The following is a 50803-nucleotide window of genomic DNA, read 5'->3' as shown; positions in this document are numbered from 1 at the left end:
GGCTGGGCAATGGGAGTGTTAAGCTCTCACGGGCAAGACGCCTGGTGCTACACTGCAAGCCATTGTCCCTCAAGAAAAGCATGTCCCTGTGCTGACTCCCACTCGTGGATGCAGTACATGGGCTCTTGGCACCATTCTTGCCAAAGGTTTCATTCCCCAAATCACTACAATGTCCAAACACAGATCAGGTTACACAGCTCAGGAATCCAAAGCAGAGCTCTATGGTGCATGACTGGGCAATAGCTAGTCACTGACTCAACACCTGACACAGCCCTTTTTTGAAGAGTGGGGCAGGCACAGTGATTCACATGGGTCCCATCCCAAATGACAGGGCTGGGCAAGCAAACGAGCATTCATGAGGGCAGGCTGAGCCTGCACATGCTCTTTGGTGCAGCCCTGGAAACCATGTCTGAGCCAGGCTCGTGAGCCTCCCTGTTGGCAGGGCAGTGGCTGTAATGGAAGCCTGTGAGGTGGGAGCAACGCCAGATAATTGAACCTGGGATTGAACCCAGATTACTTAGCCCTTCCCCAGAATCAAGATGGACATCTTGACTCCAAGCAGAAGGTAGATTGGGGTTGTCTAGTAGGTCTCTGGGTGATTTCTCAGTATATCAGAAAGGATTCTAGTTTCCAATTGTTTAACACAATTGCAAATTAAGCTGCTGATATAAATAAGGTTTGCAGGGGTGCAGTGGAGACTGGAAGTAAAATTATTGTGTGGCCAGTCCGTGTACCAAAAACAAATTCTAGGGCTGAACATGTGCCAAGAGGCACCACATTTCCTTTTGGTGGATCTTGGGTCCTGGAAGTCCGAAGTCTTCCCACTCCTGGTTTACTAGGTAAAAATACAATAGGTGCAAAATTGGATAGCATTACTCAATGTTATGTGTAGCCACCCTGATTCCTTCCAGATGTTTTAGAATACAACTCCCACCAGCAAGCAGCCATTATGGCCAATGACTAGGGATGATGGGAGTTGTAGTTTGTAACAATTGAAGGGCAGCATGTTGGCTACCCCATGTCTTGTGGTTGGGAAGACTGTGCCCCTCAGAAAGTAATATCTTGGTAGAAAAATAATCTTCCTCCAATTTTTAGAATCCCGCTGATTCCCATGACTCAATAATGGTGAGATGAGAAAAGTGCTACAGCCCACTCAGTGACTTTCATCTTGTTTGTCTTGAGAATAAAACAGATGCCGTCCAACACATACAAAATAGTCATTCACTATTGTGAAAGCTTAGCTCTGTCTGTAGGGAATGGGAAAGATACTGATGTTACAGGGTGCTCTATATGTCCAGGCTAGCCAGAAGGATTTCTGAAAGCAAAAGAAACATAGCCTTTTTATAAATATGAAATACTATTTTAAAAAAAATGCACAATAGGGTGCATACTTTAAAGCTCTCAATTGTGCATTGGCAGCTCCACCTACCCCACACCTGAAAAGACAGATGTAGGGCAGGAGTGGGTAGGTTGTGGGGAATAGCCTCATGGGCCAAATTGATGCCTGTGTCAGGCCTAATTCTGCCTGTAGGCTGTAGGATCCCTGCCCCTGATCTTAAAAGATCACCAGATGCCACCAGTTTACATGTCCGTGGAGGCAAGTAGCTTTATTATTCTCCGTGAGCAACATGAGTCCCACATGGACACAGCAATATTAAGGTGCTTGGTTGTCCCCAAGTAGAAGACGAAGAAGACATTAACCAGGAGGAGGCCTCAGGTCTAAACGGCAGTCGTGTTGTACGTCATCTGGGGAAATTTCCTCTTCTCCGGCTGTCATGGAAGCACTCTCATCACGCACCTAGAAAAATCCAAAATTCAGAGCTAACTAGAAGGCAAATCCCACTGGAATCTAGAGTTCGTCCTCTTTATCTATTTCCATAATTTGTATACCAATCTTTTCTAATTGGTGCATAGAAGTTTCAATATAATGAAGCTAAAAATGATGAAAGAACGAAGAATACAGAAGCAGATGTAATCCATAGGTACGGTATATTTATTTGCATTACTCCTCACTACAGTCACCACACCATATTTCCATTTGTTCTTTTGTTTCCACCAGCTGTCTATGTTTTAACTGTAACCTGCTTGCTGCAGGGGGCTTCACTTCAGGTATCTAAGGAGTTGGGAGATGTAGTCCAAAATACCTGAAAGGCCCCAGGCTGGGGAATGCTGCTTTATATACTGATGGTTATGTCTGTCTATTTAAAAAAGCAGCAGCAGCAACAATAACAACCAAAAGCCCAGATCAGACCAAAGGTCCATCTAGCCCAGCCTCCTGTTCTGACAGAGGCCAATCAGGTGCCTATGGGAAGCCTGTAATTGTAGCACCCTGCTTGTGGTTAACACTTAGCTGGAATGAAATATTCAACGCAGCAATAGAGAAATTAAAATAATTATTTATTTGTCAGACAAATAAATGAGAGGCACAGTGGTATATGGTTACCAAGCTCTGGCCTGGCCTCCTGCCATTATGGCCAGCACTTATATTCCCTTAATCCAGCCCCTTTGCTCCTCCTGTGGCTGCCTCTGTCCAATCAGCCTGGTTGAAATTCCTATTGGTTGTTTGCTAGAACCAACCACAAAAGATACACCCATATCCTCCTGTCCTTATATGGAACACAAAGAGCTATATATTGTTACATCTATAAATGACAAATAAGTAGTAATATATCTTACATGTGTCTCAACAAGGAATCTTAATTACCAGCTCACCTCTTGCCCTCCTTGCCCTATTGCCTTCTAAAACAAATGGTTAATCTTAAATTTTTATCTTAAACATATGTCAAGGATCTTGAGTTCACATCAACATTGATCTCCTTCATTTGAAGGTTTCTAAACAAATGCCTGACAACTATATATCAGGAGTGCTCGATGGCGTCTCCTGTCTGGCAGGGGGGCTAGGCTGGTGGCTGACTTAATTTCAGGATAAATACAACTCTTACAACTATATGAAATAAGAATCTAGCATTTCTTAAATCCTTTGCATAATTACATTTAAGCCAATATATTTAATACATAACATAGGTAGCCTTTTAAAAGGAATAAGGCCTTTGTAAAGTAAAAAAGGAACTCAGTAAAAAACAGCTTCAAAAGAAGCCTCTTCAGTTTACACCCCCCCTTCAGCCAGCTGCTTTTCCCATTAGCTCTTCCCAACATTTAACCTTAGGAAGAAGATCTGGCTCATTTTACTGGGAGGCACATTGGTATTATTTTACTATTTACTCATTCCTAATTATGTTTATCTCTGCCTTTTTTATCTTCTGTAACATGTAGGGTCAGTGTCCTCACTCTCAGCCTGTAATTCCCCCTTTTACGACTTTGAGAATTGTTTTCTGCTATAAATCAAGGGGCCCCTTGTCTAGGAGGAAAACATTGCCAAGGTTCTCTAAGCAGCTGGTCTTCTGCCTGGCATGAAACATTTGAAAATCTTTAAGCTCTCTTTAATATACAAGCCCCGATCAAACATTAATAAAATGCAGGCTTATGATTAGATGCCTCATTATCTCTCTCTGCTGTTGACAGCTACTGGCTATGTTAGGTGCTTATCTTTCATTCAAGAGGCCAGAGAAATAGAAAGAAAATAAATTTTAAAATATCAAGTTGCCATAAGCACATTAAACCACTGGACCATTAACATAGCTAGAAGGCCTTCTCAGTAGTGGCACCCTCCCTGTGGAAAGCTTTTCCTTCAGATATCAAGGAGATTAAGAACTACATAACTTTTAGAAGACACCTGAAAGTTATGCAGGCAGCCCTGTATGGGGAGGTTTTTAATGTTTGATGCTTTATTATGTTTTATATATTCTGTAAGCTGCCCAGAGTGGCAGGGGAAACCCAGCTAGATGGGCAGGGTATAAATAATAAAATTAATAATAATAACAATAATAATAATATTTAATGGGCTGGATGCCAACTTAATTAATTGAACTCAGTTCCTATTGCAACCAATAGGAGTTAATTTAAGACTCAACTAACTTGTCCCAATGATTTCAGTGTGACCTAAGCTCAACTAACTTTGATAGGATCTAAGTCAATGTCTCTCATTCTTCTGTTCCAGTAGACAATATCAGGCATTTAAAAATTGTAATTCAATTTGTAGAATTTTGCCTTGCTGTAAATGTTTACAGTAAGGTGAATCAATTTATTATAACTATCATCTAAACTTTCCTTAACCATTCAAACAAATTTCGAAGTTATCTATTTCCACCATCACCCCAGAATTTTGCTAAGCAAAATTAATCGCACAATGTTTTAAGTATCCCGTCAACATTCCCAAGTGGCATGTTGTGTGAATATGGAGATTACACATGTTTTCCATAAGAGTCCCAAAGTTGCTACTGCTTGTTCAGGAGGCCTGGTGCATCACTTATGCCTGTAAACCAAAAATAGGGAATGCAGGGGCCGAATGTGGCCCTTCAGGCCTTTAGGTTTGTTTCAGGAAGTGCAAATGAGTGCAGTTTTGCATTAAACTGAATTTCTTCCCTATCCCTGGCATGAGTTCAGCTGAACATCCAAATGCCCAAGGTGATCTGCTAGATAAACAGATAGCTAGTCTCTATCGTTAGAAACCAAGCTGTTAGAAACAGGAGTCGCTTTAAGCAAGAGAGCCAGCGGGACAAAGAAAGGAATTCTTTCACTCTTACTTTTTCCACTTCCCGGAAAACACGAAGGAAGTTTTGCCTCAAAACGCCTTCCAGTTCCTCCTCACTCCAACCTCTCCTTAGCAGCTCCTCAATCAAGGCTGGATATTTGGAAACATCTTCCAGCCCTTCCGGGTACCTGCAAAGAAATTACAATTCACCATATAAGCCACGGTACCCTTTGGCCAGTAATTGCAGAGAAGGGGGCTGGTGTCCTTCTCAGAACGAAGCAAGGGGCAAGCTGCTTTCAACCAACCCTTGGATGTTTACAGTGGACTTCAAGAGCCCAGTTAGCAAGGCCACATTGAACTCTCATAGCTTCCTACACTCTGGTTTTTAGCAGCCTTCATCAAGCTGGTGCCCTCTCAAGGTTTTGGACTGCACCTCTCAGCATCCTCAGCAAGCACAGCTGGTGCTGGTGGGAATCATAGTCCAAAGTATCTGGGGACAGGCACCAGGGTGGCAAAGGCTACTGCATGGTATATTCTTCTTTTCCCCTCAATTGAGGGAGGTGGGTAGCAAATGTACTTGAGCTTCTCAATATCTCCTGTATACCTGGAGTGTCTCCACCCCCATCATCCAGCCTGGACACTGCGGTCCAGCGCTGAGGGCCTTCTGGCGGTTCCCTCACTGTGAGAAGTGAGGTTACAGGGAACCAGGCAGAGGGCCTTCTCGGTAGTGGCACCCGCCTTGTGGAACGCCCTCCTAGCAGATGTCAAGGCAATAAACAACTATTTTATTTTTAAAAGACAACTGAAGGCGGCCCTGTTTAGGGAAGTTTTAAATGTCTGATGCTGTATTGTTTTTAATATTCTGTTGGAAGCCACCCAGATTGGCTGGGGAAACCCAGCCAGATAGGGGGTATAAATAAATTATTATTATTATTATTATTATTATTATTATTATTATTAGTATTAGTATTAGTATTATTAATATCTCCAAACAATTCAGGTCTGGTAAAATTCCAGGTGAAATGGAAACAACTGCTTCACACCTTGCAGATTAATCCCAAGTGTAAAACACTGTTGTTATTTCTCCTGCTGCTGTTATTTCCACATTTCTTTTCAAATAAAGCCAAGGCAGTAGACAAAAAGCAAATCACAATGCCAAAAACAGTAATACAGTACCAATTAGATCCTAGCAGAGTGCAGCAAACCAAACAGCCAAGCAATCAGGATGGGGGAAATCTATGAGCCACAAGTCCAGCGTCTTGTTCTCACAGTGGCTTATGGGATGCTCACAGTTTAACTAATTCATTAAGTTGTTAACAACATATTGATTTACTAGCTTAGTCACTCAGTCTTGCCTAACCCTAATAATGTTTACTAACTTGTTCACTCCATCGTAGTCACCACCAATTCCAATATATTCTGAGCCTATCGTTGTCCTGATGTGGTCAAAATGATCTAAGGGGAGGATGGAAAGCATGAGTTACATGATTCAGAAAGACTGGCATACGTGACTAGTGTGGTTTGGGGTTGGTAAATAATTGGGCTGGGAGAAGAGACTTGAAATAGGAATTCAGCAATGGGCAACATTGGGGTCAGTACTGGGTGTGGCGTTTTTGTTTCTAATTGCTAACAAGTGCACGGCAGGGCTGTCCATTTTCAATCAAGACTGCAGCATGTGGGGAATGGAGGTGTAACCCCTCCCTCCCACTCTGATCCTGACAAAGTTGACGCATGCACTCAATCAGCAGCAGAAATTAATCTCTCTTTGGAATTCATGGAAGGGTTTTTTGTGCTGCTAATTGCAGCAGTGGCAATTTTCATTTATTTATAAAAGTGTTTGTGCATTGTCCACTCATAAAATATCAAGGTGGTATACAGCAATAAGGTAAGGAGATACAAGCTTGTATTCCAAATCCCTGCTGGTAGGTAAAAAAGATAAAGGACCCATGACAGTTAAGTCCAGTCACGAACAACTCTGGGGTTGTGGCATTCATCTCGCTTTACTGGCCAAGGGAGCTGGGGTTTGTCCGCAGACTGTTTTTCTGGGTCATGTGGCCTGCATGACTAAGCCACTTCTGGCAAAACCTCCCGCCGGAAGGTACTAAGTACTAAGGGTTAAAGTACTAAGGGCTACTTTAGTACTAAGGTACTAAAGGTATTAATCTACTTGCACTTTGACATGCTTTCGAACTGCTAGGTTGGCAGGAGCAGGGACTGAGCAACGGGAGCTCACCCTGTAGCAGGGATTCGAACCTCCGACCTTCCGATCGGCAAGCCCTAGGCTCAGTGGTTTAGACCACAGCGCCACCCATGTCCCCTGCTGGTAGAGTGTTGTGAAAATGTGAAGAACTGAATTTAAGACTGGGCAAATGAGAACTGAAAGTGGCAGATTTGTCCCCGTCCCCCGTCCCCCCCGCGCGCGCTTGACTTCTGCCCTGGGAGGTACACACTTGCTACGGTCGAAATGTCAACTGCATTGCTGTCACAGCCCAGTATCTCGGCAAAGAAGGTCACCATCACAATTCCGTTGTTTGCTTTCTGCAAGGAGGAAGGCAAAATGAATGGCCAGCCCATTCACCACAATCCAAAGTAACACTTACAGCCTGATTGTGTTTTCCTAGTGTTCACAATTGGATTACTGCAGTGCACTCCATTTGGGACTACCCTTTGGGTTATTGTTCTCATTATTATTTATTAAAGTTATTGGTCACTTTTTTTACCAAGGGAACTCAAAGCAACTTACAATATACAAGCAAACAAACACATACATTGAAAGTGGCATGAAAGGAAAAACAAAGAAAAATCTAAAAGACAATCCTATTTTTTTAAAAGGCAGAATTAGAACATTCCATCCACCCAAGGCCACAGATAATTAAGAGCCTAGTAAGAAGGTCTGGCAAAAAAAAGAAATGTATTTGTCTGGCACCAGGTGAATCTTGTCCTCTGGTCAGTTCAGAGGCTGCAACTGGTGCAGAACACAGTAGCTTGGTTGCTTGCAGGGGCAAACTATTGCCAGCGTGTAATATCTTGCAGGCTTTGCACTGGCTTCCAATCTGCTACCAGGCCAAGTTGAAGGTGTTGGTACTAACATATAAGGCCCTATACAGCTTGGGACCAGGTTATCCGAGGGACCACCTTATCCTTTATATACCCAGGAGATCACTGAGTTTCTCCCAGAAGTTGCAAAGATCTTAGTAGCCTACTCTGCAGTAACTCAGAGCAGGGCTTTCAATTTGGCTGTTGTTTCAAACAACATTCCTGTAAAACTGTGACAGGCTCCCACTACCAACTACTGGAAACAACTGAAGACATTCTTGTTCTGTCGTTTGCTGTTTCTATTGTACATTGCCTTGAGATGATTGTGTACAAGGTGATCAATAAATTGATGGAGATGATTCAATGCCTCTTGGTGCGGCGCAGAAGTACGCACAATTTGTGCAGAGATTACTCTTTTGTTGCCTTTCTGCAACAAAGCCACCCCTCTGGAAATGATCGCATGCAAAACACAAAATGCCATCATGTGCACTTATCAAATAGTACAATATTTTCAGTTGCAGATATGATATTGCACAAATATTTGAATATTCCAAGTATATCAATCACCAAACAGTCACAGAGGAGAATAATTTGGGATCAGTTTGGTTTCTCCTCCCTTCTTAAGCAATAGTGACCCAGGCTTTAAGACATTGACCAGGAAAGGGCTGTGGCTCAGCAAGAGAGCATCTTCTTTGCATTCAGAAGGTCCCAGGTTCAATCCCCAGCATTTCCAGACAGGACTGGAAGAGACTTCCTGTCTGAAATCCTGGAGAGCTCCTGCCAGTCAGTGTTGGCAGTACTAAACTAGATGGACCATTATAATACAGCTTTATAATACATCTTGCTTTTACCTGGACATCTTTGACTTGGTTCTCTGAGGAAGCATTTTCTTTACTGACTTTGCAGCTGAGAGGAAAAATGTGCCTCTGAGCCTCCTATTATGTCCTCCCTTTGCTTGGGTTTGGACAAGCATTAAGCTTTAGCTACACCTACCAGGAGGTGCAAAATATGGTCAGGGACGTTCCTTGGGTTGTTGCAAATGGAGAAGGCTGAAGAATGACTGAAAATGACTGGTGCACGAGAGACGCTGAGGGCAGCTGCCGCCGTTGTGTCAGATGTGTGAGATAAATCTATTAGCATACCAAGACGATTCATCTCCTTCACCACTTCCTAGCACAAAAATAAACAAGACGGTTTCATCAGTTTTGCTACTCTGGCCAAAAATAGAGCACAGCTCATATTTCACTTTGGCAATGGAAATATATGCTTTCTATTTTTCTTGAGCTTTGAAAATGACTGTGGGGAAGGAAGAGCCAGAAATTGGACATGCATCCTGGAGTCAACAATGTGACATGGCAGCAAAAGCAGCTAATGCTATTCTAGACGGTATCAACACAATTATGGTGTCTGGATTTAAAGAAGTAATATAGCCACTCTATTCTGCTTTGGTCAGACCCCAGCTAGAGTACTGTGTCCAGTTCTGGGCACCACAGTTTAAGAAGGATATTGTCTGGCAAAGTGAAGTGCCTCTGCTGAGAATGTTGAATTCCTCCCTATGAGTCTGGGAGTGAGGTAGAGATGGAGACCTCCATAAAATAATTCTCATCCCCCTCTGCAAACTATAAACCCCCAGGATTCTTTGGGGAAAGACTATTAAACTGGCCTAAAACCCAGACAGGTGATAATAAGCTTTTGTTGCTATAGGATGCTAGGATGCTTCTTCGGAAGAGAATCAGTAGCGGGCATTGCAAAGGACTTCATCAGTTTACGTACTTTGCCAAAATCAGTCAAGCCATCAGTGTTAGGATAGTCTTGTGATTGCTTTGATGATGTCCCAGCCCTAAAAATGCAGGGAAGGGAAATGATTATTCAAATGGAAAAGAAGTACAGGAATCATCTAGCCCAGTACTGTTTACACCTGTGTATTTTGGATATTTCTTTATAGTGACCTGTATTAAACTCCTTTCTGAATCAGCACAGGTAATCGCGGGCTGGATCTAGACACATTAAAAAAGTGTTTCAGGAAAACACGTTGTATACTTCCACATGGGAAATCACATTGGCGAAAGACGGGACTCCACAGCACCATCTGTTTTCACAGTGTTAGAACACATACAAAATGCTTTTTCCTTACTAGTGTAGCTGAGTCCCCAATCTCTTTCTGTTCTGCTTGTGGCTCACTGGTCAACCATCAACCTGTGCAATCCGAACATTTGACATCTTCTACCCATGGGCCCTGTACACATTTGCTGCGTGTAACCTCACAAGTTCTTTTCAGTTGCAGGGTGTGTTTTTTTAAACTACTACTGTATTGGCTATTCCTAGAACCCCACCTCCTTGAAGGGGAAAATACATTTATTTTCTCAGTACAGGAATAAATACATTGTAATGTTGTAAGCAATGTTGGCAAATCCCAGAGAAACAGCCCCTCTCCGAAGGAACACTTGTTTGTAGTTTACCAGGGAGTGTTGCAGTTATGGGTCAGCGTCATGTACCGAACGCCCAGCTCATAGAACATCCTCAGGGTCGCGAGGCTGCTGTCGATGGAGTGTCCCCCTTCGATGCCAATCAAGCATGCTATCTTTTTGCTGTCAGTGCTGGCAATGCCTGGATTCCGATCAGAAAGACAGATCTGAATTTTACAAGACACATTAACACAGAATGATCAAAAGAGAGCAATGCAGAGAGCTTGCTCTGGGCACACTTACCATGTAGTCATAAACTGCAGTAGCTAAACAGTAATTTCAGTTCCAGTGAGGGGCAGTAATTAGAGTGTTGGACTTGGAATGAGGAGACCTGGGTTCAAATCCTCTCTTAGCCACAAAGCTCACAGGTTGAGTGTTCAGAACAATTATGGTGGTTGAATTCTTATCTCCCACCTCTAATTTCCCAGAGCTCTGTTAGTGGACCAGATGGTTTCCTTTTATGTATAAATATGGAGTGTAACTCATGGAGGCCTGTGGCTAAAACCTTTTATAGTTAGAGACAGTGCAGTGTAGTGTAGTGGTTAGTGCTGGTCTAGGACAGGTGGGGAACTTTCTTATGCCTGAGGACCACATTGCTTTCTGGGCAGTCTTCCAGGGGCCACATGGACCAGAGCTCAAAGTTCGGAAAGCATCAGAATATAAAAATCAATATCAAGCATCACCTTCAGAAGATGTCACCAGTTCCAGTTCATCATAGCTTTTACACATCCGTTTGACAACATCAATCTGCTCCAGAGTGAGGCGCACGACATCTTTCTTCTGAGCGCTACACAGAACATAAACTGACCAAAACTGAAAGAAACACGAAAATAGTGTTTGTCAGCATGAGTGGGCGGATCGGTGGAAAGCTGGAGCATCTCTGCAGTCCCTTCCAACTCTGTTATTCTGCAATTGTAAGACTGGCATCTGGCCAAGAGAGGGGAGGGCTGCTAAAATGGTCAGACTGATCAGATGGATCTAGCCAGGAGCATTCTTTTGTTAGACAATTTCTGGCAATGCGTTTCTATGGGAACCAAGATGGTTCAAAAAGGCATAGATAGATGATGATTTGTCACCTCACTCCCAGCCAGGTGTAGGAAGGCAGGCTAGGCCTGCAGTGTGAGGCAGGCAGGTAGGCAGAGAACTGAGTTTTGGGGCTCTGCAAAGCTAATAGCGTTTTGAGGGTACTGGCTGCCTCTCCAGAGATCTAATGTGGGTTTGGGCTATTTGTTGGAGTATTTAAGCTGTGCATCCCCCACCTGTGCTTAACCTGCTCATTTGAGAACCAATCAATTATCGTGAAAATCCCAATAAGCCTGCGTTTCCCAGTGGTGGCTGGTGCCCATTGGGACTGGTAAGGTGGAAGGCAGGAAAGATGAAAGAGGGAGGCAGCCAGTGACAGGCAGAGCCAGCTATTACTAGTTTCGTCCTCAACCTTCTGCCTGCAGGATCCTGCAATGGCAACCCTGGGATTAAGGAGGATGGAACTGATAGGCAGTGCTAACCCTAGCCTAGATGGCCACCAGGTGGGGTTGTCTGAGGGCAGACAGAGTTTGATGGGGCAGTGCCCTGTTCTCTCTGATACAGCAGCCTCCACTGCCACCACTGAATAAAACCAAACTGTTCACTGCTCAGAAAAGTGGTTCCCTTCCACAGGCTGCGCTGCCCCTTTGCCAGGAGAATGTAAACTTCCTACAGTCAAGGACTTGTCTGCTAAGGAGACTTGCTGCATCTGTCAGGAGAGTCGTGGATCATGTTTTACTTGCCCTCTCATCTGTCAGGTCCACAACACTGTTCTACTCGCCCTCTCCTTTGAAGAGCTGTCAGGGGACAGTCCTCCATTTGCACAGCTCCATTCCAACACCATTTTAAAGATAAAGAAGGAAGAGCAGGAGCACTGAAGAGCTTTTGCCCACAGAGGGGAGCTGAACTTGGCTCCCAATCAAAAGTGTTGCCGCGGCCAACACTAAAACTCTACATACACTGTGCAGCCATCTTAGTGGAGGGGAGTGTGGGTGTTTGGGGGTGGGCATTGGCACCACATGCTGCTGAGGGCCTCCTGACATATAGTGCTGGCCTTGGCCGCTAACACAAAATCCACCAGAGGGGTTTAGGTTGGCCAACCAACCAAGACCCAGTGTCCCACAATAGTCAGAGCACCAGACTAGGACTGAGGAGACACAGGTTGGTCACAAACTGGTACCTTGCCCAAATCCTAGATGCAGCATTAATTGTGTACCCCATACAGAAATGCAAATAAAGGGGAAATATGTTTCCATACACACCTTCCAGCATGGTCTACATCTAGCCTTGATTTCCACCTCCGTCTTTTTCATTATGGCAACAGACATCCAGCCAAAGCTGGAAGTATACTCATCCCTCCCCCATGCTTGGTCTCTGGCTCACTCTAGCAAGGAACCCAGTCCAAGAGTACGGATCTACTTCTACCCTGGAAGTACATCTACTTCCACCCTGGCCTACCTGGGCACCCACATGACCAGCCTGGAGCTTCTCAATATTTGTGGATGTGGTGCTGAGGGTCCTTAAATCAATTTTACTCAGCTGGTTTTTGTAAAACCATCTCAGCTTCAATGGCAGATCATTGTGCCTGAAGGATAAAAATATAGTGGAAGAGTTAAAGGATTGGGGGGGGGGTGCATCCTTTCCATATTTTAAAAAATGGCATTCAGACAATGCTAGCAGCACACCTAGATTGAAGCTATAAAGATATCCAATTAGAACAACTTCTTGGTATCTGTTGATAAAATATAACAGAAAACCTAGTCCATTATGTTTTGCACTGATCATTATGGAAAGCTCCAAAACACCTGAGCTCATGGGCATGTACCACCACATGTACCACATGTTGAACAACCTCCCCAGCACGGAGGGGACCCATCAAGATTCATTCTGGACATAGGTATCTTGAATGGCTTCTTAATTTAAACTGTTAGTCTAGGTTCTGCACAGTTCTGTTTTCCCCCTGCCAATTTGGCAGGATCCCATTTGGCACTGGTGATATTTCAAGGGCCACTTGGTTTGGAATTAAGATTAACTTCCCTTTAAACGTTCTGCCATAACTCATCTCCAGGCTGAGATCCAAAATCCTGCAGACTCTTCTCAGTCCTTGTTTCTTGGCTGTCCTCATTAACCTCTTTCCATCAAAGTAGTTGCCAGAATGAAGTGATGATTCGACGCAGAAAGAGAATACCCGGAGGGATCAGAGTGGCCAAAACTGCCAAGCATGAAACTGTCAATTTCGAATTGCTTGGAGTTTGGGAGGGTCGCAGACTCTGCATGTCTGATTGGAAGCCGCCCCGAGTGGCTGGGGAAGCTCAGCCAGATGGGCATGGTATAAATAATAAATTTATTATTATTATTATTATTATTATTATTATTATTATTATTATTTCCTCTATGTCTCCTTGTTATTGCATACCCACGAGGTAATATCATATCAGTATAGTACAGTCTTGAGCAGTATTATAGTTGTAAAGTTTTCCAATCAGCATTACCTCCACCTTAGCTGTAAAGGCATTTTGGTTTAATTCTTTCTCTCATCCTGACACCTCATCCACACTCATTGGTCTATCTTTCTTATTATGGCTTTTTACTGAGGGGCTTCTCCTTCTTCTTTCTCAGTGGGTAAATCTCCATTGGTAAATCTTGGTGGGGATCAACAAAATGCAGTAAGGAGCACAGTTCATAAAGGTAAACAATTTGTGCGTGAAGAGTTCCAGCAAAGCATTCACCCTGCATCCCAAACACCAAAGGCTCCAACTCTAGTTCCAAGCTCTAAGGTCTCCCACACAGCTGATAGCAATTTAAGTAAATTAACTTTGGAGCCCTTTAAACCACAAAGGCAAGGCAGAAACTCAGCAGGCATAATTCTTTTGGTTTGAGGTCAGCAGAACAGAAGAAGAAGAAGAAGAAGAAGAAGAAGAAGAAGAAGAAGAAGAAGAAGAAGAAGAAGAAGAAGAAGAAGAGTAGTAGTAGTAGTAGTAGTAGTAGTAGTTTGGATTTGATATCCCACTTTATCACTACCCAAAGGAGTCTCAAAGCGGCTCACAATCTCCTTTCCCTTCCTCCCCCACAACAAACACTCTGTGAGGTGAGAGACTTCAGAGAAGTGTGACTGGCCCAAGGTCACCCAGCAGCTGCAGGTGGAGGAGCGGGGACACGAACCCGGTTCACCAGATTACGAGTCCACCGCTTTTAACCACTACACCACACTGGTGGAGTTAAAATAAACAAGAACAATTAAAAAGAATTAAATTTAGACTTAAACCACACAGTTACCACTCACATCTCCATATTGGAAATAATCCACCAGCTATTTATTTCAAAGATTTATGTGGTACATTTTAGGGCAAAACTTTCCCTAAACATCTCACATCCGTTTCTGATGTTGAACTTATCTAATGTGGAAAGTTAAAGCATACTACTAAGGCTTTTCGGTTCAATTTAACTATTTGGTTAAATTGAATGCTTTTTGCTTGCAGATTCTGGCCATATTATTGCTTTCTTGCTCAGTGTGGCCTGAGGATTAGTAATTCATTGCCCTCATTCATGCTGTTTTGTTCCCAAGTGGGGGGAGGGTGTTAAATAACTGATTCCTATTATTTCCCCCCTCTTCTCTTTCCATTATGATAAAAGAGGATAAAAGGGGGAAGAATAGTAAGAAACTAGAATCTAAGTCCTCACAATGAGAAATTAAAGTTGATTAAATAAGGGGAAATTAAGGGGACACTTAATTCACTAATCTGACCCTCAGCCACCCCAAGAAATAGTGTTTTAAGTACTATGAATAACAATATTGAAATGTCAACATTGAGATAGTAAAGCTAAACAAGGGTTGTGTAAAATGAGCACCATCATCTAATGGCATAATCATTTTGGTGCAGAATTTGAAAGCTTTGTCTTTGATACAAAATGAGGTCTTTTTTAGCACCGCATATGATACCTCAGGCTTCCCCATAATGCCAAAGAATAATAACACAACAAGGTGTCTTAATGTATTTTGGACAAGGAGACGAAGAAAGAAATCGGGCCTACCCATCAATTAAAGGGACTTTCACCATGAGGTTGAGAGCCCTCTCTCTTAACGATTCGTCAGCTCCAGCATCCCAAATGCCAGGAAGCAGCAGCAACATCTCCAGCAGAAGCCATTTCAGCACAATCCTCTTCAGGTCCAGAAACATGTTTGCTGAGTGGCAGAAGCAGGGCAGTTTTAAACTCAACCAGTAGTTTTATCTTTTACTAGTTTAGCTCTGAAAGGAAGAGGGGAATACCCTCCTGAAATTATCCATCAGCCTTGGCCTCTTCCCACACAGAAAGAAAACACACGGTGACCCTGTTCTGAATGAGCTCTGGAAATCCCTTCTTGAAAGACTCTCCTCCACCCACAGCCTAGTCATATGCTGTACATCTCATAATCTGTTGATATGAAAAATTACACGGCCTAATAATGTAGGAGGGAAGACTCTGTACCATGTTAGGTACAGTACTGGGATTTTTTGCTGGGTGATTCAGGCTCTGTTTCCCACATAGCCTTGGGGCTTGATCACATTTAAGTATTATCTGGCTGTTAATCTACTTTTTCCACATGTGAGTTAGACTGAAGAAGTCTACACCTGCATTATCTCTACACTCGAGAAAGCTTTATTTTAGAATCACTGGATCCTGTAGATGACGCCTTTGTATAAAATGGACTAGTTGAGAGCTATCCCCGTGGAATTTAGTGGGGCTTAATTCTCAAGTAATATATGATTACTGTGATATTAACCCACACTAGAAACTGTGAGACCAGGGATGCCAACACGAACCAACTGCAATGCTTTTGTGTCCACAAGTTTGCAAGAGAGGATGATGGGAAGAAAAGCAGCACTAGGGCCTGTCCATGTGACCTCCTGGCATAGCTGTCAACGTTTCCCATTTTTTAAAGGGAAATTCCCTTATTCCGAATAGAATTCCTAACAAGAAAAGGGAAACGTTGACAGCTATGCCTCCTGGCTCCCACCCATGTGGCCTTATTGGTCCCACCTACATGACTTCCTTGTCCAGAGCTGCATACATGACTTCCTTGTCCGGGGGCTACTAGCCACCGCTGGATTAAAGGGAAGGAAATACAAAAGGGCACATCACTGAAGCTGTTGCATTCGGCACCAAATGCAGTTCTGTGGAAGAAGGAATATTTGGCTGATGTCTCCGGAACAGAGGAAGAAATATTTTATCACCAAAAGGAGGATGAAGTGTTAGGCCAAGAAACTAAGCAGACAGCTCTGGAATTAAGAAACTATTTGCAAGCTGTGGGAGGTAGGAACTAGGGATGCACAAATCTGTCAGTTTCTCAGTTTTCCAATCTTAAATTCATTTCTCCACATTTCCACAACAGTTTGCTTAAAAGAGAGAGAGGCCTTCATGAAAATTCATCAGCATCGTAGTGCAAATAATCATGTGCTTATAAGCAATGTTGACAAATATCCGCATTTTTGCAAAGCAATTTACCCTAACATAGTGCATTTGGGTGTGTTAGTTCTATGCTTTTAATGCACAAATTACCCTAGCATATGCATTTTTGTACACATTACTTGGCCAGAGAACTGCAAAATGCAGAGAAGTGTGAATTTTGAAGGATTGGTGTTTCTTGGTTCACATACCAGAAAGTGCAAATTAGGGAGATTCGCCTTTCAATAGAAACTGAAATGAATTTCTTTCCCCATCCCTGGGGGGGATCTACTTTGTGTCACAAAGAGGAAAGGAGGAAAAAATAAAGACAGCGAGGGAGTCCAGATTTTCAAAGGAGATGAGCAAATTTCACTTAAGGCTACTAACTAAATAAGTGTCAGCATTTATAGAATTGTGAAATATCATTCAACTGTGGTGGTTAATTTGTGATGCTCCACATTTTTGTTTGTTTGTTTGTTTGTTTGTTTACATAGAGATTTATATCCCACTTTTCACCATGTTGGTCACAAAGCAGCATACAAGAATAAAATAAACAATATACAAAATTTAAAACATAAATTAAACCTTCCAAATTTCAAATCTTAAAAAAAAAAAGTTTTTAAAATGTAAAATATTTGGGAAGCTTATTTCTGGGTACAGAGGCCTCCTGAAATACAGCAGTTTTGACTCAGTTGGGATGGTGTCTGTATAACCCCTTGTGGGTGAGAGTTCCACGGAGTTTGGTTTTCCCTGGCTGGAATGTGTCCTTGGAGTCTGATAATGCCTCCTGGATGGAGGATAGTGATGGTTGAGTTAGTGAGTGACCTATTATACAAATGTAAGATTTACATTTGTTTCTCCACCTAATTTCGCCTCTGGCCCCACCCACCCAGCACAAGGAACGTTGCTCAGAAGGAAACACAGCCCTCCCCTTGGGCTGAAAAATGTTCCCCAGCCCTGTCACGACAGTTAACCAAATATAATAAAAGATCCTCGCTCAGCAGTTCCAAGAATTCTTTTTTTCTTTTCTTGTGATCATGTAAAAAACTGAAGAGGGTTTTCAACACTTCCTTGCTCCCTAACCAGAAATGAAGTTCTCCGAAACTTAAAACACGCACAGCTGGGCTCTAGTGAGCTGCAAATGTTTCAGCTAAGATGTTTTCTTCTAGCATCACTTCAAAGCATAACATGACCCATATGTAAGATATATAATAACCTTTTGAACAACTCAGACTGAACAGTTCTGCCAGATGGAGGGAACGGAACAGGAGGAAGCTGGGGGCACCCTGTTTTGCTGTGACTTTAAAAGCTATTCACTTTGATTTCTGGACCTGAAGATGGACATCATCTTCCAGGCGGAGGCAAGGAGGGGGGGAACTTTCTGTCCTCAAAGTGAAGATATAAGCCTACCAGTCAATGCCACTTGTAGCATGCTTTTAGAACAGAGGCAAATGTAAGTAGTTGAAGCATTGGCAATACAAATCTCCATTACATTTCCGCAAACTCCTTCAGAAGCGTGACTTCCCTTCGTGAGCAAATGCAGTTTCTCCCATTTCTATTTCCCTATTTCGCTTCCCCCAAAGTACAAGCCCAGAGACTGCTTTTTGCTTTTTAAGAGGCGCCTTGCTTCATTCCAATATATTTTAAAGTTCTCACATTGTCTGGAACTTGAAAATGATATACGCAATGACTACATTCATAAACGAAAACTAAGAGGTTTAGATTACTTCTGTGAGATCTGTTGAGAACTGTCCATATTGTTTTCTTTATCATAAAGGATTGCACTCCATATGTTTCCTTTTTACCACTCACATATACAGTGCTGAAAGTCCGTAAATGAAGACAGATGGGATAGATATAGAAAGTTGATAGATAGATATAGATAGACGATAGATGATAGATAGATAGATAGATAGATAGATAGATAGATAGATAGATGATAGATAGATAGATGATAGATAGATAGATAGATAGATAGATAGATGATAGATAGATAGATAGATAGATGATAGATAGATAGATAGATAGATAGATAGATGATAGATAGATAGATAGATAGATAGATAGATAGATAGATAGATAGATGATAGATAGATAGATAGATAGATAGATAGATTAGATAGATAGATAGATGATAGATAGATAGATGATAGATAGATAGATAGATGATAGATAGATAGAGATAGATGATAGATAGATAGATAGATAGATAGATAGATAGATAGATAGATAGATGATAGTAGGTAGGTAGGTAGGTAGGTAGATGCTAAAGCAGCCTCATTTTTGAATTCTGAAAAAGGGAGGGAAATGACCATCCAATTAGTACAGGAACCACTGCAAAGTGGTGCCACTCATCCCTCAGACAGCCACTTCAGAAAGATAACATGGTTGATGGTATCAAAAGTCACTGAGAAGTTGAGGAGAATTAACAAAGATACATTTCCCCTGTCTCTCTCCTGACAGAGATCATCATACAGGGTGACCAAAGCAATTTCTGTGCCAAAACCAAGCCTAAACCACAACTGAAATGGATCCAGAAATTGCCACTGAGTGAGTTTAAAATCTTCTGCCGCCCTCTGAGCAGCTCCACCCAATGAAAATGCTTGTGGACTTGAAAGAGGTTCTGCTGAAGTGGCTTCTGTTTTCTAGCATTTGGGATACCAGAACTGACCGATTGTTAAGGCAGAGCTGCCTTGACCTCATGACAGGAGCCCCTTTAATTGATTAGTATGCCCAATTTCTTTCTCCCTCCCCAAATGCATCAAGGCACCTTGCCACATTATTGTTTTGGGCACTCTGAGCACATTATCATGTATTAAACGTATTATCATGTAATGCATTTAAAAAAAACAACCCATCATTTTGAATGCAGAAAAGCCTTTCAAATGCTGTACCCAAATGAGTTGTGCAATTAAATTAATATGCTCATTTTGCACAAAGATCCTGTTATTTTTGCTATTTCCACTCTGAAGCAGAATTAAAATGATGTCCTCTAAAGGAAAAATATATTATTTTTACCCTTACTTATTTGATTTATAACCCTAGCCTTCATGAAATTGCCCCAAACACATTATTATATAAAGTACTGGATCGGGAATGTGCTATTTTGCTAGGTAGAAGTGGTCACCTGTGCAGATGGCTAATCTCTCCTCTTTTTACCATGCAGAGACAATGATCTATCCGAGAACCTGAAATTGTTCTAACATAACAAGCTGAGCAAAACTGACATAAGGACCCTTGACTCCGCCCTCACAAATGTTCAGAAGCTCCAGGCTGGCTGTGTTAGTGCTCAGATAAGTGTTGCAGACCATGCATTATGTTCAGTGTGTATTATGTGTGTGTTTTTTGAAGTGTGTTTAGCATTTTTCCAGAAAAAGCCACTTACTTTTTCCAGAAAAAGCAACCGTGAGAGCCCCTGTCCTGGAACAGAATGCTAGCACAAGGCAGGATGGGCTTCTTCAGGAAAAAGAAACTGCCCAGCGTGTTTGGTTTTTTAAAATTAGCATAACATGTAATTTCACTCAGGTCTGCAGCCTTGGATCAATGTCCTTGTTAGAATGATCAATAAACCCAACTGGTTTCAGGGTTTGATAAATCAGTTGCTTTGGCGTGCATACCTTGGACTGTAAAAAGGACTGTTCCATTATGTTCTTTGTAGGACATAAATGCAATATACAGCTGCCAGACTGTGTTAAATAAGGAATGGAATAGGAAGGAGAACAATAGTAAATTAGATCTAGGAACTGTTAGGACATCCCTGTTCCCCTCACAGAGCTACAATTCCCAGAGTTCTCCATGAAGGGAAATTGATTGTTAAACTATTCCGGGAATTGTAGCTCCGAGAACAGACTAGGGGTCTCCTAACTACTTTCAGCACCTTTAACACATTACAGTTCCCAGGATTCTTCGAGGGAAGCCATGACTGCTTAAAGTGGTATCATACTGCTTTAAATGCATAGTGTAGATGGGGTCTCACAGCTGGAGGGAGTTTGTAGGTTGTCTTCTAACACTATGCCCATTTTATGGCTTTCCTCTTTCAGTTTCAAAACACAATTTGAAATAATAGAGTGCCATCTTGAGAGTTGTCTGTGCAATACCTGAACTGAGATAAAGAGCTGTGTTTAGCCAGGTTGCTATAACTGATGGTGCCATCTGTCTCTGTTGCACTAAGAAGTGGTGAAGGAGATTAATCATCTGGGGATGATAATAGACTTGTCTCATTTGTCTGAAGCAACAGCAGTGGCAGATCTCAGCATCTCCAAAGCACTGTCCATTTTCAACCTTTCGTTGGCCTTCTCAATGCCCAATGAGCATTCCTGATCCTATTTTGAAGTTTCTGGTGAATGTGGCAAATCCTTCATGCCTATCCATACTTGTGCAAAGAGAGGATCATAGTAGGATATTTGGAGATATGTCTTTCCTCCCAGCTGCAAAATCAGAAAGGGAACTGATTCCTCAAAGGATCGAACAAAAGAGGCCGAGGTACAAACAAGATACACATGATGTATTTGTACACTGACAAAGCCAGTGTCGATATCATTTGGTCCTGTCCTGTTCAGTCCTATGGATGGCAACTGTTGCAGAGGAACCAAACCAGTAGTCTGGAATAGTTCTGGACTGATACTTTGACTGGCGTTTAATGCAACCCTTCTTGGAGGGGGAGGGACAAATAGAAATGCTAATGACGTTTGGGTAGATGAAACAGAAATTTCTTAGGCAACCCTCCTTGTGCTTCGTGTTTTTGTTTCTCTTGCATTCTGTTAACAATGTAAGATTGCTAGACCTCTAGCAATTGCTAGATACTCTTCCACTTCCTGTAGTGTCTCAGCTTGGCTCTGCTTGCTGGCATTACCATGGAAACCAGACTGATTTAATGGACACTGCAGCAAGTGCTGGCAAGCTACAGCATGTCTGGATGGTCAATTTAATGTTCAGGGACAACGAAAGCTTGGGGGGGGGCATTAAAATTAGAAACAAGTATGAGAGAGAAAACCTGGCAACCCCTTATGCCAAATATGCAGAAGCAACAGAAAAATACACTCTGCCTTTGCAGCAGGGAGGAGTAATTGGAGAAATGAGCTTCAGCACATCACTGGGCTAGAGTGATAGGATCAATGAGGAGGACAGTCCAAATTGCTATCCAAAGGCAGAGAGAGGCAGCCAATATGTGTCCAGAGTTCAGGAGAACCACAGATGTCAAATACAAGGCTTGCAGTACCATGGACAGATCACTGGGTGCAAGGAACTTACTCCCAATTGAGGGCTTACGTGCACTTTCTCTTGTCCTGCTGCTCCCCACCCTTCTGCTCTAGGGCTCAGTCAGAGCAAAGATATGCAGGCTGAGCCCCTACCTGCCCCCTACCAAGAAGTCCCTACCTGTCCTACCAGAGTGGTGCATGTCCTGGTTATGTCCCGCTTGGACTACTGCAATGTGCTCTATGTGGGCTACCTTTGAAGGTGACTTGGAAACTACAACTAATCCAGAATGCAGCAGCTAGACTGGTGACTGGGAGTGGCTGCTGGGTCAGTATAACACCAGTCCTAAAGGATCTTCACTGGCTCCCAGTACGTTTATTCAAAGTGTTGGTGCTGACCTTTAAAGCCCTAAATGGCCTCGGCCCAATATACCTGAAGGAGCGTCTCCACCCCCACCGTTCAGCCCGGACACTGAGGTCCAGCTCCGAGGGTCTTCTGCTGGTTCCCTCACTGTGAGAAGTGAAGCTACAGGGAACAAGGCAGAGGGCCTTCTCGGTAGTGGTGCCCTCCCTGTGGAATGTCCTCCCTTCAGATGTAAAGGAAATAAACAACTATCTTACTTTTAGTAGACACCTGAAGGCTGCCCTGTTTAGGGAAGTTTTTAAAAATTGATGTTTTTATTATGTTTTTAGATAGGTTGTAAGCCACCCAGGGTGGCTGGGGAAACCCAGCCAGATGGGTAGGGTAACAACAACAACAACAACAACAACAACAGGCAATTCAGGTTTTCTCTGGATTGTTGTTTGCTCTGATATAGCACTAAAGAGCCAGTTTAACCTGAGAAAGGAGCAGAGCAGTGGGGAAACCGCTCTGACCTATGCCTAGAATGTGTGGATCAAGTGGAACACCACTTGGACTTCTGCTTTCTAGGCCTGGGGCAAGCGGAAGTGTGGATGAACTCTGAGTCTCAGTCCAAAATGACCTCTTATTGCAAAAGCTGAAATCTTGCAGCCCTGGACGTGATTCAGAAAAGGGCAACAAGAAAGATCAAAGGGGATGGAGCAGCCTCCCCTTTGACGAAAGGTATCTTTTCAGTTTAGAGAAAAGACAAGTAAGAGCTGACATGATAATTGCGTATAAAATAATGCATAGAGTGGAGAAAGAGGCTAGAGGGGGAAATTTCTGCCTCTGCCTTGTGGACATTCAATGAAGCTGAATGTTGGAAGATTTAGAACAGACCAAAAAAAAAGAGCACTTTTTTCACACAGCACATAGTTAAACTGAGGAATTATCTCCCACAAGAGGGATGGCCCCCAACTTGGAAGGCGGTAAAGAGGGATTAGACACATTTGCAGAGGATAAGGCTGTCAGTGACTATCAGTGCATTGCATGTGTTGTCATTTCCAGACAACACTGTCAGTAAAAAATTATCCCGCTGATAAGGTGCCGGTAGCATAAGTTACCCCTGGATGCTTCGCCTATCACCAAATCTCCATAGTAGGAATGGTTTGTTCTTCTCTTACCCTCCCACTTCCTCTTTTAAGTGCACTCATTTTAGCCTTATATGGCTTTTGAGGCCTGGGAACTCTGCCAGAAAAGTAAAACCTATTTTCATCTGAACTACAATGTGTGCGATTTTCACTAAGCAGCTTTTACCATGCCAGAGTTGCTGAAACTGGTTTGCTGGCAGCCGGTGCACTTCAGTTCTCTGTGCTTTGTTATCTCTGGGGAGAAAGAAAACCATGTACCAAACTGTCGGAAACTACTGGAAGTCAGTGTGACTCTGATTTCTAGAAACCCATTATAAACCCCTCAGTGAGCAGTTTCCAAGCATTCAGCCCTTGCTTTGCTGCAAGGAGGATCCACGTATACAATTACTGGACACAAGAAGTAATGAGTTTTGTGGTGACTCATCATGAGGTGTTCCCCCCCCCCAACAGACTAGAGGACTGGAGGATGTTTCTCAATATCCAGTCTTGATGCAGAATTTCCTGAGAAGAGGCTGGAGTTAGGAAGAACAGAAGGGCACTTTGAAAGAAAATTTCTTCATGCTTTCCAGACAGTGGGAAAAGTAAGGTCAATAAAACCCAAATAGCATGTTTTGTTTTTCAAAGCTGCCATTTCACTTTATGGTGGTTTGGTTGCCAATGATGGGTTTTGCTGTATGATTGTAATTGTTTGTACTTGCTACACTGTAGTGCAGCTTGTTTCCACTTGATGGGTAGAAGGGCACCAAGAACCTGGTTTGCTCCATCTGGCTTCAAAGGATAGGACTATACATGCGTGACAGTGGCAGATTTCTCCTAACAGGCACGTTTCTATGCAATTTTGTCTAAGAGACACATTTTTGCAAACCAACTCCCCTAACACAATAGATAGTAAAAATGTTACTTACATATACGTGTGTGTGCACTCTCTCACACACAATTTACACTAGTACATGAATTATTTACTTTGGAAGCTGCAATGCAAAATTCAGAGAGGTGTGGATTTCAGAGTATGGCTGTGTTTTGGTTCACGCTGTGTTTTGAGAAGTGTGAGTTGGGTAGGTTTGCCTTTAAATGCACACTGAATTGACTTTCTCCCCTATTCCTAAGTTGAGATTCTGTCTAGGGACTCTAGAGATGAGTTGTGTATGTGACAACTGGGTTTTTCAGGTTAGGTTTTTTGTCTGTGTGTCTGTTTGTTTTCTGAGCAGCCTCTGGCTAGATGGTCTGCTTTGGTAATATAGCAGCTGCCTGTCTTCTCCTGCCCCTGAGGGAGTTTCATAGGTAGTTGTCTGCTATGGCACCTCATCTTGCACCATTGCCGCAGTGATGCTGAGGAGCATCATAGCCCACACATTTGAGACTTCAGTTTGAGTGTTCACGGCTGGCACTGCCTTTAGGCAGATAGTGGATGGTGGGTGGTGGGAAGCAGCTTCAAGGTGTTTGAGGACAGTGTTGTGTGTGCCACATAACATGTCCCATATCCCCCAAGGCAGGAAGATTCAAGTACTATCAAGAAAACATTTAAATATTTCATTTGTGTTGATGAGGAGTCGCGAGTTTGTTTGTCTCAAATTAGACCTAAGAGAAATGAGATTACTCAGCAAAAGCAAGCTCACACTTCTCATTCAGTTGGTATATATACTGAAGGTACACATGTAAGAGACTCATTTCTAATTATATTTTGGGAATTATTCGTGTTCCTATGTAGCTGCATTATTTTATACTTTCTGGGTGTCCCATGTTCATATTATAAAGAGTTGTGTCCTATGTTATAAATCAAGCACTGCTAGAAGTTGTATTTCTTATTTTAAAAAAACCCAGTGTGGTTCAAGCAATTTTTTTATTCTGAAAGTGTGGCCCAAAGAAAAAAGTTTGGGGACCACTGCCCTAAGCTAACCTACTGTTTTCAGCTGTGGTGGAGGATACTAAGCTATTACCAGTGCTGTAACCAAAGAGAATCTATTTTTTCCCCAATGATATTTATTGAAAATTTTGAAATTACAAAGAAAAAACAGATCAGAAAAAGAAAATAGAAAAAACAAAGAAAAAACAAACCACCTCAAACAATACAAATTCAAAAAACAAAAATACACCGCAAACAAACAAAAAATAAAACTCATTCTCAAATCCTCAACTCTCATTACCTTCTTTCTTTGACCTCCTCCTCCTCCCTTTTTTTGTATCCTGGTTGAAAATTGTGCAGCAAATCCTTTCCATATTTCATAGTATTCTGTCGTTACGTTACCTTAATCTATTTTCATCTTATCTTATAAAGATAAGATAATATTCATAATATTCTTACCTAATTCTTTAAACATTTTTACTAGAGCCAAATAATTCCATTCCAACATTTTTCTAACATTCATCAATTTTATAAAACAATCCTGATAATAAAAAGAGAAATAAAAAGTCCAATCTTCATCCAGCGTCTCTTCCTCCTGGTCCCGGGTTTTGTCAGTCCTTTTTATCCCATCGATCTAGCTCATTAATCTGGCAACCTTATATCTGAGGCCCTTAAATCTCTTCCATGTCCCTTCCGCAACTCTTCTTCATATTCTACTTTCACTCGTGGGAACTCCAGCTTGGTGATGTTTTTGACCCTTTTCAACAAATCAGCCTCTTTTCCATAGTCCAAACTCAACTCCATGTGGTATTTAAGAAGATGTTTCAGAATCCCTCCAAAATTGAGAGCCCCCACAGCTCCAAACATCTCACGGCCCATTGCCAGACTCGGAAAGTCCACACATCCTTGCATAGGGGGGTCTATCCAACCCCCCATTTCCAGACCAGTCCAAACTTTATCTTTCCAAATCTGGCTTTTTCCAAGTTCATTTGTCAAATCCAAAAGCTCTTGTTCCTGCAACGCCGCAGCTCCCTCCATCTCTGGCGCCCAAGATTCAGCAACATCCTCTTCTCTCATTTGCTCTGTCAGGACACACTCCTGATCTAATTCCTGGGTGGGCTCCACATAGTTTCCCACTGCCTGTTCAAAAATTCTGGCCGCATTAGTCATCAAATCCATCTTCTCACTTAACTGTTCCAGTAGGGCACTTGTTTCACGCAGAGCTAGTCCCTCCAGTTCAGAGGGAGTCCGTCATTGCCGATGGCGCCACCCTGGAAGTCAACCAAAGAGAATCTAGAGACTGAACAAAGTTTACAGCACAGGGATCTACTGATACAGATCTAGAAGAATGAAAGCAGATTTTATACGTAATTCCTGGACCTGTAGCAAAGGAAAAACATTTTGGACAATAATGTTGAAAGCAGCACAGGGAATTACAGGATATGTTTTTATCCGAAAATCCTTTAAAAATGCTTCTTGGAATGTTCCAGTTTGCATGTTGACCTTCAACCAATACAAACTCTGCTGATGACAGCAAAACTTTGTATTGCCCAATCTTGGATATGTAAACAATACTCCAACAACTACACAATTGCTAAAGAAAATCTGGGAAACAGCCTTGCAGATAAAGCAACCATATAATAGAAAAAAACAACAGAATAATTACCAAAGCAAATGTATTGACCAATGTTTATACATTTCTGGAAAGACAACGTGGCGGATAATAACCTCCTTATTTGCATTAATGTAATTATCTGCACTTTCCCTTCCCTTCATAATACTTTTCTTTCTATTCACATTTTCTCCTCACTTTATTACTGCATATCTATCATAAAATTAATAAAAATATTAATTTGAAAAAGTCATAGAGAATCCTGGGAACTGCAGTTTGTTAAGGGTTCAGTGAACTGTATCTCTGTGAGGCCAGCACTGTTAACAAACTACAGTTCTCCAGATTTTTCGGGGAAGCTGTAACTGTTAACGAGAGTGCTTTAAATGTATGGCACGGATGCAACCCTAGTCCAGCTAGGTATACACAACTGGCTCTCTTTTAAGTTTCCATGATAGTCCAACATTCTATTTCATTGCCAGAAGCTTTATTATCTTTCCCTCCCTGTGTGGATGTAATAAGCGTGAGAGACCTGATATTAAGCAAGTTGAGCAACTCCTTGTTAATCTTTCTCCTGCCAGCTGTCCTCATATCATCATGCACTGCTGCTGGCAGAAGTGCTGTGCATTCAGTCCCGTCCCCCCCCCCCCGATGTGACATGATATAAATTCACAAAATTATGCAAAGCATGAAGAAAGTTTTTCTCCTTCCCTCGTAACACCAGAGCTCAGAGGTATCCAAGGAAGGGGGGTGTTGGAAGATTTGGGACAGATAAAAGGAAGTACTTCTTCACACAGCTCGTAATTTAACTATGGAACTCACTTCCACAGGAGGCAGTGATGGCTACCCATCTGGATGCTATGGAAGAGGAATAGAGTTTGGATTTGATATCCCGCCTTTCACTCCCTTTAAGGAGTCTCAAAGCGGCTAACATTCTCCTTTCCCTTCCTCCCCCACAACAAACACTCTGTGAGGTGAGTGGGGCTGAGAGACTTCAAAGAAGTGTGACTGGCCCAAGGTCACCCAGCAGCTGCATGTGGAGGAGCGGAGACGCGAACCCGGTTCTTCAGATTACGAATCTACAGTGGTGCCCCGCAAGACGAATGCCTCGCAAGACGGAAAACCCGCTAGACAAAAGGGGTTTCCGTTTTTGAGCTGCTTCGCAAGATGAATTTCCCTATGGGCTTGCTTCGTAAGACGAAAACGTCTTGCGAGTGTTCCGATTTTTTTCCGCTCCTCCCCTTTTTCTAAGCCACTAAGCTGCTAATAGCCTTTTAGCCGCTAAGCCGCTAAGCCTTTAATAGCCGCTAATCCGCTAAGCCGCTAATAGGGTTGCTTCGCAAGATGAAAAAACCGCTAGACGAAGAGACTCGTGGAACGGATTATTTTCGTCTTGCGAGGCACCACTGTATTGCTCTTAACCACTACACCACACTGGCTCTAATTCATGGACGACAAAGCTTTCAGTGACTGCTAGCTAGGCTGGCCATGCTGTATCTCCACTATGAAGGCATTATGCCTCTGAATACCAGTTGCCGGGAACCACAGGTGGGCAGAGTGCTGTTGTGCTCAGGTTCTGCTTTCAGGCTTCCCACATGCATCTGGTCAGCCACTGTGACAGCAGGATGCTCAACTAGACAGGCCACTTGCCTGATCTAGCAGACTTGTCCTGCGTTCTAAAATTACCCGGCCATTTATTGTTGGAGTTTAGCGGGGTTAAGACTGTCAGGCAATCTAAAATTGGGTGGATTGTTGTTTTTTCTCTGCGTTATGGGTTTCTGCTGGGGAAGGGAGAGCTGGCATTCATAGATAATGACACGGAGGCATAAGTTCCAGTGCAGAGCACAGTTGGGAACAATTGCCGAGAAATCTCGGAGAGTGAGCATATTCAGTCCTGTCCAAATTGCTCTGAAACTACAGACAATGGATCTGCTGCAACTTGGGTCATCAGGCTTCTGCAATGACTACACTTAATGTAAGTGTTCTATTTTGTCTGCCACAGACTTCTGAGCAACTGCTGTAAACTGTCTCTGGAGCTTATTTAATTCTAAGGGAGAAGACCAGAGGGTTGGCAGTCATTTGCCTCCTCCTTTCTTTTTTACAAGACAGAAAGTAAAATTGTAGTAGAGATTGTGAGTACTTCCTACCCACAGTGGGTGAAAATATAAACTTGAAAGCCCTTTTAGAATGTGCACCAGTAAAATAGGTCAGGCATTTTTATGGATTGCCTGCCTACTCTAAAAATCATCATCTCTACATGGAGCTCTCTAGAGTCTGTAAATGATGGTAGGAGGAAAAAACAAACCCTGAAAAAATAGAGAGGTTGGGAGGCTTGTTGGCCTTTATAGTTCCAAAACACAGATGGGGGAGATACTTGATTGTGATTGCATTAATGAAAAAATTACCTAATTTGCACTTCTTGTATCAATATGTGAACTGAAACACAACTTTCCTTTGAAATTCACTGTCCTTCAAAATTCACATAGCTAAATGTTTCAGAATACATTGATGTGATAGGATGTACAGTGTCATACCCTCCAACAATTCTCGAATGAAAATAGGGACGTCCCATTCCATAATGATAGTTTTACTATTTATACCCCATACATCTTACTGGGTTGTCCCAGCCACTCTGAGCAGCTTCCAACATATATGAAAACATAATAAAACATTAAAAAAAACCTTCCCTATACAGGATTGCCTTTAGACAGCTTGGGGGGTCAGATAACTCCATACCCTCCAACATTTCTCCAATGAAAACAGGGACATCCTAAGGAAAAGTGGGACATTCCGGGATCAAAACAGAAACCAGGACAGCTTCTCTAAATCAGGGACGTCCCTGGAAAATAGGGACACTTGGAGGGTCTGCAGTGTCTGCATTTCCCTGCTAATATACACATTTTTGTACACAATGTTTGATTGGAGAACTACACAGCAAAATGAGGAGTTGTGTGAATTTTGAAGGGTAATTGTGTTTCAGTTCAAGTATTGGCTCAAAAAGTGCGAATTAGGGCTGTGCATGGCCCCTGGTTCTGCTCAGGCCCTGAACTGGGCCCAATGTAACACACCAAAATGGGCACCAGATTGGGGAGGGGGGCATACACAGCCCTGCTATTGTCCATTTCATTGCATTTTAATGTAGTGCAATCCTACCTTGGGCAGTAGGTAGGATCTAAATCATCCAAAATAGCTAAAATAAAGTGACATCAGTAGTATGCCCACTAAACCTTATTGTGCTGAGGCAGCAATAAGCACAGAAGAAGCTACCTTACACCAGAACCTTACACCAGCCCAGTAGTGTCTGTTTTGACAGATGGTGACCCACAGATGTTGAATATCAAGTGCCACTTGGTCCTTCTCACCACAGAGGAAAGGGGAGGATTCTGAGGTCTCCTGCATGCATAGCAGGTACTCTGCCACTCAGCTATGAAGGCTCCTTCCCATACATAGCTACATCCACACAACCTATTTTGGCAGTGTACAGAAGTCTTCAGTTAGTGGTTTTATAGTAGGGAGAGAGAAGAGAGGTGTAATGTTTTGGGACAGACTGAAAGGCCTGAATGCTGGCAGAAATGAAAAGCAGAGGTGCCTAGGCAGTTGGAAAAAGAGGAGAGTTATGAAGTGAGATGGTGCATTGTAAGGTAGGAGGAGAGAGAGAAAGGACTTCATGTCAGCCTGGAAACATGTTGCTATAAATTCTCAGCTGTTCTCACAGCATGCGGCTGAGAAACTGAAATGCCTGCAACTCTGTTATGACCATACATTCCAGTGACCCTATTTTCCAGGGGAAATCCCTATTTGGGTTATTGGTCCCTGATAAATTGCTGTCCCAGTTTTGCCTTTTAAGGATGCCCTTTTAGACTTCTCACAGGGGTAGTCACATTTGTCTCTTGCAGCAGCAAAAACAACATGCCTTGTCACATCTTAACTAATAGATTTCTTACGGTGTAAGAGGTAGTCTTGAGACCACAAAAGCTCATAAGGCCAGAGTCACCACTGCAGTGACTTTGGGTACCAGTGTGCCCACCGGTACCTCCTATGCTGCCTGTGAAAGGTGTCAGTAAACGTCCCTGCAATATAATACAGCTGTAGGTCTGTCATCACACAGCAGTTCACTTGGTCACTGACAGATGGTGCTATATTGCAGGACCGGTATGATGACAGATTGGGCTCCCAAAACTGCAGGGCCATTGCAGCAGTGTCAGAGGGTGAGGAATGTGTAATTTGGGGATATGTGTGAAATGGCACAAACTGCTTGGTCTGTGTTTTGAGTTGCCCTTCCCCCACATCTTATTTCTGTTCAGTGTTAGGATGCAAGCTGTGATAGCCTTTTGAAACAGCTCAAGGCCACAGGTCTCTGGCATGACTCATCCACCTTCCCTTTCTCCAAAGAATGTGTATATATGCATTGGTGTTTCATATGTGTTTATAATGCCAATGCTGCATTCAGCAGTAATTTGGGTGTATTTTAGTGAATTGTGGTGGTGGTGCAGCTATCTCCAGACTTGGATCTCTCAGTATATTTGAATCTCTTTAGTATAGCCTCTTAAGACCACAGAAATGTGGATAAGCCCTATGACAGCAATGAATAATTTCAATTTTGAAGTTATGGGATTTATCTCTGTCAATCTCCCTGGGGCATTACAAGCAAAAGGTGGTTATCAGACTGACAAATGAATAATAGACTGGGAACTGTATTGCAAAATTCAGAGAAGTACAGGAATCAAAGGATGCCTTCATTTGCATCCATATATGACATCAAAAAGTGCTAGTCAGAATGCTTCAACATCCTCAAGTGCCCCTCTTGTTTTTTTGCTATGCAAACAGCAATTCCGGAAAAGTTTGAGCAATCTTGTGACACTGAGGGGTGGACAGGATCAGCTTAACTCTTTCTATCCCTGCTGCATTTGTTTTTTAAATCACCTCTCTGAAGGTACTATTTGCATTCCATGAGGCTGAGAGAGGGGTGAGATTTGGAATGGGAGCAACGGAGTAGGAGCAAGAGAAAAGCAAGAAGGCCCTGGGAAACCTAGACATATGAGAAATCCTTGCATGTGTTGTTCGTTCTCTGTTCTTTCTTACTAATTGTTTATGCTGTTATAGTTACAGCTTCATCAATCTTTAAAACAGTTTTGACTTGTCTGATCTAAGGGGAGGGAGCTCCCATGAACTCCAGGTCCAAATCTTCAGTCAGGGCAATAGGATCCTTACTGGACAGTGTTGGAGTCGTATTATAAAATAGATAATAAATAAAAACTGACTAATATCAATGAACAGGAAGGTCCGTGGTGTAGATGCTGCTGCCACATGAAAAGATTGATTACCTGCAAGTGCAGAATGTATGTCACGAGGCATTTGTAAAAGTAAATTCTTTTCAGCCCAACTGATATAACCTGTTGAAACCTTTTGCCTTACTTGAGAACCGTCTCTGTGGGTGAGGGTGCAAAAGACATGTGAGGACTTGTTCAAATGAATGGAGATCCTTTTCTTCTGGTACCACATATATCACTTGCGTGATGTCAAAAACCAGTCATGGCCTGGAACTCATTCTGTCTTGGCAGGGAAAGGATCAAGGCTGTCCTTAAGTGCCCTCAAGGAGGACGTTGAGTGTGTGTTTTATCCATGTGGGAGTCAACCCCTGTCACGTCCATGGAATGTGAAGCTAAAGACATCTCTTCTGGGTTAAAACACTATTAATCATTTTCTGCTGAAGAGCCAGCTTAAAGACATTGTTTTCTGAAAGTGAGGTTGCAAGGTTCTCATCTGTAATTAAAACTCTTCCTCTCTCCCGCCCCTCCTTCAGTGGCCAGCCAACAAAACACAGAGCATCATCTGCGTTTGGAAGCCATTGCCTGAAGAACCTCCACAAACTTGACAGCTTGGTGCTGCTCTTTATTCAAGGTGCCACGTGAACGTTGCCATTTGGTAAATATGCTTGCGGGTCCAAAGAGGGATCTGTGGAAGATGCTTCTGTGGCTGCTCCTGCTCCTGCTGCTTGCTGACATTTTGGGATCCAGAGCTGAGGCAGACTTAAGAAAGAAGGCTCATGACCTAATGAAGCAAGTCCCGTTAATCGATGGGTAGGTGGAATTCCTTGTTTTCATAACTATGAAAGCATCACTGTGGTCTGGGCTGGGCTATGTTCTGATACAGCAAGGATTGTGGAAACTTTTTTTAGCTTTCTGTGGGTTGTATGCCAGTTACTGGTGAGGCCAGAGACAAAAGTGGACAGAGCAATGAATGTAAAATTTACTTTTGTACAGAAAGCTAGTTCCTTCCTTCCTTCCTTCCTTCCTTCCTTCCTTCCTTCCTTCCTTTCTCTCTCTCTCTCTCTCTCTCTCTCTCTCTCTCTCTCTCTCTCTCTCTTTCCATCCATGAAAGCAAAAACCACTATCAGAATTCAAAACCCTCTTCTGACATGGCAGGCTGAGAAGAAAGAGTGTGACTTAGGGGTGGGTTTTGACCTGGGGAGAGTCCCAAGAGGCAGATAGAGAGACCTGGAAGACTGGATTTGGCCCCTGATCCTGAGGATCTCCACCCCTGTGAATACAGTATTCTTCTGATTCAATATAATGCTTTTCTTGAATATGAACAAACAGAGCTTGCAAATATTCAGTCATTCCTGCCTGCCTCTGGAATTACATTCCTGGTTGTGTTGCAAACTGCCTCTGCCAGGCAGCAATGAGGAAGGAATCTGCCCAGCTCAAATTTCAAAGCAGACACACCTGATTTGATTCCAGTCCGTACATGAGCCAAATCAGATCATGAGTCCTCCTTATAACTTGCAGTCCTATGGGTCCCTTCACAGGGTAGTACAGGGGCTGTTCCACATTGCCTTATCTCTTCCTTTTACATTAAAAAGAAAGAAAGAAAACCCAGCCTCCCCGAGTATGTAGTGCATGAGGCTATTAATATGGCTGTTTAAACATGGGGGCAGCCATGTTTCCTTTATACAATCCCCGCCCCCGGCCCCCAAAAGTGAGAATATGAGTCTCATTGACCTGCAACATTTCAATATCAAGTGTACTGTGGCAAACTGCTGCCATGATGGGGCCAAACGTCTGTGGGCCAAAAGTCCAGGTCATTGGGGTCAAGAGAGGGAGGGAGGCATGCCACAAGTTCTGTGACAGAAATACACGTGTGTGAACTAAATAATTCAAAGAGTGCCTTACAGTCCATCCTCTTTCATTAGCTCCCACAGCGATAGCAGATAGAGACGTACCTTTTAGAAAGCAGTAATAGACTAAAATGTCCTGTCTTCTTATCGCGCAGACACAACGATCTGCCCCTGAAGCTGAGATGGTTCTACCAGAACAAGCTGAGCAAGACTGACTTGAGAACACTCAACAAAACAGACACAAACATCCAGAAGCTCCAAATGGGCCATGTTGGTGCTCAGGTACGTGTTCGGTGTATACCCAAACCCTGCAAAATGCAGGATTGAACTCATCAGCTGATTCTACACAATCGCTGGTATAAAAGAGGGTGGGAAGTGAATTGTTGTGTGGTCCCTTGATGTAAAAGGTGAAAGAGGAAAAGTATAGCAAGGAAGGGTATAGGATCCTGGTAACTATTATTATTATTATTATTATTATTATTATTATTATTATTATTAATTTAATTATTTATTTATACCCCACCCATCTGGCTGGGATTTCCCAGCCACTCTGGGTGACTCCCAACAGAATATTAAAACATGATAAATAAGGCCTGTGAGCATGCTATCTATGATACAGGTGTTTTCTGTGGGGCTGGGTTATGGAGGGAAAATGTCCAATTGCAGTTACAGTTTGAATTCATACCACACCTACCAAAAGACTTCAAAGGGATCCCTTCTCAGCACCTATCAGCTCCTTTGAAGGCAATTGGGTCAGGGCACAGGACGATATCTTGCTGAAGCCGGTTTTCCAAACCTCCAGAGGGTCCTATCCGATACACTGTTATAGAGTTATTGTGTAGATTAAAGGGTCAACGGCATATCAACCGAGCGTCCATTGTGTGTACCTATAGTTGTGCCAAACAAGTATATATACACCTGAAATTCTGTTTTAAAGCTGCATTTTGTCAACCTTCTTCCAGTTTTGGTCCGTGTATGTTCTCTGCAGTGCACAGAACAAAGATGCTGTCCGCTTGACGTTGGAACAGATCGATGTTGTCAAGCGGATGTGCAAAGACTATGAAGAATTTGAGCTGGTGACGTCTTCTCAAGGTAATTTGTCCTGCATTCGCTAGAGTGAGATGGTCTCCTTAGGTAGCTAATTTTTGATAACCTGAAAGGGGAGCAAATAGCCAGCTATTGAATCTATTGTTGTATTTTTACTGCTGGGGGGAGGAAGAAAGCTGCTTGTGGGATTTTCTTCCTCAAATGCCAAATAACATGGCTGGGCTGGGGTACTAGGCACATTGACTTGGTGGGGGGGCTCTATCTGCTCTTATGCCTCAGGTAGAAAAATATATTGGGCTGGCCCTACTCAGGCAGAAAAAAACCCATGTACATCAGCCAATAATAAATAATAATAAATTTTATTTATATCCCGCCCTCCCCAGCCGAAGCCGGGCTCAGCAAAAAATCATATGCTAGATCCAGAAATCAGTGACACAGTTTTCACATTAGCATATTAGCTTATCCACAGCCCCTTCAGATACTCCATCCTCACATGAAAGCAGGGAATGCCAGAGGCAGGGTTGGAGCACTAAATATGAGGAGGGCAGGCATGTTTCATGGTGTTTTGGGCTGGCAGGGGGGTAGATATTATTTTGCCTTCCTAATGCAGGCATTGCTAACAGTAAAAACATGAAAAGCTGTTAGGGATGGGAGAGAAATTCAATTCTGTTAACATTGAAAGGTGAACTTACCTAATTCACATTTTTCATAACAATCTGAATTTTGCAATTCAGTTTTCCAGCCATGTAATGTGTGTCAAAATGCATATAGTAAACTGTGCATATAAATGTATATATATTAGTGAAAATAACATGCAAAAATGTACTATATTGGGGGAAATTGCTTTGCAAAAATGTGTATATTAGAGGAAATGTCATATTAAATGGTATATGGTAGGAGAAATTCAAACAAAAATGCTAATGAATCTTAATGAGAACTTAAAAGAACAACAACCCCAAAACCAATGTGGAAATGTGAGGAACTGAACTTAAGACTGGAGAAACAAGAAACCGAGCGAAAACAAAATTCCTCATTCCTACATGCTGTAAATCTACTCGTAGTTGCACAACTATGTTGCTATGCATTGATGTCCCTTTAAAAATTCGGATCTGTCTTTCTGATCAAAATCCAGGCATTGCCAGCACTGACAGCAAAAAGATAGCATGCTTGATTGGCATCGAAGGGGGGCACTCCATCGACAGCAGCCTCGCGACCCTGAGGATGTTCTACGAGCTGGGCGTTCGGTACATGACGCTGACCCATAACTGCAACACTCCCTGGTAAACTACAAACAAGTGTTTCTTCAGAGAGGGGCTGTTTCTCTGGGATTTGCCAACATTGCTTACAACATTACAATGTATTTATTCCTGTACTGAGAGAATACATATGCCAGTAGGACAGTCTGCTAAACGAAGTGTAGCTCACTTGTTCAACATCCGCTTTACATACAGAAGGTCACAAGTTTGATCCCTGGCATCTCCAGGTTGGGCTGGAAAAGGCTTCTGTATGAAACCCTGGAGAGTCACAGCCAGTCAGTGCTAGGTGGAAGGAATAAGCAGTGAAGTTGAAGCAGGGGTGGGGTGGGTCAGGAAGTTTTGCTACTTGATCCAAAACTGAAAATGGCACCTGCAGCCACTTGAGGTGACTGGAGGTGGCCCAGCAGAGTCCCAGCATGCTGAAGGAGGCCAGAGAGGAGCAGGCAGTGGCGGCTGCGGATGACAAGCACAGGAGACAGTGAGTGGTGTGCTCCTCATGGAATGAATCTGCCACCCCTCCCAGTTGTCCCCAGCCTGCCACCTGAGGTGACTGCCTCACCATGCCTCATGGGAGGGCAGGCCTTGAGTTGAAGGATGGTTGGATTTAGAGTGAAGAGAGAGGAATTCAATTCCCTGCTTGGCCATTTCTCAGTTTAACCTACTTCATAGGGCTGTTGTGGAAATAAAAAGGAGCATTGTTTATGTTTTCCTGCGTTCTTTAAATAAACACTGGTTTAAATAAGTAATAAATTAATCTATTTCAGGGGTTGCCAATGTGCCATTTTGGGATGCCCAGCATCCCTTCTGTGGCACCCGTGAAAGGCCTAAGTAAATATCCCCTCAAAACTCCACAATACCCTTTGCTCTTCCTGCTCAGTTCTTGTTTGCACTGGCTCAGCCTCCCCTGACACTGAACATGCCCCCTTAAACATGCTCACGTGTCATGGGATGCCCGGATTGGGCACCCAGCATCCCATCTGTTCTGACTGGAGGAGAGGTGCAAAGAGCTTCTCTCTGTAAATGAATGTGTAGGAGCTGATAGAAGTGCCTCCCCCCCCCCTTTAAGTGGCTCATGGGGGGAGTGTGCCTGTTCCTTCCCCACCTGAATCTTTTCTGCTGTCTTGGATGTGGCAGCTATTTTGTGTTATGTCACGACCCCACAGCAACCATTCTGTTTCATGCCACTCACCCCATGGCAACCAATTTTTGACAACATCCCCGAAAAATTCAGTGTTCTAGATGCAATTACATCTGTCTCTCTGTGTGTTTGTAATGCTGTTCCACTTCAGAGTTTGAAATATCTCCTTGACAGGCTTAAGTTTCTTCTTAAACATCCCTCACCATCTTTGTTCCCCTGCAGGGCAGAAACCTCAGCAAAGCAAGAACATGAATTTTATCCCGACACTGAGGGCCTGAGCACTTTCGGCAAAGTAAGCATTAGTGAAGTGAAAATTAGCAAATTGCTGGCTGATATGCACCTGAATGTCTTTGAAATGTACATACTCTGCAGAAAAGGCAAATTCCATATTAGGGTCACTAGTAACGGGATCAAAATAAAGCTGCCAATATCACAATGCCTTTGTAAATTGTACGCCCCAAGGGGAACCACAGTGCGCTCAGCATTGAGGAGGGAGAGTGTTGTTGCACTCAGATTCTGCTTGTGGGCTTCCCAGAGGTATCGGATTGGCCACTGTGGGAACAGGATGCTAGGTTTGGTGGGCCTTTGTCCTGATGCAGCAGCCAGACTCTGCTTATGTTCTTAGATCATGTCAGAGTAGCATAACCCACAGCACCATCTGCCCATATTGTGCTAGGAAGTGGTGAAGGAGATGAATCGACTGGGGATGATGGTGGACTTATCTCACACGTCTGACGCAACAGCAAGGGCAGCTCTTAGTATCTCCAAAGCGCCGGTCATTTTCAGCCATTCATCCGCCTTCTCAATCTGCAACCATTCAAGAAATGTTCCAGATGATATCCTGTTGGATCTGGTGAGTGAGACTTAGGGCTTATCCAAACTCACCATTCCTCTGCACTTTCCTTCATGGTCTAGGATTTAAAGGTCCGCGTCTAAGCACTCTCTCTTTCTTTCTCTTTTGCTTTGGTGTTTCTCCCACAAAAACCCACTCTTTAAAGCTGAATCAGAGCAAATGGAAATCCATTGAAAACCCAAATTGCCATTTGTTGTGCTTCAGCATTAAAGAGTGGTTTTTCGTGGGATAAGCCCCTCCTGTCCTGGCCAATTACATGAAAACCTCTATTTCTTGTTGTCCAATGAGCCTTGCCAACTCAGGGAATGATGAATAAGGCTTCTGCATATGATCTCTGTGACCAAGCTAGGATATACGGGTTCTGGTGGTCCCTGAGGTAGCCCAGTCTAATACAGGAACACCTTCAGTTGTTTCACTTGTATATTCTGTAGATAACCTGGGGCGTATCTACACTCATGGTTTATAACATTAAAAATGTGTTATCAAAATGTGACACCAGGGGGTGCTGCAAAGCAAAGGGAAACTGCCATTAAATGTTATAGAATGTTATATTTAATAATGTTTAGAAGATCAATGTAGATCTAGGCCTGGTGTCTTCCCACATCAAATCTGGGTTTGACTTTATATTCTTTTCTGAGAGTTTTTTCCTCCCCACCTCAGCCTTCACTTTTAGATACGATTATATTGTCATTTATGTTCTAGCTGCCAACATCCATATCATTATTGATGGTACCAGTCTACTTGCATCTGACTTGCTTCATTTCCTCTTCCTTTGTTTTAGAAAAGGAATCGTGGGATTGTGATGGTGACATTCCCAACCAAATTCTTGGCCTGTGGTAGCCAAACAGTGAGCATTTCAACTGTTGCAGGTTAGCAGAGGCAGCTTTCTATATATCGCTCTATTAGTAATATCACACTACTTTCCAGAACTAGAGTGGAATATAGCACAAGTTTACCCTCATTTCCATGTTATTTGCAAATGGAATATTTCTGGAAGCAAACAACACAGAAATGAGCACTAAGCTTGCCCCACAGTCCACTGTAGTTCCAGAAGTGGCTTTTACATTCTGTGAAAGCTCAAACAGAATACTGAACTTCAGGGGAAAGTTGTGAAAATGGAATAAATTGCCATGTGAATGCAACCTGTGTCATTCTGCCACACACAAAGACTGCAGGTGTGCTTATTCAAGGTAGATACCCATCCTACGGAACAAACTAGACCTTACTTAATGGTGTGATTAGGAGCTATAAAAGGGTACCTTTTTAGGTGCATGAAGCTGGTTTTCATCAGGGCTGCAGAACAGATGAAAGGGAAGTTGAACCTTTTCCTCCACAGCTACAGCTACAATTGCAATGAAATACCACCACCACTAAAAAAACTGTGGTGACTGGCTAGGGGAAGCTAAACTTTTTGTGGTTTTAATGAAAGCCCTCTTTCACTGAGTATGTTGAGTATCTGTTGGAGAGTAGTAGAGAGTGGGGTGGACTGGAGGTTCCTGGAAGAGAGCATAGCTGGACAGCACTCCATGCTGCAACCTTTTGTTGCAGCTCCCACTTGTAATCCTTCTAGCACTCACATAACTACTACTCCAAGCACATGGCGTTTTCTTTTTCAGCACGGTTCAAATGGTTTGCCCTTTGTATATGTAATTGGAGGTAATATTGAACCCAGGTCTTATTATCCCAAGGTCAGTGACCAGGGAAATAGATAAATATCAGGTCAGCTGCCTTGAAAAATTTTATTTCCAGCTATGAGCTTGCATTACTATAGCAGCTGCCTTCCTTCAGCCTGTTCTGACCTCTCTGTTCCCCAGAGGTCAAGCCTCTGTGAAAAATTACCCTAATGAATAATGTTTCTAAGAAAATAACCTAAAATCTGTACAAATGTTTTTGTTCATTTAATCAGTTATGGCATTTCTGCAACTAAGAACAAAATGTTCTAGTGTGTAGTTTTGAGGTAAACATTCAAATTGCAAAACATCAAGTAGATCTGATATATTTTATTTTACCTTTTGGTTAGCTGTCTGTAAGATGTCCCTTGACAGCAGAGAATCCCACACAGTCCCACACCTGACCCACTCAGTTTTCTCATCATTCTCTGGTAAAACAGGACCAGTGATGGGTGTGGCCTGGAAAAAGCTCTAAGGGCCAGACAGAGAGGCCTCACTTTCAAGACTTACCAAGCTGATCTTGGTCTTTAAAATGCAAAGGGTGGAAAAAAACCCATGGAGAATCATGTAATGTGTAGTTTGAACCTCAGGGTGGATTGCACATACTTCAGTGGCCCAACTTGCAACTGAATTTGTCCACAATTGGACATGTTGTGTTTCTATCAGATGTCATAAATGGCTGTGCATTTCCCCCCTGACATGTACTTCTGCTCTGACAACTATTGCCATTGTTGTCTCCTTTAAATGATCTAGATCACTTTGACCACATAAAGGAAATTGCAGGTTCACATTCAATAGGAATTGGCGGTGACTATGATGGATTAGTTCGGTTAGTAACCTTTTTTCATTGTCGTGCAAGACAGTTATATATTCAGCACTACAGTGGGATGCTGTTTTAAATGGCATCCTTGGAATTCCCCCACAGTGTAGAATCACCCCACGTCCTCTTGACATCATCGTGTCTTGTGTTTCGCCACCTCCACTGTTGGTAGCCAATGGTGAGGACCAGGGGTCACCATCATTATTGATTAAATTTATAAACCACCCTTCATCCAAAGATCACAGGGTGGTTTACAGCATAAGAATGGTACCCTTGAGATGTTCCTCCAAGTGCACTGCAGCCACCCCCAGTCTTCAGGTGGTGAGGTTAGTTACCTTTCCATCCCTTGAAAAGTACATCAAGCTGATGGAGGAAGTTGGAAGAATGGCACTCTTCCTCACTTCCTGTTTCAGCTCTATGCTCTCAGCTTACTTCTACTGGATCCAACTTTTACCCAGATCTATTGGGAAAGCAGGGTGTTTGTGTGTGAGCATGTACACCTTCTTTCTGTCACTCTATGGGTGAATGATCTAGGAGCAGGAGAAGCACACAGAGGTGATGGTGCCTGTGACAGTCAGTCAAAAATCTGCATGTTCCCACATGTGTAAAATAGTTGGCAACCTTGTGGATGAGGCAATGCAAGACAGGTTGAATCAGACCACCGACTAAGTGTTCAGGGCCAGCCCTACCATTTGACCTGATATCCTCTAACCTGCTATCCTCAGGAATGTTATAGGATATTGTCCTGTCACCAAATATTCAAGAGCTGTAGCTCACTGGTAGAGCATCTTCTTTCCATGCAGAATGTCGCAGTTTCAATCCTCAGCATCTCCAGGTATTGCAGGCAATGTTCTCTGCCCAGAGAGCTGCTGCCAGTCAGTGTAGGTGGACCAAGCTAGATTGACCACGGTCTGACTCTATAGAAGGTAGCTTTCTAGTTTCCTAAATTCTAACTGCTTGTCCAACCTCTGTACATTATGGAATACATGTATTGCATGTAACATGTGCTTCAACTTCCAGAGTGTATGGAGTTTATGTAGAACATAAAAACCTATAAAAATGGTTGCATCCCGCTCAGGAGGGGCATTCCAAACTTGACTGGGATTAAATCCCTGAAAACAATTTAGATATCCCACAGTTTTCATGGCCTTCTCATTCTGTGAAAGGAATTACATCACGCAGTGCAAGTGGAGGAAATGATTGGATGTCAGCAAGGCATCCTCAGTCGGACTCCTGAATCTGATTTAGCACAAAAAGGACGTATATCCCCTCAGGAGTTAGCTGCACAGTTAACTGCACTCGGGAACTTATTAAGTTCCCTCTCTAGGGGGAAAAATGCCATCCAATATACATTTTGTTTGTTCCATACCTCAGTGTGAGCTTTCTTTGCTAACAGATTCCCTGAAGGACTAGAAGATGTCTCTAAATATCCAGCCTTGATCGAGGAGCTGTTGAGGAGAGGCTGGAGTGAAGAAGAACTGAAGGGTGTTTTGAGAGAGAACTTTCTTCGTGTTTTCCGGGAGGTGGAAAAAGTACTGCTAATATTTGTTTTTCCCTTTTAACTGGCATTACATTTCCCCAAGGGAGGGAAAGAGATCCTCTAGGTCTGAGATAAGGAACCTGGGCCTTCTAGATGTTCCCTGATCTAAGGGTTGAGGTTTCCCAGCAAATTTGAAATGTGAGAATAAAAACAGAAACATTTCATTGCTGGATCAAATTTAAGACTGTTTTAGGTCAGTACTCAGCCTCCAATAAGTCAGGTGTCCCTGGGGGGGAAAAGCAGACCAGCCTAAAAATGGGCATCACTTAGTGTGGGAGGAAAATATAATCCCTGTGACCCACATATGTGGGGTAAATAATAAAAAAGTATCAGCTGGGTGCCTGGATTCACAACTTGGGGCTAAATTCACTCTCCAGCAGGAGAGTAGCAGAGTTTAAACTCTCCACCCCACTCCATTTTCTTTCTCCCCCATCCCACAATGATTAGACAGCAGTCTGGATCCACTAAGCATGTTCAGCTTTGTTTGTTTGTGTCTCTACATATTAGAGGGTTTTTTGTTTTGAAATTGTAATTCTGTAAACCTTGGAGTCCCCCTAGGTCTGATGATACTTTTCTCCTGGGTGTGGTAGTGTTTGTTTTCCCAGATAAGGACCAGAATTTAGAGCATGAGTTCACTATTTGTATGTAGCAGCCTTCCCCAATCAGGTGCCCTCCAATAGTTGCTCTGTCCCAGCTCCTGTCAACCTAGCAGTTCAAAAGCACACCAGTGCAAGTAGATAAATAGGTACTGCTGTGGCAGGAAGGTAAACAGTGCTTCTGTGTGCTCTGGCTTCTGTCACGGTGTTCCGTTGCACCAGAAGTGGTTTAATCATGCTGGCCACATGACTGTCTGTGGGCAAATGCGGCTCCCTTGGCCTGAAGCAAGATGAGTGCCGTACCCCATAGTCACCTTTGACTGGACTTAACCGTCCAGGGGTCCTTTACCTTTACAAGTCTTGAATAGCAACTTCGATCAGCCTCAGCTAGCATTGCCAGGCTGCTATATAAGGGTGCTTTGTTCACAGAAGGTCCCAGCTACTGGCATCACCAGACTTCCCAAGACCCTGGTAAACCACTGCCAACCCAAGGAAACATCATTAGACAGTTTATGCACAGCCTAAATCAGGACTGGGGAACCTTTGGCCTGCTAGATGTGGCTAAACTACTGGTCTCATCATCCCTGGCCACAGTCCAGCAACATCTGGAGGGCCACATGTTCCCCAGTCCTGGCCTGAATTGTCTCCAACTAAGTTGTACTAAAAGTAGACCCACTGAAATTGATGGGCTTAAATGAGTCGTGCCCATTAAATTCAACAGCCCTACTCCGGATGTCGTCCGCATATCAGATGGGTCAACAGAATAAGGCAGCTTCATATGTTTATAGTTGATGCAAAGGTCTCACTTTCTGATTTGTCATTGTGTTTGAATACTTCTAGGTGCGTGATGAGAACTTGTCAGAGGGCGTGAGCGAAGTGGAAATTCCTCCTGAAAATGTCGATCATTCCTGTCACACAGAACTAAAGCCCCCATCTAAGCTGGCGACCAATTCCTGTGGACTGTATTGGGGAGGGCAGCAGCCGTACAGCCTCATTCTCTCAATTGCGGTGTATGCAATGCTAAATTGAGATCATCATCTCAGACAGTGGTGCAACAACCCTGCAGGCCTGTCTGGAAGATACAATGTGAAGTGTGATGCATGTAGATGCTGCTTTGTGGGGGGGCCACTGTGCCTTCTTCATTTCCGTGAATGAAGAGAAGAGGCTGTCTCTGCACACGAAGGGCAGTCAGGTGAAATACAAGGACAAGACTCCTTTGCCTTAAATATTTGTGCTGAATACCAGGTTTCAGCAAACACCACCTACAAATGCAGCAGGTGTTAAGTTTGGGGCAGGGAACCAGATGCTGTGGGATGGCAGCTCCCATCCTTACTGACCCTTGCCTGCATTGGCTGGGGCTGATGGGAGCTGAGAGCCCCACATCACCTGGAGGGTCACTGCTAGCAATGTGGGAGGCATTCAGTGCAGTTCACGTTTATAGGCAAACCTGCCTAACGCACACTTTCCGAGACAATATGCAATTCAAAACACAGGCATCCATAACTATCCATAATTTTGTGCTAAATCACTGTTAAATTTTCACAAGGACTTTATTTTTCTTTTTAAAGAAAACCACAAACTGGTTTAGAAATACAGTGGTACCTCAGGTTAAGAACTTAATTCGTTCTGGAAGTCCGTTCTTAACCTGAAACTGTACTTAACCTGAAGCACCACTTTAGCTAATGGGGCCTCCTGCTGCTGCCACACTGCTGCCCCACAATTTCTGTTCTCATCCTGAAGCAAAGTTCTTAACCCAAGGTACTATTTCTGGGTTAGCGGAGTTTGTAACCTGAAGCGTCTATAACCTGAAGCGTCTGTAACCCGAGGTATGGAGAACTGAAGAGTGGAGGGATGAGAAACTTGGGGCAGATTGGCCGTACCATATACATCTAAAGCACACCCTGTATACATTTAAAGCACATGGCTTGCCCCAAATAAGCCTGGGAACTGTAGTTTATTAAATGTAGTTTTGTGAGAGGAAATGACAGTTCCCGGGATTCTTGGGGGGAGAGACATGTGCTTTAAATGTATGTGGTTGCTCTGCCCTGAGAGAAAGGCTGGGATGTAGGAGGAGGCCTGTTTGATAGCCGTACCGTAGGGTTGCCATATGCCTGGAATTTCCTGGACATAGCCATCAGTTGGCCCTCAGAAACAGTGTCTGGGTGGAAATTGCTTAAATGCCCGGGAAAATCTGGACGTATGGCAAGCTCAACAACATTGCTGTTCGGATTTTCACTTTTTGAAATATGGCAATGCTACCATACTGAAATATAGGAATTCCTTCCATAGAGAGGCTTGTCCATCCCTACATTGATGGCTTTTCACCACTCTTTCAGGACTTTCCTCTTCTGAAAGGCTTTTGACCTCTGAGATTAATGACCTCTCTCTTTCTCTTTCTAGTGGTATGCTGTTTTTTTGTTTTGCTTTTTCATTTCAGCTTGTTTTAGTTGTTTGCTGTTTCAATCATGCTGAGTGAAAAGAAATGTTGTTGTTTTTTTAAAGGCAGTAAATCATTAAATAAATCCAAAACCAGATATCCAGTAGTTTCACCAAAAACAAATGAGGGACAGCTGCTGAGGGGGAGGAGAGTTAGATTCATGGATCCTATAAAATGCTGAAAAATTGTTTGAAAATATCACATGTGATATAATAGTTGTGAAGAGTTTTGCTGTATAATATATGAATTTGAAATTATTATAATGAGCAATTCTGTGACTGCTCGCTGTTGGATTCACTAGAGCAGTTTGAAAGCTAAAGCCCCAGTCGACATGCTCTCAGAGGGGCCTGGGCTGTAATGCAATTCCCACTTGCTTGGGAGTGAGCTTCATGGAACTCAATGGGACTTGTGTACATTATGCTGCTAATCATCCTGATTAACTTCAGTTGGATCAGAACCTGTGTATACGTACCTTTAGTTCCAGGACCTCTGACCCTCCAGGGGTTACTGGACTACAGATCCCATTATCTTTGTCCATTGGCCTTGTTGGCTGGGACTGATGTAGTCCAACATCACCTGGAAGGATGATAACTTCCCACCCCACTTAGTCTCATGGACAAAACTTGGCACTTTCCACATATTCTCCTGCAAGTTCCAAACATCTCAGATGCCTACTCCACAGTAACTCAGAGCAGGGCTTTCAGTGTGGCTGCCCCTGTTCTGTGAAATATCATTCCTGTCAAAATACGACAGGACCTTCACTTTCTGGAAGCAGAAAGATATTTTTCTTCTAACAGGCTTTCCCAACTGCATAAATGGATCTTTGCCATTAGTGCCTGTTCTGAAGGGTTTTCGTTATGTTTTAAACATATGTTTTTGTGTTTTCAACTGCTGTGACGATTGTATAGAAGGTAATAAATAAATTAATAATATTTATTTATTTTTATTATTAAAAACAACCACGTGCACGTTGGTATGAACCACAGGGCTTAAATTCTCTGAACAACTTTGCTATTTAAAAAACACTTGGCTGAAAATTTTAGAAAGGCAGTAACATATAAAGGATCAAATGTCTGACTTGGGTCCAGCAGTTTTGTTTTACTTTAAGGGTGGGGAACCTCTAGCCAAGAGCCAAATCTGTCCAGCCCTTTTCCCCAGACTTCAAACCACACTGGTCCTGCTGTGTCTCCTCTTAAGTAACCTGACCTGACTGGTGGATGGATGCATTCAGATTCTTGAGTGACTACTGTGTGCACCACCCCCGCTAGTTAATTCTATGTGACACCCACCCCAAGATACAGAGGAGACAAGGTGCGCACACCCACATTTCTGAGGGAATAGTATGAAAAGTTGGATCTGTTAGTATTAATCTAAGCCACAAAGAGCTGAAGCAGCAGTTCCTTAGGACCTAAGAGATTCCTGTTGTTTGATGTCCAAACAACTCGCTAAACCATCGTAGATCTGACTTCACTAACTGGTTAACATCTCTAAGGGACGGGAGCAGCCAAGGTGGGTCATCTCACAGATAATAATAATAATAATTTATTTATACCCCACCCATCTTCCTGGGTTTTCCCAGCCACTCTGGGTGGCTTCCAACAAAGTATTAAAATACAATAGTCTGTTAAACATTAAAAACAGGGGTACCTGCACAATTTGCTGCTTAACTTTCTTTCTAGGAGGACTAGATACTTCTTTTAAAAAACAACAAACAAACAGAAAGCTTTAAGCCTGTGGATCCTTGCGATCATGTGCAATTGCCCCAAGTGCACCTTTATAATCTGATCATGAACAAATTTCAGACACACTCAGGAAAGACATTAGACTTGGTGGGCAGGATCAGAAGTGGCTCTTATTCCACTAGCTGCCTGCAAATATTGCCCACCATTTGGAATATTTCAAGGGACAGAGGGAGGATGTTTGCTGGCCAGACCAGTACACTTTGCTGCCCAAAGCGAATCTCAGGTGGCAATTTCCCCTTTCAGAAAAAGGAAGCCCGTCTCATCATTGGAGCAACAGAAGAATGTGAGCTTGGCTTTGAAGTCTGCCTTGACCCTCATTTGTTGGGCTGCAGAGCCCTCTTGTGTCTTTATGCAGTCCCTGCAAGCGTCTCATTCCCCCCCACCCTTCACCCAACCCCTTTTTTTGTTTTAGAGGCTTTTTAGTTTAGTGTAAGCCAGAGGTTGGACACCTGTTGGGCACCCTCCAGGTGATGATGGACTCCAGTTTCCAGCATCCCTGACCATGAGCCATGCTGAAAAAGGCTGGTGGGAGCTGAGTCACGCATCATCTGAAAGGTTCTCCATCCCTGGCTAAAACCTGCCTTACAAACAGCTGATTCAATGCTGGGCGAATTCAGTGCCCCCTGCCTTCAGCACCAGTCAGATAGCTCCAGAGGGACACTAGCCTTCTGTAGAAGAAGGGAAATGTCGAATCAGATACCTTTTTTAATATAAAAAAACAAATAATGGGTACAAAAGAGTACAGAAGTTGAGTAAGGACATGAAGGGAATACTTGCTTCCACCATGGCCTGAGTGAGCTCCAGCTTCCCAGCCCCAATCTCTTGCCCCTGAGGCCCCCAGGGAGAAGAGGAAGCAGGGGAAGAGTTGCAGGAAGGCGCAAAGGTGGAAGAGATGCTCCCAGAGAGAGCCGGGCCATTGGAATCCCCTTTGTCCCCTCTCCCACCGTCTCCAAGACAAAGAGTGGCTGAAAGCAACAGGACCAGCTGGAGCTGCTGTGCAGAAGAAACTGCCAGCTGCTTGCACACACTATGTCTGAAGAAGGGGTTTAAATGTGCTGGTGGAGGTGTGATCACACTGTTGTTCTGGCTCAGAGCACAAGTCTCAAGGAGGTGCCTAGCTAGATACTTAGCAGGAGTGGTGCATGTAATTCTTGCACCACAGGCACTGATGTAATTGCATACTTTGACAATGAAGAACTAAACTTGCAATTGCATGTCCTCATTGGAGGCTGGGTGTGCTCAGGACATATACACATTTTTGCAAGTCACTTTTTCCTAATATAATCCATTTATGTATGTTATTTTCACTAATGGGCTGTTTTAAATGGTTTTTAATGTTGTTTTGATGTTGCATCCCACCCTGGGACATTACAGTGAAAAGCAGGTAATAAAACAACAACAACATGACACACATTTTACACACACTTTAATATACCATATGCATTATGGTACAAAATACTTGCTTGGATAACTGGATTGTAAAATTTGGAGAGATGTGAACTTTGAAGAATAGCTGTGTTTCCATCTGTGTATTGTTTTAGAAAGTGCAAATTGAGTAGATTCGCCTTTAAATGTGAAGTGAATCAAATTTATCTCCCATTCCTAATTTGTTTTAACTGTAGCTTTGCATTATCCGCGAACTCAGCATCTTTTCCTAACCACAGTTTCTTTAGGAACCTCACTGTAGATGCTCACCAAACTACAAAGTCATAAGGCAAGAGCAGCTGGAAGACAAGACAAGCTTTAGAGAAAGAAGCCATGGTTTGTTTGGACATTTGTGGGACAACTCGTGTTTGACTCGTGGTTTGCTAAATAACATGTGGCTTAAATAAACCATGGTTTAGTGTTATGCATGAACCAGCCCACTGTCAAATCATTAAATACTGCCTGGCAATGACTGTCCACAGCCTCCAGCAGGGAAGCTACCTAATCCTTTTAACTAAAAGGGACAGAGAATGAACTTGGAGCCGTATGGGGAAAGGCTGTGGCTCAATGGTAGCTTTGCATGCAGACAGTTCCAAGTTCAATCCCGGGCACCTCCAGGCAGAGCTAGGAGAGTCCTCTGCCTGAAACCCTGGAGAGGTGTTAAATGGTCTGACTCCGTATCAGGCAGCTTCCTATGATTCTTAAAACAATAGCTCTACCACTGAGCTATTGTCCCTCCCCAAAGGAGATTGATTTACCTTCTAGTGATTTAACTAATTTGACATGGAAAAACAAACACTGCTTCTTGTCCATCTCTGCTCAGCCTTTGAAAGAAGCAATCAAATAAACAATCTAAGCAAACTTCTGAAAGTTTCCTCTTGGTACTAAGTCTTAAGAGAATGCATCAGCACACTGCTCAGCCTTAACCAAGATTGCTTTTTATCAGTGAATCAGACCAGGCTTATCCTGACTGCCTACCACTTCAAAGCATGCAGCACCAATTGCATTTTAGCCTTTACAGTTTAATCCTACATACCCTGGGCTCAAGGAAAATAAAGCAAAAGTCTTGTTTGCTTGTAATGGAAGCGATATCAGTGCCATTGTCTTTCCTTAAAAAAATGAAAAAGCAGGTACTCTCTAGAGCATGGAGGGAGTGGAGAAGACACCTCTGGGGAAGGGGGGGAGGAATTCTGCATTCCTTTCATATCACTTGTTATCTAAGCATTTATTCTGATTCATTTGCAAGGGAGGTTAAGCAATATTGTGTCAAGCTATTTTTATACTTTGCAAGTGATTTTCTTGGTCACCTTCCTTACCAGAAAAAAAAACCACTTTTTAAAAGTGAGTTTGTTGGGAAAGATCACCAAATCTACTTCAACTACACAACCTGAATTTGTCTGTATGCAGTTGAATCCCACCTGCAAAATAGCAATAGTCTGGAAGAAGCCCCTTTCTCTAACATGAAAATATCAGACACAAACTTCTGATTATAGCCACCTGGTCAAACACAATAAGAAGAACATAAGAAGAACCTGCTGGATCAGGCCAGTGCCCATCTAGTGGCTGACCCAATGTCTATGGGAAGACCTCAAGCAGGACCTGAGCACAAGAGCCCTTTCTCCCCTCCGGTGGTTTCCTGTAGCTAGTATTCAGAATACTAACCACAGAGGCAAAGCATAGCCATCATGGCTAGCCCTTTCCTCCATGAATTTGTGTAAGCCAGACACGTCCAACCGGTGGACCGCAATTGACAGGTAGATCCCCTGGTGCTCGTGGTCGATTGCAGGATCCTTATCAATCGCTGTCTTAGAGAAACGTCGCAATGAATGTTTCTGCCCCCCGCCCCGCTCTGTTCCTCCGTTGCGTCTAGTGGGCAGAGTTTGGTGTTTCCTCATTGCAATCTGGAGCACGGTGATTGACTTTAGCGCTGGTCTTTCCAAAAAGCTCAACAATTCTGGTGAATCCTCAATGACAATGGGTAGATCACTGCCAGTTTTTTTACACTGGGAGTAGATCGCAGTCTCTTGGGAGTTGGACAGGCCTGGTCTAATCCTCTTTTAAAAGTCAGCCAATTTAGTGACCCTCACAATCTCCTGTGGGAGCAAGTTCCAAGTTTATACGCTGTGTGTGAAGAAGTATATTCTTTCTTCTGTCCTGAATCTTCCAATAGGCAGCTTCGTTGGGTGTCTGCAAGTTCTAGTGCTATGAGGGAGGGAGAAAAAACTTTTCTATATCCACAATACATCAGACATTTTAAATGAACACCACAAAACGGCAAATATTTAATTTTCCAGAAGCACTGTTTTCCCACAGAGACCCTTTGTCTACAACCACATTTCAGAGAAGCAAACAAGAAAAGAATGTTCCCCTCCTTTGTAAAGTGTACCTAATCCCAAAAATTGTTACATTTGTGGACAAGTTCACTGGTGATTTATAGCACCATTCGGTGTATGTTTACACAGAAGTAAGTCTCCCAGAGTCTAGT

General features: G+C 43.0%; 2 protein-coding genes across 6 annotated transcripts; one reads left to right on the top strand and one right to left on the bottom strand.

Moving 5' to 3' along the window:
- Positions 1–1590: 1590 nt before the first annotated feature.
- Positions 1591–15304, bottom strand: LOC310710438 (dipeptidase 2-like). The gene is made up of 10 exons (XM_083511308.1): positions 15148–15304; positions 12574–12700; positions 10776–10905; positions 10087–10234; positions 9401–9467; positions 8621–8797; positions 7042–7129; positions 5971–6046; positions 4644–4779; positions 1591–1798 (listed from the first exon to the last, which is right to left on the bottom strand). The coding sequence occupies exons 1-10, from the start codon at positions 15291–15293 to the stop codon at positions 1697–1699; spliced, it is 1197 nt and encodes a 398-aa protein (XP_083367434.1). The 5' UTR covers positions 15294–15304; the 3' UTR covers positions 1591–1696.
- Positions 15305–23514: 8210 nt separating this feature from the next.
- LOC310712197 (dipeptidase 2-like) lies at positions 23515–46083 on the top strand. 5 transcript variants are annotated; one of them, XM_083515069.1, is made up of 11 exons: positions 23515–23806; positions 32481–32757; positions 33950–34076; positions 34757–34886; positions 35974–36121; positions 37458–37527; positions 37912–38088; positions 38870–38957; positions 40512–40587; positions 41975–42110; positions 43555–46083. In XM_083515069.1, exons 2-11 carry the CDS (start codon positions 32609–32611, stop codon positions 43741–43743), a joined length of 1290 nt encoding a protein of 429 aa, XP_083371195.1. In that variant the 5' UTR covers positions 23515–23806; positions 32481–32608; the 3' UTR covers positions 43744–46083. The 5 variants fall into 5 exon arrangements, with proteins under 5 accessions (XP_083371195.1, XP_083371197.1, XP_083371194.1 ...); XM_083515071.1 differs by having other exon boundaries at positions 23552–23811; XM_083515068.1 differs by having other exon boundaries at positions 23554–23806; positions 32579–32757.
- Positions 46084–50803: the final 4720 nt, after the last annotated feature.

Source organism: Podarcis liolepis (assembly GCF_965112155.1).
Source record: "Podarcis liolepis genome assembly, chromosome: 7".
In the NCBI taxonomy this organism is placed as follows: domain Eukaryota; kingdom Metazoa; phylum Chordata; class Lepidosauria; order Squamata; family Lacertidae; genus Podarcis; species Podarcis liolepis.
The sequence above is the reverse complement of the archived record's forward strand: the minus strand, read 5'-3'. Positions and strand labels throughout refer to the sequence as shown.

Coding starts and splice junctions, on each gene's coding strand:
- LOC310710438 (XM_083511308.1), bottom strand. CDS start 15,293: ATGTTTCTGGACCTGAAGAGGATTGTGCTGAAATGGCTTCTGCTGGAG. Junction 10,906..12,573: donor CTGGTCATGTGGGTGCCCAG/GTAGGCCAGGGT, acceptor TGTTTCTTTCAG/TTTTGGTCAGTTTATGTTCT. Junction 9,468..10,086: donor CATAACTGCAACACTCCCTG/GTAAACTACAAA, acceptor CTGCATTTTTAG/GGCTGGGACATCATCAAAGC.
- LOC310712197 (XM_083515067.1), top strand. Junction 34,887..35,973: donor GCTGGTGACGTCTTCTCAAG/GTAATTTGTCCT, acceptor ATCAAAATCCAG/GCATTGCCAGCACTGACAGC. Junction 40,588..41,974: donor GACTATGATGGATTAGTTCG/GTTAGTAACCTT, acceptor CTTTGCTAACAG/ATTCCCTGAAGGACTAGAAG.